The sequence below is a fragment of the Brassica napus genome, chromosome C3, assembly GCF_020379485.1.
Source record: "Brassica napus cultivar Da-Ae chromosome C3, Da-Ae, whole genome shotgun sequence".
NCBI lineage: Eukaryota > Viridiplantae > Streptophyta > Magnoliopsida > Brassicales > Brassicaceae > Brassica > Brassica napus.
The window spans coordinates 24,722,610-24,782,075 of record NC_063446.1 but is presented as its reverse complement, the minus strand read 5'-3'; the positions used below and the strand labels follow the sequence as shown (position 1 = coordinate 24,782,075).

The 59,466-nt window shown below is 35.8% G+C and overlaps 12 protein-coding genes and 1 non-coding gene across 16 annotated transcripts; 6 read left to right on the top strand and 7 right to left on the bottom strand.

Moving 5' to 3' along the window:
* Positions 1 to 1,578: 1,578 nt before the first annotated feature.
* Positions 1,579 to 5,390, bottom strand: LOC106385912 (probable ADP-ribosylation factor GTPase-activating protein AGD11). 2 transcript variants are annotated; one of them, XM_013825815.3, is made up of 10 exons: positions 4,009 to 5,389; positions 3,801 to 3,926; positions 3,634 to 3,720; positions 3,373 to 3,457; positions 3,215 to 3,290; positions 2,971 to 3,134; positions 2,685 to 2,889; positions 2,494 to 2,610; positions 2,319 to 2,414; positions 1,579 to 2,004 (listed from the first exon to the last, which is right to left on the bottom strand). In XM_013825815.3, exons 2-10 carry the CDS (start codon positions 3,883 to 3,885, stop codon positions 1,723 to 1,725), a joined length of 1,197 nt encoding a protein of 398 aa, XP_013681269.2. In that variant the 5' UTR covers positions 3,886 to 3,926; positions 4,009 to 5,389; the 3' UTR covers positions 1,579 to 1,722. The 2 variants fall into 2 exon arrangements, with proteins under 2 accessions (XP_013681269.2, XP_048606119.1); XM_048750162.1 differs by having other exon boundaries at positions 3,801 to 5,390.
* An 846-nt stretch (positions 5,391 to 6,236) lies between these two features.
* LOC106443974 (reactive oxygen species modulator 1-like) lies at positions 6,237 to 7,242 on the top strand. The gene is made up of 3 exons (XM_048750161.1): positions 6,237 to 6,445; positions 6,530 to 6,567; positions 6,908 to 7,242. Exons 1-3 carry the CDS (start codon positions 6,376 to 6,378, stop codon positions 7,013 to 7,015), a joined length of 216 nt encoding a protein of 71 aa, XP_048606118.1. The 5' UTR covers positions 6,237 to 6,375; the 3' UTR covers positions 7,016 to 7,242.
* A 3,114-nt stretch (positions 7,243 to 10,356) lies between these two features.
* On the top strand, positions 10,357 to 12,820 carry LOC111204511 (growth hormone-regulated TBC protein 1-like). Its single transcript, XM_022699457.2, has 7 exons — positions 10,357 to 10,848; positions 11,471 to 11,587; positions 11,665 to 11,843; positions 11,931 to 12,024; positions 12,111 to 12,188; positions 12,272 to 12,373; positions 12,444 to 12,820. The coding sequence occupies exons 1-7, from the start codon at positions 10,357 to 10,359 to the stop codon at positions 12,582 to 12,584; spliced, it is 1,203 nt and encodes a 400-aa protein (XP_022555178.1). The 3' UTR covers positions 12,585 to 12,820.
* A 522-nt stretch (positions 12,821 to 13,342) lies between these two features.
* LOC106439161 (rho GDP-dissociation inhibitor 1-like) lies at positions 13,343 to 15,072 on the bottom strand. Its single transcript, XM_013880545.3, has 5 exons — positions 14,459 to 15,072; positions 14,297 to 14,363; positions 13,906 to 14,124; positions 13,693 to 13,817; positions 13,343 to 13,611 (listed from the first exon to the last, which is right to left on the bottom strand). The coding sequence occupies exons 1-5, from the start codon at positions 14,675 to 14,677 to the stop codon at positions 13,534 to 13,536; spliced, it is 708 nt and encodes a 235-aa protein (XP_013735999.2). The 5' UTR covers positions 14,678 to 15,072; the 3' UTR covers positions 13,343 to 13,533.
* Positions 15,073 to 16,870: 1,798 nt separating this feature from the next.
* Positions 16,871 to 18,539, bottom strand: LOC111204510 (F-box protein At3g07870). Its single transcript, XM_022699456.2, has one exon. It carries the CDS (start codon positions 18,325 to 18,327, stop codon positions 17,098 to 17,100), a length of 1,230 nt encoding a protein of 409 aa, XP_022555177.1. The 5' UTR covers positions 18,328 to 18,539; the 3' UTR covers positions 16,871 to 17,097.
* Positions 18,540 to 21,690: 3,151 nt separating this feature from the next.
* LOC111204509 (U11/U12 small nuclear ribonucleoprotein 25 kDa protein) lies at positions 21,691 to 22,917 on the bottom strand. Its single transcript, XM_022699455.2, has 4 exons — positions 22,664 to 22,917; positions 22,468 to 22,573; positions 22,283 to 22,382; positions 21,691 to 22,177 (listed from the first exon to the last, which is right to left on the bottom strand). The coding sequence occupies exons 1-4, from the start codon at positions 22,872 to 22,874 to the stop codon at positions 22,082 to 22,084; spliced, it is 513 nt and encodes a 170-aa protein (XP_022555176.1). The 5' UTR covers positions 22,875 to 22,917; the 3' UTR covers positions 21,691 to 22,081.
* Positions 21,853 to 21,974, bottom strand: LOC125584965. The gene has a single exon (XR_007321858.1). It is a non-coding gene; the product is annotated as a small nucleolar RNA snoR130 (small nucleolar RNA).
* Positions 22,918 to 31,311: 8,394 nt separating the features above from the next.
* On the top strand, positions 31,312 to 34,107 carry LOC111203984 (exopolygalacturonase clone GBGA483-like). Its single transcript, XM_048750160.1, has 4 exons — positions 31,312 to 31,516; positions 32,100 to 32,414; positions 32,784 to 33,299; positions 33,575 to 34,107. Exons 1-4 carry the CDS (start codon positions 31,331 to 31,333, stop codon positions 33,821 to 33,823), a joined length of 1,266 nt encoding a protein of 421 aa, XP_048606117.1. The 5' UTR covers positions 31,312 to 31,330; the 3' UTR covers positions 33,824 to 34,107.
* An 816-nt stretch (positions 34,108 to 34,923) lies between these two features.
* On the top strand, positions 34,924 to 36,813 carry LOC106388994 (polygalacturonase-like). Its single transcript, XM_013829177.2, has 4 exons — positions 34,924 to 35,085; positions 35,181 to 35,486; positions 35,643 to 36,161; positions 36,346 to 36,813. The coding sequence occupies exons 1-4, from the start codon at positions 34,975 to 34,977 to the stop codon at positions 36,601 to 36,603; spliced, it is 1,194 nt and encodes a 397-aa protein (XP_013684631.2). The 5' UTR covers positions 34,924 to 34,974; the 3' UTR covers positions 36,604 to 36,813.
* A 12,618-nt stretch (positions 36,814 to 49,431) lies between these two features.
* On the top strand, positions 49,432 to 51,777 carry LOC106384230 (polygalacturonase-like). Its single transcript, XM_022699454.2, has 3 exons — positions 49,432 to 49,617; positions 49,717 to 50,022; positions 50,116 to 51,777. The coding sequence occupies exons 1-3, from the start codon at positions 49,507 to 49,509 to the stop codon at positions 50,884 to 50,886; spliced, it is 1,188 nt and encodes a 395-aa protein (XP_022555175.1). The 5' UTR covers positions 49,432 to 49,506; the 3' UTR covers positions 50,887 to 51,777.
* LOC111204508 (heterogeneous nuclear ribonucleoprotein 1) lies at positions 51,352 to 54,919 on the bottom strand. 2 transcript variants are annotated; one of them, XM_022699452.2, is made up of 4 exons: positions 54,657 to 54,919; positions 54,069 to 54,296; positions 52,607 to 53,786; positions 51,352 to 51,970 (listed from the first exon to the last, which is right to left on the bottom strand). In XM_022699452.2, the coding sequence occupies exons 2-4, from the start codon at positions 54,288 to 54,290 to the stop codon at positions 51,957 to 51,959; spliced, it is 1,416 nt and encodes a 471-aa protein (XP_022555173.1). In that variant the 5' UTR covers positions 54,291 to 54,296; positions 54,657 to 54,919; the 3' UTR covers positions 51,352 to 51,956. The 2 variants fall into 2 exon arrangements, with proteins under 2 accessions (XP_022555173.1, XP_022555174.1); XM_022699453.2 differs by having other exon boundaries at positions 54,552 to 54,876.
* A 693-nt stretch (positions 54,920 to 55,612) lies between these two features.
* On the top strand, positions 55,613 to 56,995 carry LOC111204507 (thymidine kinase a). The gene is made up of 4 exons (XM_022699451.2): positions 55,613 to 56,004; positions 56,077 to 56,221; positions 56,312 to 56,433; positions 56,521 to 56,995. Exons 1-4 carry the CDS (start codon positions 55,823 to 55,825, stop codon positions 56,810 to 56,812), a joined length of 741 nt encoding a protein of 246 aa, XP_022555172.1. The 5' UTR covers positions 55,613 to 55,822; the 3' UTR covers positions 56,813 to 56,995.
* A 625-nt stretch (positions 56,996 to 57,620) lies between these two features.
* On the bottom strand, positions 57,621 to 58,990 carry LOC111204506 (transmembrane emp24 domain-containing protein p24beta2). 2 transcript variants are annotated; one of them, XM_022699450.2, is made up of 5 exons: positions 58,820 to 58,990; positions 58,472 to 58,672; positions 58,213 to 58,399; positions 58,022 to 58,129; positions 57,621 to 57,945 (listed from the first exon to the last, which is right to left on the bottom strand). In XM_022699450.2, exons 2-5 carry the CDS (start codon positions 58,670 to 58,672, stop codon positions 57,812 to 57,814), a joined length of 630 nt encoding a protein of 209 aa, XP_022555171.1. In that variant the 5' UTR covers positions 58,820 to 58,990; the 3' UTR covers positions 57,621 to 57,811. The 2 variants fall into 2 exon arrangements, with proteins under 2 accessions (XP_022555171.1, XP_022555170.1); XM_022699449.2 differs by having other exon boundaries at positions 58,810 to 58,967.
* Between the last annotated feature and the right edge of the window lie 476 nt (positions 58,991 to 59,466).

The window sequence follows — 59,466 nt, the reverse complement described above, 5'->3', positions numbered from 1 at the left end:
AGTCTGGCTACTGGTTAAGTACGCATCTACCGAATAGAGAACAAGTCCAACCGATATGGGGGGATCCGGTTTTAAAGCAGAAGGTTTGGAAATGCAATACACCCCCAAAGCTGAATCATTTCCTATGGAGATTATTATCAAGATCACTCGCTGTGGGAAGTAATTTAAAAAGACGTCATATTACTTCAGATGATCAGTGCAAACGATGTTGTAACGCAACAGAAACAGAGGCTCATCTCTTCTTCGACTGCCCTTACGCACAAAGAATCTGGAGGGCTTCGGGAGTTTCAAATCATACGATACTAAGTACACAAACAACACTGGAAGACAAAATTGATGTATGCCTTTCCTGCAACATTTCCACACGATTGCCACATTTAAAGGATCTTCCGATAAGTATTGTTTGGAGGATTTGGAAAAGCAGAAACATCTTCCTCTATCAACGGAAGACTATAAATTGGTGGAATGTGCTTGACCAAGCAAAAAGAGATGCAAAAGAATGGTCTTCAAACATGACAGATATGCAACTTTCACGACTTTCAAATAACAGGGGGGTCAATGCCACTATTGGGAATATATGGAAAAGACCAGCACAAGGTTGGATAAAATGTAACTTTGATGGCTCCTTTGTTTCACCTTTGATTCCGTCTAAGGCAGGATGGATAATAAGAGATGAGCGAAGCATTTATCAAGGGGCTGGACAAGGAAGAGGATTTACTACAACACCGTTAGAAGCAGAATTCCAGGCTCTCATTATGGCAATGCAGCAATGTTGGTGTCGCGGCTTTACAAAAGCTATATTTGAAGGAGACAACAAGAAAATGTTGGATATTCTCAATGGAAACGTTTTACATTTTGGAGTGTATAACTGGACTCGAGAAGTAAGATGGTGGAGCACAAAGTTTGAGGATGTTACATTTACATGGACCAAGCGTACGGGAAATGAAGTGGCTGATAAATTGGCAAAAGCTAATATACCCAATGATGTTCCGTATGAATACTATTTTTATATTTCTCATTTCATAACAGATGCTTTACATAAAGACTTTGTAAACTCGATTCATTAATATAAATTGATGTTATAAAAAACATAGTCAAATAATAATAAAAATTATATATATAATAGTTAAATATTATGTTATCATTTATTTATAATTACATAAATTATGTTTAGGTTGTTAGAAGATACATTATTTAAAATTATATATACTAGCTACTAGGTAAATATTATGCTATCATTTATTTATAAGTCCACAAATTATGTTTAGGTTGTTAGAAATTAAAATACATTATTTACTAATTTCTTCATTATTTGGTTTTGTTTAATAACACGTTTGAAACAAAAAAAAATAACACGTTTGAAAAAAAAAAAAAATAACACGTTTGAAAAAAAGTATTAGTGAATCGTCAGTGATGCAAACATATAAAACGAGATTAATTCTGTTTGGATTAAAAATCAATTGAGTCAGGTAATCCTGGTAGCTTGAAGCCTTGAAACATCAAAAACACATTATATTTGTTAAAGGAAAACACGTTGAAGCTATTGCTTGTTTTCATAGTATTTGGTAAAAACTATGATTGGTTCTGAAAGAATTGTCAATCATCAATCAATTTTATGAGTTTTTGTACATAGGTTTTGAGGTGTCTCAAGAAGAAAGTAGCATCTCTTCACTATCAATATAAACAACAAGAAGAAAACGAGGGAGAAAAGAAAAGTGTTTATCATTGAGTTAGTGGAAGACATTCAATCTGGATCTCAAGAACACCTCTCTCCACTTTTTGAAGCCTTAGGGAAATGTCTTGTTTCACTTTCACTTCTTCATGTGAGACTTTTCCATCACTCACCGATGTATCCTCTTTGCACGCCAGCCAACTCCCCAGCCGCCTCGTTTCTCTTATGGTTGATGTCTCGTACTCTATTGCTGCACTCACCAATGGTTCTATGTCTATCTCTGCCTCTCCCATGAAATCATCCGTCGTGAACTTGTCCTTGTCGTACACTAGCTGCAAAAAAAATGACATGTTTAAGAGTTTGGTATAGCTCGGTATAAGGGCTGACCTTGGACTTTAAAAGCCATAAACATTTTAAGATCAATTTTATTTTTTAAAAAAATATAACAAAACCTATGTATATTAATCTTAAAAAAATTAATGAGTTCAGTACACACAGTCAAAAACATTATTCTTCAACCTAGTAGCATATCTTTTTCCACTTCTTCCTTCTTTGTTCGATCATTCTCTCATTTCTTGTAGGAATACTCAACTATGTAACTGTTATTATTCTTGAACCTATAAGTCAAAAACATATATGCACTTACCACTTTGAGAGGAGGCACCTGCTCAGGTATCGAAAGCATCAACGTCTCATTCCACACAGGATTCAAGTTGTTCTTTATCACCCTTGTTTTTACCGACTTCACCAACATCAAGAAACAGACCCTGTTTAGTTTCCATAAATAGTTTAGTTCTAAATATCATTTCCAGAGAGCTTACTTGTTGGCCAAGAGAAAGGATGACATAAGGATCACTGGTCATCACATCTCGAACCGCAAGGTTTGTTCCTTTAACCACATTAACCTTAATCAGTCCAACAAACTCAACCATACCTGCCTATAAAACACATCCACAATAACTAACATTAGGAACATTCATTACATAAACATGTATGTATACTGGTTGTTTACCAGAGAATTGCTCTTCTTTGTGCCTTTGTGATCAGATTCTCTTCTTCCCCAGCTATTCCTAAGAGCATGACCAATACGGTTTTTCGCAGAACGGTGGCTAGAAGAACATAAAGACGCTGGCGGATTATTTACTCTGCTAGGCTGCTGGTGAGAGCACAAATCACTATCTTTTGGATCCATAAACTGGTGCAGCTCATATTTCTTCCTGCGTATTCAAGATAATAAACAATGAGATGACTATATACCTACATGACACTATAACAAAGTGTTGAGTAAAATATGTCACCTGATGAAATCATTGCGTTCCTCATTATTGGAATCAGGTTTGGGTTTCTTTAACTGGTCGGTGTTGCAAGCTTCGAATCTTTGGTTCACTGCAGTGTTTCCACCGCACCCTACGAGCATATCAACTTGATCATCTGTCCACTCATCTAGCTTAACTGATAAAACCTGTAATTAAAAGCCAATAAAAAATCGATGAAAAGGCTTTAAAGATACAAAAAAAAAAGCAGAGAGAAGAAAAGTAAGACCTTTGATATATGAACTCCAAGGCTTCTGTGTACACCAGAGCACTTAATGCAGATGAATACACCGAGGTTTAAAGATCTACACAACATCACTAAAAATGAATCAATCCATCAATAGAAGAACTGTACAAGTGCACACACACATAAACCAATCAACTTACACCCATTTCGGTTTGGGAGATCCACAGTCAGCACAATATTTATTACCAGGTTGCTTCATCAACTTCTCCAACCGATCTCGAGGATCTGAAAATGTCAAACAGGACATGAGCTGGTCTCCAACAAAGACTAGCAGGGCCCAAGTAGACAATATCATATACTAATTGATAGGAGTAGAGGTGGAAATAGAGTAGAAAAATCCCAACAACTAGCATAATATGTAGAGAAAGCTGCATTGCAGGAAGTCGTGTTTTAGGTATTACCAGAAGAAGAAGATGTCTGCAAATCCATTTGAAGAGTCCATCTTGGTGTGTCAGAACATAAAAGGTCATATAAGCAAGCACGCGACCCTAAAACACAAAGTCAACATTTAAAAAACCGGTATTCATAGAAAAGCCTTGTAAAATGGATATTGAAATTAATAGGTTACCAGGAACTTCGACAGGATAGACATTTTCTTGACCGACAGACATTTTCGAACTAGAGCCGAGACAATGAGAACACGAGAGAGACATTCAAACAGGTTTTTTGTCTGAAAGATTTTTCACGACATCCCCTGAAGAGCCATTGCATTTGTCAAACAACAAAACAACATTGCACCAAAGAAAAGTTTTCTTAAAAGGATTCATCGAGAATACCGTAAACAAGGGTCGAATATGAAAATGCAAATCCATCAAAGCCTCCTTCGAAAGATTCTAATTTTCTTGAAAAAAAGAAAACTAAAAACTCCAAGAATCAGTTGTTTTTTTTTTGCAGAACAGGGAGAACAAATTGTCTTTGTATGACTACTGGAGAGGAAAAAAAAAAAGTTACGAAAGAATTTGGATGAGAATTTTGGATGAAAATTGTCTGAGAAATTGCATCATCATGCTGACAAAGCTGTTTTTGTTTATTTGTGGGTCAGAGATGAAAGGAGAGGAGACACAAAATTGTAATTGACACGTCATAAAACAATTATTAAGACATTAATTACTTCTTGATTCTTAATTAGTTTTGGTAAACAAAACAAAAACAAACTTACAAATCTCTATTTAGAATGCACAATTTCATTGATAAAATTATTAGGTATAATATCCTACATCAGATGTTCCAAATGGATCTTAAATTTATTTTTATTTTTTTGTCACAAATGGATCTTAAATAATATGTAAAAAAAGTTGGCTGATTTATTTATCACCGATTAATTTTTAGTTTTTTTAGATTGAAACTAATATGGTATCAAAACATAATCCATAATTAATTCAATCCAAAGTTGGTCTCATCAATCTTTGCCAAAAGCTTTTTGAGATTAATAGCTAACAAGCCATCGTCTAGAAATAGTGAATTATAGATCATGTTCCACATCAAAAGTTAGAATATATTTTTAAAAAGGCGAGGCAATCTGTTTTCATCATTTGGTTTTAGATTGTAAATTCATCTAACTTAATAAAAACCACATTACAAACACAATTTAAAGGCTGTGATTATTGCATCTGCTTATAGAGAATTACTACCAGAGTCACCGCATTTTATATAATTTGTGTTGGATCCGTACCAAACTTACCGTAAAAGCATTATTTGCTAGTTTTCTGGTCAAGTATACGACAGAAAAAAGAAGTTGGTGTTTTCCATGTTGTGGAACAAATATTAAAATTTCCGACGTTCTCAAGTTCTACAATGAGACATGTCCTTTTGATTTGCTCGTAGCAGTAGTTGCCTCACCTTTCTGATTATTATTAATATACCGTGACTTGGTGCCCAATCAAACTCCCTACAACTTGTTCTTTTTTAGTTTTTTCGAAGCTGGATAGCTTTTTGACCTCATCATTCATGCCACAGCTTAGGTGTTTGACAATATTAAACACATAAAAACAATAGATGATATCAGTAGTTGCTTCAATTTCTGATTAAAAATCTTTCTAATGTGAGATTCAATATAGAGTTGAATGAGTGACTTGTATTAATGAAAGCAATTCCCTTCAAAGACACTTGAGAGTCCAAACTGATTGCATAACCCATAGCAAACAATCATATTCTGTCCCATCCACACATTCGAAAGATTGGGTGATCATGCCTAGTGCCATTCCATATAATTAAGAGGCTTAAGACATGTAAAATATCAAATATGTAGCTCTTATAAAATAATGAAATATTAACAAAATGAAAAGTTTTATTTGGAAAAATTAAAATGAAGTGTTTAATAATCCACCATGACAAACTCTCACATTCTTTCATTGTAATAATCCACTTGAACCTGGGTTCTCTATATTAACATCTCCTCATTTCCTTAGTTGTGGCTGGCCGCAATGATGATAAGTTTTCATTGCCATATGTAAACTAATATTTTCTCCCTATTTTGTTTTTAATACTGATAGAGTAGAACCGGAGCAAATGCATGTTGGATACATGATAAATACAAGATTAAGCCTGCCGGAAAACAAGATATTTCTAAAAAAAAACAAAACCTTTTCTTGAAGTTATGTTTCATACATTTTGCAACTAAATGTAAGTAGTGTCTAAATAACACTACTACTCTATATGTTTCACAATGTAGATTGTTTAGCAATAATTTAAAATTTTGTTAGTTCAAAAAATATCATTTAACATATAAACAAGATATAATTCAATCAATAACGAAAGACTTCATAATTTAATTATTCACACAATATCTAATAAATATAATTATATTATGACACAAAATTTTCTAAAAAACAAATTATATTATGACACAAAATGAATATATTTTTTAATAAATTGCTAGACTGGGAAAATATTTTTTTTTATCAGTGAGAAAACAATTAACGCGCCGGGTTGTGTCAGACTCAGACCTACTCGAGCCGGGCGGGTTACTATTGATCTGGGTAAACCGGTCAGATTCACTCAAGTATCCCCGGTTTAAATTTGGCTATTGTAAGAAGTCGGTGTTACATGCTTTGTCTCCCTGTAGTAGCGGAAGGCAAAAATCGATTGTCCAAAAAAAAAAAACATAAAAGCGGCGAAGACAACCACCGCAACGATATTGAAAGATGGCGAAAGATTGTTTAACGAAAGTCGTTGCCGGAGCTGCAATCGGCGGCGCAGTTGGCGGCGCTGTAGGTACAATTTTCTGGAAAAAAAAAACCCTAAATCCCAATTGCGATGATACAAATTACAATCTTGTGGTGAATTAAAATCTCTCAGGTGCTGTCTATGGAACTTACGAGGCGATTAGATTCAAGGTAACGACATCTTCTCAAAAGCTTGTAAAAGTCGGTTCCTTTTTAGTGAAATGAAGTCTTTTCTGACATTATAGTGTTCAGTCTTATGCGTGTGTCTTCACGTTGAGACATTAACTAGTTGTTACCATGTTAGAGAACTTTTAAGATTCTGTTTTCTGTCAAACGATTCAGTTATAATTGAATGCTCTTGTTGTTGTGTTTGTTAGTTAGTTAGCTAGCTAGAGAGGATGATAGATCTGAAGTCTTTGTGCTTTTAGGTTAGACTAGTAATCAGCTCTTGAAAACAATTGTGAAAGCAATCTCAATCTCAACTGCTTGATGATTCATTTGTTACTCGCAGGTCCCTGGGCTAATGAAGATAAGGTACATAGGGCAGACAACCATGGGCAGTGCAGCGATTTTCGGGCTTTTCCTAGGTGCAGGCAGTTTGATACACTGTGGAAAATAAGCAGCATTAAGTGTGTGCCCTGGTGAAAGATCTGTTTCTTTTCTGAAAGACATTGAGCTTTTATATTCAATAAGTTTTTTTTTTTTTTTGGGGGTGAATCATCATCATGTCTTGGGTTTTGATGTTTTGTTTCTTTTGCATGATATAATCTTGTTAATGAAAAGATCATGTTACATCCAAGGTTCTTAGTTTCAAAATAAAGCTTAGAAAGTGGAGTTAAAAGCGTATATTGATGATAATATTTTGTCTTACAAACCGTATGTGCAAAGAAAAAAGAGGAGCTTTAAATTGTGGAAATGGATTTTGATTATTGCAAATGCACTCAGGGGTCAGGGACAGGATACTCTGTCAACATTTCTTACAGCTTTGCTTATCCTTAGGTCTGTCTGTCTGTCTGTCTGTCTTGGAGATTGCCTGTGTAATTGTCTTTATCATCTTCTCAAACTGTTTCAGTCATTGATGTGTTCAAAGAGTGTGAGCATATGCCTTATGTTTTGTGTTATAAGCTTCTGATTTTGTTCATAAGCTTTGTGACCCTGTAAAATTAATTTTCAATACCTTTTCCTTGTTCTAAGAATGTGCAAGTAAAACACCCACTGAAATTGACCTTTGAAACCAATAGAAACCTAAGAGTGTACATGAACACCTCACTCGCCTTACACACTATATAGACGATAACTACCATTATCAAAGCTCGTTTTGTGTTGAGTTCAAGGAGAACGCAATATCGCGTTTGTTGTATAGATGCGGGAGTTCACTTGTTAACAAACCGGATCAGTGTGGTGTTTGATGAGTTGGGTGGAGAAAACAGTTGTTATAGGTCCAAGAGTCTTGCGTCTGATCCAGTGGAAAAATGCTCATTACAACGACATAACATATGCCTTCAAATTACAACGATACAATAACAAACATATCGAGTTGCTCTATCTTTCTTGAGTTGCTCTATCTTTCTGCAATATGGTCAAGAGACATGAGATGAACGGGACTTTGCATTTCATTCTGAGGCTTGATATACCAAAGAAAAAATATATTATATTGTTGGAAAGAATTGGTAGGGGATTAAAAATGGTTAGAGTTTGAAACGCAAAGTTATGAATGGTTAGTGGAGTCGTGGACTCACGTATCTTGTAAGCAAATCTGTTGATAATTAAAAAAAAAAACTAGTACTTATGAGATACCATATTTTATCCACCGATGGGAGAATATATAATCCTCCAGTCATCTATATTAAACTTCAAAAATGTACATGTCATTATCATATGAACGAACGCCTTGATTGTATTCAATGTATATACATAGTAGCTACATAACACTTCAGCACGTTTTTAGCCGTCTTAAGTTTGAAAAATTGTTAATAATCAAAGCAAATTTTAAAGTTGTTTAAACGCATGCATTGCTCTAACTTCAAATTTTGAATCTGTGGAATACAAAACCATTAACACCATAAAGTAATATATACGACTGTTTATAATAGTGTTTGTGGACCTTCATCGACTCGAGGATAAGATAACCTCTCCCTCTCATACATCTCTTCTCGACAACACCGATAGACACGGGACTCAACTAAAAGCTCCTCTGGATTTTTCATGTTGTATTATCTTTTTTTTTTTGTGCACAACAATTTCATTAAATTTAAAGGTGGTTACACTCCATAAAGGATATATTGTTCCAGAAACGGACATCATAAAAACTAAGAGACAACCACATTGATGCTACAACATAGAAGAGAATACATCTGGATAGGATCAGAGGAAATACACAGCAGTATACCAATTCCTGTGAGGTGAATAGGGAGGCAAGGCCACAAGCATCTGAGAACATGTTCAGAGATCTAGAACCACTGTCTGAAGCTGTAGACAAAACACAAGCAGCCACCACATCTTCAACTAAAAAAATCCAGTCCTCGAGACTTCGATATATTGAGATTTGGAGGATAGCAGATTTGGAATCAACTTTCTTTAAACCCAAAACCATTGAATGGTCAATAAACGCTCGCAAGGCTAAAGCCAATGAGCTTTTCAAGACTCGCTCCATAAAGGAGGAGAGTAGTACCGGTTTGGACACCGGAAACGGTTCACCTCTCATATAGAGGGAAAGTGGAGGCGTGAAGATCTCTTCCAAAAGAGATGATGGTAGTAGTGATCTCTCCCGAAGGGAGGAAAGTAAAATTTGGCTCTCCCAAAAGGAGGTCAATGAAGGAACAATATTCTTTTTACCGAAGGAAGAACCAGAACACCAAACGCAAGCTAATGATTCCCGATCATAGAGCGAATCAAATAATAAGCCAAGGCCCACTAAGAAAATTTCAATGCAAAAGCCCATAACACAAAGATAATAGTAAGTGAAGCCCACTAGGCCCATTAGGGTTACCATGGAGTTGTCTGGGAATAAGCCGTCGCCGGGAAGAACATGGAGGGAGACGGTGGAGCAGCTCTGAGACAAGTCTGAGGAGATCCGTAAAACTGAAGCGCTCGATTCCAGAAGATGACTGTCCCAGCCTTGTATGAATCTTCTTATCACTGGTATATGGGTCAGAGAAATCGTAACAGAGGAGTCTGATTCGAGAGCTGCTACTGCATAGGAACATCGACAATGGGTGGTAGATATGGTGGAAGATCTTCGGGAGTTTCCCGAGAAAATATCAGATCCGGTGGTATAAAGCCGACATACTGAAGAGGCACGAGCCTCCATGGCAGACGACCATCTCAAGGCCGGAAAAGAGAGATAGCAGCGACCAGTCCGCTTCAGACGTAGAAACACATGTAGATCTGACTGGCGCTCTAAAACCAGAGTAAACACAAAAAGAAAAGAAACAGTTGTGCGAGAAAACAAAGTGGGAAGCAAAAAGAAAGAGAGGAAATGAGAAGAACAAAGGGAAAGGAGACAGGAGGCGACGCCAGCGAGCATATGTTCCACCGGCGTCGGAAGATGATAGAACGTTAGGTCTTCGATAACCGTGTCAGGGAGAAAAAGATTTTTATATGGTCATACTAGACGGTAGATTGTTGTATTATCTTTTATTTTCCATTTTTAGTGTCATCGTTAATCACAAGAGGGTGGTGGGGGAAAATCATTTGTTCTTGGTTTCTTTTTTGCTTCTGAATTTTTTAATTCACAAAAATTTATTTGACTGCGTAAAAAGATTAGAGAGAGAGATAACGTTTGCAGAACGTGACAACATTAAAATATTGAAAAATTACAACATTTAATTAAAATTTAATCCAATAAAGGAGAGCTTCCTTTACATTCCCTCTGTACCATCCTCTGTTTCTTTTTCTCTTTCTTGACATGTTCGTGATTGGTCCGAAACTGACTCCAAAAAAATCAGACAAGACCCCACGATGTTCGGGATCCAAAGCAAAAGAGACTTAACAACCGAGCTCCAATCCCAAATCCCGATCCTCCGCCCCAGCATCCACGCCCGACGAGCCAACATCGTCGTCAAGTTCCAAGACCTATACGGCTTCACCGTAGAAGGAAACGTCGACGACGTCAACGTCCTAAACGAAGTCAGAGAGAAAGTGAGGAACCAAGGGCGTGTCTGGTGGGCTCTCGAAGCTAGCAAGGGAGCTAACTGGTATCTCCAGCCGGATATTCTGTTGACCGGAGACGGTATCGTCTCGAAGACGTCTCTAAAGATCTCGGCTTTGAGTAATGCCATTACGTTGAAGAGGCTGATCAGGAAAGGGATACCTCCCGTGCTGAGGCCTAAGGTTTGGTTCTCTCTCTCCGGTGCTGCTAAGAAGAAGTCTACTGTTCCGGAGAGTTATTACGGTGATTTGACTAAGGCTGTTGATGGGATGGTCACGCCTGCCACGCGGCAGATTGATCATGTGAGTTTTGGTCTTTTATCTGAAGCCACAAACATTTTTTTGATCTTTCTAGGCAAATTAAGAGGATACTACTACTGTGTGATATGGTCATAGAAGACTACTTCATGTGTTATGTGCTATGAATAGTTGATTTTCACCCTCTCTGATCTTGCCATTATGCCTCTCAGACATTGTTTTGAGGGTTTTAGGATTTGATGATGGCTTCAGGAAACCAACAAGTGCGGTTTCATTTCCATATATTCTTGGTTGTTCTAGATCCGACACTGTTCTGAAAATTGGTCTAGATGGCTCCTAGGCGTCTGCATAGTTGGCAAAGTGAAATCAAAACAAAATGATTTTTTTTTTCAAAAACCGGTCTGGGTGCTAAAAAAAAATCGGTATCCCACATAATCATTTAATTTCATATAAAGTGCAACGCCGCCTAGCAATTTCTTGAACATTGAGATTTATTCTTGTTCATGTAACTTATAGGTAGAGTCTTTTATGCTGCTATGCTACTGTTTGATTAATGGTGTCATTCGAGATTATGTGATATGATAAATTGATTACTTTATCTTTGAGTGCAACCTCCTCGGATTTTTTCATGATTTGCCTTTGACATTTGTGTATTTACTTTTTGTAGGATCTGCCACGGACTTTCCCAGGCCATCCATGGTTGGACACTCCAGAGGGTCATGCTGCTCTAAGGCGTGTGCTTGTTGGATATTCATTTCGAGACTCTGATGTTGGTTATTGCCAGGTACACACATAATTATTTTTCCCATCTTCATTGTCTTTATTCAAATGAGTTTTGTAATCTTAATCATTTTGTTGCAGGGACTAAACTATGTTGCAGCGTTACTGTTACTTGTCATGAAGACAGAAGAAGACGCCTTCTGGATGCTAGCAGTTCTTTTGGAAAACGTATTAGTCCGTGACTGCTACACAACCAACTTGTCTGGTTGCCATGTTGAGCAACGTGTTTTCAAAGATTTGCTCTCCCAAAAGTGTCCTCGGTATGTCCTTCTTGGTTCTTGATCAAATTGTGTTTGGTTATCTTGCTGTTTTGATCAAGAAAACACATTACATTTTTTTTTTTGCAGAATAGCTACTCATCTTGACGATATGGGCTTTGATGTTTCCCTTGTAGCCACAGAGTGGTTTCTATGCCTCTTTTCTAAAAGCTTGCCTTCTGAGGTTCTTTTAAAAAAAAACACTACATTGGACACTTTGGCTTTATAAGCTTTGCTTTTGTTAGTTACATAGAGAATTTTTGTTTACAGACAACTCTACGAGTTTGGGATGTACTTTTCTATGAAGGAGCAAAGGTTCTTTTCCATGCAGCTTTGGCAATATTCAAGGTTCTTTACTTCTCTTCTTTAAGTTTTTTTTTTCTCTTCAAGGTGTTATGTCTCATGGTCATGGATCTCTCCTTTGGTTTTAGATGAAAGAGAACGAGTTGCTTATGACACACCAGGTCGGTGATGTAATCAACATAATACAGACTACCTCACACCAGCTCTTTGACCCTGATGAGTTACTAACGGTATAAGCCATATCCCTAATTACATGTTCAGGAATTCATTTAATGTCATTTAAAACAATCTTTTTCTCAGGTGGCGTTTGAGAAAATTGGATCCATGACTACCAACACAATATCTAAGCAGAGGAAGAAGCAGGAACCAGCGGTGATGGCAGAACTTGACCAGAGACTACGGAGACTCAACTCTCTTAAAGAAAGTGGTAAGAGTACATAAAAGTGTTGAGCTGGGAGAAGATGTGACATAAAAGTGTACAACAAGGAAGGGAGTCCAATGGTTTATTTACTTACCCCTCTTGGTAGTCTTTCTTTTCTTATCCTTCTGTTGAAGTATATAAATAGGATTTTTTTTTTTTTTTTTTTAACTTTGAGAGCAAAACAAAAGACCAAGATCCATTTATGAGATGGTAAATGTCAAAGTTTCTTCACTTTTCTAAAGATGTGTTCATTGCCTTTGCTTTGTCAACACTCCCTCTTTTGATATAATCAATTGTGATCTTCATATTTTCTCATAGATGCATTTCAATTCTTCTTTGCGTCATAACAAAGTGTTATTCTCAGTACTGTTTTTATGAGCGATGAGGATAAGACTTCACATGGTAAAGAAAGTGACATATGAGCCATGAGGACAAGACCTGATGTGATACTAAAATTAATATATAAATATATTAGAGAAAACTTTGCAGCAGTTCAAATTTGGAGTTTCCGTGTTTGAATAATTGGAATGAGAACTGAAATTCAAATATGTGAATCTATCTAAAATAATTTCAAACAATAATAAAAAAAATTTATCTTCTCTTGAAAGCCATATATGATGATGCATTTTCTGTCAAGCAAACCCATTTTGTCATTTTTAACTTTCACCTCTTCAGCTTTTGACTGAGAGACAATTACTCATTATACATATCTAAGGATAGAAGTATGACACAATCATATCATCAGACACATGTTAAGAAGCAGAAGGAGAGTTAAGACTTGAGAACAAACACCAAACGAGATTACTGGACAAAAATCAAGATCAAAGAGGAAGTAAATGTCGCTCTTGTTCTACCATGATGATTTAGAAAGAAAAAAAAAAACAATAATATGTTCAACGGTGAGAAAAGAGTGAAACAAACACAACTTCTAGTGACAAGTGAAAACACATCATCTCAAGTTCTTGAGTTTCAAACCGCAGGCCATTCTTTACGGATGTCGAAGCTGTAGTTGATCTCCAAGTAGCACTTATTATCATCATCAAGAAACTGAAACAAGATGAGATAACTTTAAGCATCAACAACACCATAGTATATCTATCACAGAGTTAATGTTTGCCACTGTCTGACCTTAGTTCTTGCAGAATATGATCCTCGAGCAAACAAGCCAGAAGGAGTGGTCTCTTCAGGCATCACGTGGTTGTATGGCTCCAACTGAGGACTAAAAGTTCCAAGCATCTCCTTTGTTCTGTCCACTGAATCCACATTTAAAAAGAATTAAATCACATTCAAACAATTAAAAAGAATCTTAAAACAAACTTGTGCGTTGTTGTTGTTTATTACCTTTAACACCTGTCTTCCAGACTGTATTGGTGTACCTAAGACCAGAGACAATGTTGTTGTTAACATGAAATGTGAATTTCAAACAGTACTTGCTCCCTTCTTTCAAAGTAAACCACATTCCCTTTGGATTCCCATTCTCGGGTACCATAAGCACAATGTCAGGTCTTCCAGGTGATAAGATGGCCAGGCTAATGATCTTCACTTCAGGGTCAAGAGTCTCTACAGATCCAAAGAGACAAAAATTCTATAAACTCCATGAAAGAAACAAATGTAGAATCTACAACCAAACTATTCACATGAAACACAGATACAGCAAAGAAATACAATGACCCTATCAATCATTTCCAAAATTATTACAATTATTATAAAGTTTGTATTTTTTTTAACAAACCTCCAATGTTGGTGACATCAACACTTCCAAGAAGCTGTTCCTTCCACTTCCTCAGACTCTCATCATCCTATACAGTCAGATTCATCAGAAGAAGAATTCTTCAAAAGAAATTTAATAAATATAATTTTGAATTAAAAAAATAAAAGGAAAAAAGGAAGCAACTTTATCCTTCTCGAGATGCTCCTTGATAGTGTACTGAGGACCCAAATGCAACTTGGAATCATCGTCTTCTTCTTCTTCCTCTGTAGCGCAGATAGAAGACTCGCTCATCTGCCTCCCCAAGGACTCAACGCCCTCGTCGTCTGTGCCGTCGTGACGATGAGTTCTCGACGTGCTTTCGTCGTCTCCTCCCATGTCTCTGGAACTCGATACCAAAGACATTAATCAATCAATCAATCCCTCAAAGCCTTTGCCTTTTTGGGGGGATCTAGCGGAAGAGAGAGGAGACAATGACGAGTTGGGGGAGATTCTTTAGGGAGATTGGTTCTGTGTTAACGGGAAGGAAGGAGGAGGAGAAGATGGAGTCATGTGGTGATCCGAGTTACAGGAGAGAGAAAGAGAGATCGTGGAGAGTCACTACCGAGAATTCCGACAAAAGTATGATTGTACTTGTTCCACGCGCAAAGGAGACGAGCCTCGAGCCACGACACGACCAATCTCTCTCTCTTTTATGTTTTTTTAATACTTCTTGTTGTTTGGATATTTGGATTATATTATTCGTCCGAGTTAGTGTGCCTAACCAATGTACTGGTTTATATTAGCCGGTTTCTTCCGGTTTGATATTGAAAACTAATGGCACGAGACAAAAATACTAGTGTAGATGCAGCACAGACCTATTTGATTCATTCAATTTTTTTTTTTGGACCATGTGAGTTGATAGATGATGTATCCAAATATAGATTTTCACTTTCAATTTTGATGTTCTTACTATTTATGATACGCACATTCGTCTTATATTAACCTAACAAATTTTCAAACATTTCTAACTATCTTACTATCTCTAGCTACTACGAAGCTGAAACCATGCATGCAATAGTTATAGACTATGCCTTTTTTCAGAATCATATGCTAGTTGCTTGGATAAGTTGTCACTTAGTCAAGCAATATGTATGCTAGATAAAAGCATTAACATTTAACAAGGTACCCGGACTCGATAGTCCAGTGGTATCTACCTCTTGGGGAGGTCAGCTGTTCGATTCGCAGGATGGGGAGGCGTGCCCAGGGCCCTAACCAGTACAGGCAAAGGTTGGCGCTGGGCCTAGGTGGTGGGCTGGCCGAAGGTTGATCAACACCTGGTTAAAAAAAAAAAAAAAAAAAAAAAAAAAAAAAAAACATTTAACAAGGTGCATGTTCATTTATTCGAGCATGGAATTTTCTGCCAAAAGGGTATAATCAACGGCTGTTTTAAATTCTGAGTATGAAATTTTTAGAAATGGGAAAAATCATAACATACATACTCTAGAGTCTAGCTAGTGGTACCAGTGACGGTGAGCAAGAAAAATGGCCACCGTGGCCTTTTGGAGATCACCGGCCTTCCACATGCACTGGCTAAGTCGACGTATCTTTAGTATACGTGAACGTGATTGTTGGCAAGCCTTTTTTTGTTGTCGTTTTTCATATGTTGGTAGATTAACTTAGGCATAGTAAAATGATGGTAGCCTATAACATATACTCCAATATTTTAAAAATCGAAAATGATTTATGTTTATCCAACGGTAATCATTTCCTGATGACCTTTAAAAAAAATCACGATGTGCAAATTATTTTCGGTCGTTGACATTGTAACTTGATATGATTCATTTTAATTAAGTTAGCCATCATCCGAAATAAAAATACTATGTAAATAATTCCGAAATAATGAAGACTTCAATTTCTTCAAAGAAAGTTCTAGATCTTTTTTATCTTATAAAATATGATGTTTAGATCTTAATTAAGATGTATGGAGTTTTTATTTTATTTTCAGACGGCAAGGAATCTTTCCACATGGGTTTAATATTTAGATCGAGAATCACTATGGTTAACTATATTTATATGCACAGAATTTTCTTTTCATTGAATTATATGATTTGCGTGATTTGCGAAAGCTTCTTTTGTAGGAGAGTTCTTTAAATTTTGCTTTATCGTCGTGCCTTTATTTTCTTGTTGTGAACTCCATGGATCCAAGTATATGCTACGAGATTCTTTTCATGGATGGCTTACTGATCCAGCATGCAAATTTTATGATTGTACTGTATTAGATAATATATAGCAAGATTTTATTAAACAAACACAAAATTAAAACATAATAGAATGGACGACAGTTACAAGTCGTGAAAAATGAGGCTCTCGTGGCTGTGGTGGAACGTTAGTTAACCTCAATTAACCATTTCTGCAACTAATGTTACATAGTTAGTTCTTTCTGTACACATTCTCATATATTTGTTTCTCACATGCATGTTTATGAATTGCATATTTTGGTTTAACAATTGTATACTCTTTGTTTCATTCAAATATATCGCAGTAAATTTAGTAAAATATCATATAGTAAAGGCCATGCTGTGATGAAAATTGACACAGAATAAAAAGCCATAAAACTGAATGTCACAAATATCTTCATATATATTTACCAGTAGATTTATGAAACCATATCTACATGAAACCACCAAAAAACATGAAAAAACCAACAAATACATTCACCAGAAACGAAGCAATAACTTGGAAGGATGAAAGAAGATGACTCAATAATTTACAACATTATTTAAGACTATAAATGGAATATTATATGACAATAAAAATGAAGAATTTTCTTTTTTAAAAAGGTTTCATAAATCAAGTGGTGTATCAAGCCAAGATAATGTTCCAACATGAACAACAGTGTGAAACCAATTAGGCATACCTTGAACAACAAGATCTTTAAACTTACCCAATTTTGGATCATAAGACACAAGAACCCTGCTCTTATACTCCAACAAGATCTCTCCATTCTCCAACACACACAAAACCCTAACCACTTTACCATTCTCAGCGTTCTTCCAAATCCACATTGGTCGGTCCGAACTCTGCTTTAGCCCCTTCGGCACGTAAGTCCCAATGCTATACTCTTTGCCCCAAGACTCCTTAACCCCATAGCTCTTCATAACCCATATATCTAACTTCCCATAGTTTCCATAAACAACGGCACTAAGACACCCTTTAAGGTTCACTAGCCTATGGTTAATCCGGTTTAGCCCACCGCAATCCGGTTTAGGTATCTCTCTAAACTCCTCATCTTCAAGATCAAATGATACAAACTTACGATCAGGCACGTGCCTACGAGGTCTTGTAACAAAATGTAACCTCCCGTTGACCAAAGCCTCCGTGGGACGTTTCATAAACTTGTAAGGAGCTTTCCCTAAGCTTCTCCAAGATAAAGATTGGTCTCTTCTTGTTGGCAACGTTAAGACCTGAACCTCTGATTGCTTGTACTGGATCCGACCACGACCTCGGTAGCTACTACTACTACCTCTGAAGTAAACTATCTTTACAACTTTGTACTCCTTTGTCTTTTGATGGAACCCGAAGCCGAACACGAGTTCTTGATCATGGTACTTGTTGGAACATTCAGGAAGCTCTAAGGAGTTTGTGGTGAAAGGGTTGTAGAGGTAGAGAGAGTCGTTGTAAAGAGAATCAGACAAACAGAGCAAACCGTTACAAGAACCTACCACGTCGAACTCAGGCATGGAAGATGCGAATCTTAAGGTGAATTTCTTGGTCTTGATACGTTTCTCTTCTTCAGACAAGTCCAAGAAGTGGAGGCCGTTGCGTATTGGCGAGTCGCAGTGAAGGAGAAGACATGGCTTCTTGTCGGAAGAACAAGAAGAAGAGACAAGACCGTGTTGTGTCGTCAAAATGGATCTCCAAGATCTGCAAACGAACATGAGTTTAGCTAAGGAGGAGATGGGAAGGCGAGAGAATATGTCGGTGAGGATATCTCCGGGAAGGGATTCTAAAAGTCCTCCACCGTCGTCCACGGTGGTGATCTTTCTCTTCTTGAAACTGTTCTCTTGAGCCATGGATGAAGAAGAGAAACAGAAGCAAGATGTTTGATATATTGAGATGAAGAGAGAGAGAGAGAGGAGAAGATGGTGATGAGGAAACTAAGGAGGGGTTACGTTGAATGGGCATCACATAATAATAATAATTCTATCGTGGAAAAAGTTTAAAATTTTGTAGACCGTAGGATGAGATTTGGAGTTACGGATTGTCAAAAGAGAATAAAGAAAACGAAGAAGAAAACAAAAGGGAGGAGGGGGAAAGTGTGATGATGATGACAGAGCAACACTTACGTTTTTTTTTTAAATTAGGTTTACTTTAAAGACTTTAATAATAAGAACAAAAACTGAAGTTGCCAACTCATGCAGAAGTCCTCTCTTTGCATCTCTCTTTCCTTTTACTTTTTATCATCTAACTTTTTAAAAAAAAGGTCCAACAGTAAATCGAATTGTTTACTGGTCACACTTTTTTATTTAATAGATTTGTATTTCAGTTTCTAGTTTAGTGTTTTTTCTTTAAAACGTTGAGATATGAAAATACACAAGTCTTAATTGGAGTTGGAGAGTTTGTGTGTGATGTATGTAGATATCATATTCATGTTGGACTTTTCTCTTTCGGTTAATATAATAAACATTTTGTGGATTTTATATAAGTTAAATAATGGGTGAGATAAGCATTTAGATTAAAACGATTTGTTGAGACATAGATATTAAAATATGTATATTTAAATTGCTGGGTTTTGGTCATATATAATCAGCGGGTAAAAACATATGTTAGATGAAGAGTTTGGATCAAGAGATTTTTTATACATTGAAAGATAGTTTATAATTACAGTTTTATCTCCACAGTGATTTGTAGTTGTCTACGCTTGGATTGTATAATGTCGATCTGTTGATTTGAATCAGAAATGTTCCAAGATCACCTAAAAGTTAATTAGAGCAATAACTTTGGTAATCTTTCAAATGAATTTTCCATCAGATAGTTATATACATATTTAATATTCAAATGTGAATACATGATTTTATTAATAATTTATTGATGAATCTTTAAAAAACTTGAGAAATTCACACTTGGATTTTTTATTTGAGAAACTTTTGTGTGAGAATAACTAGAATTTCCAAAAAGAAGTCATTCACTAGAAAAGAAAAAGAAAAAGAATATCAAAATGTTTCTCAAGCTTTTAGAAATTCACCACTAAAATACAATAAATTTTGTGTTCGCACTTCATACATCAAATATTAATATTTGATAAGAAAGTCACTTAATTTCCATTAACATCCAATAATTATGCCGTTAATACATCAACCAATGGTTAATAAGACAAGTTCCTAACAAGATGGTGTAGAATCACAATTAGAAAGTGAAATGTGTGTTTAAATAATCTTCCCTCGGTTTCATTATACACCAAGTTTAACACTCAATGAGTTTAACATATTTAAGATGGTTTCATGAATATATATTTTGGTAGTGTTAGTTAAATAATTATTGCTTTTCTAATCAAGGATAGAGAAATAAGAAAGTAAAAACGAAATGGTGGGTGGGCGCAGTTGTGCCGTGAGTGTTCTTCAAAGGCTATAAAGTAAGATTTAACAAGAGGTGCACAAGTTTCCCACCACTTTGGTTTTTCCAAACACTTAATACTATTATTTTGTTGTCTTTAGGCTGTAATTATATGATGTAGCATCGGAGAATTGACATCCGTAGGCCCCGAATATGTTTCTTCGTTTTAAAATTTACGCAATTCAAGACAAAATGTCTATTCTTAATGTGTTGACTTTGAGAGGAACTTTTAATCTTTTTTACTAGAATCAAATTCGCCATCATCAATTGCGTGATTGACCTAGGTTCTTATTGTTACTATTGTTTATGGTGCATCACAGCCTATGGTTCGGTGTATAGAGAATTTACTAAGAGTGGTCCGGACATACCATATATGTATGTGTTAATGTGTAGAATATAAAGTATGACACATGATTTAAATGTTTACGTTTTAGTTTTCAACCCTAGTTTTTAGAGATCTTGCTGTGTATAAACATGACCAAATCTTAACACGTTTCAGTAAAACATTAGCCTTAACTTTCAATTTTTTTTAGAAATTATATACATAAATATAAACCTTTAAATTATGGAAAAGAGATTACTAATTTTTTTATTAAATGTTTATGATCCCCAAAATAGATGTATGTATCTATACTATTATTTGCGAAGTCAATTTTAGCAACGGAGTTCTCACGTTAAAAGTTAGAGCGGTTAATATCTATATTACCCTTACTGAATTTATATATAATTAACTATCTAATCAAAAACGAATATTTATTTATAATAATATTTTTTTTTCAAAACGATAATTTTTACCTTGTGTTGTTATCTTAAAACATATTTTTTCAGTTATAAAATTTAAAATAAGATATAAAACTATTTATAATAATTAAGCGATTAAAGTCATTGTTACCCTTAATGAATTTTATATATAATTAATTATATAATTAAAAACGAATTTTTATTCATAATATTAAATATTTTTAAATAAGATAATTCTTATATATTGTGTTGTTATCTTAATATTTATTTTTTCAATTATAAAGTTAGAAAATAACAAATAAACAATTTATAATTAAATATTAATCAACTGAATTTGTATAAATATATTTACTAAAATATTTTTAATATGTGAATGTTTTCTTTTAAAATTTCAGCATAATAATAAACATATATATTTTAATTAAATTTACGTCATATTTATATATATATATATATATATATAATTTAATGTTTGATTTAATTTTTTTAAAACATAAATAATAAGTTGTCATGCTGATTTTTGTATTAATAAATTATAAACTAATATATATTTGTAAAATGATTAAGCCCTCATGTGCGGGCAAAACATCTATTCTTCATTACGATTGCTACACCTTCACTACACCTATATATCGTCATTGTTTTTGTGTACAACTATTTATCGTCCTAAACCATAAGATCCATAACCATCTCATCAATAGTTCAGTAAGAATATAGAAATTTGTAACATATGATTTAACAACATGACCAAGTGTGCCATAGTGAGATCACATGTCAGTCTATGGCGTTTTGGACCAGAATGAGTTGTTCTAGCAGCAAAAAATAATTCAGCTGCATACGATTCCCTAGCTTAAATGCACGGAGAACATAATTCGTACTGAAATTACTTTGACTGTGTCTTGATGAAAATCTTAATGAAAAGTGTGTATATCTCAGCAAGTTTGGGATCTAAAGATGCGACATCATGATCAATCATCCAGTAGCTGAGTAAAACTACCCTGTAATTCACAATGTGCCCGACAATAACCCGGATTGTTTACCAATATAACAATTTATGATCTGTTATTACTTAACAGGATTAGTAATGAAAATAACACCATTTAAAACTCTGTTATGAACACTGAGAACAATAATCTACAGCTTATATATAGAGTTTTACACTGAACATGACCATTATCAGCTAAACCGATTCCCAAGAAACAGGTAAAGAAGGAATAAATGCTAATTCTAATGGGCGGCAAAGAAACCCTCAGAAGTTGCCAAGAATCTACAGCAATGGTTCCTCTAAAACCTCCATGGTAAGTTTACCCAAGAGGGAGCCCCATTTTCTCACCGTTCAAGATTACTAAAACTTTCATCACTGGGAATCTTTACATTGAAACCAAAATTGCTTTTGAAATGGTAACTAATGAGTTTTTAGCTCAAGTGTTGAATGACATAACTATGTTTGGTCGAAAATCTACCGAGACTTATCTAACAAGTCTTGTGGAGTGAACGAAAGAGACGATGCTTTTTCCTCTTAGAGTGTCTTCCCGGACCCTTCTTCATCACATATGGAACAAAGGCAATCTGTAACCAAATCAAAACAAAGTTAAAGACAAGTACTTTGGACATAGTACAACAACAGAGCCAGATTAACACTTGTAGAAAAGACAATGGGACAACAGTGCGAACCTGAGAATTGTTCCGGACTCCGACATCCTGAAGAACTACGTCATCATCAAGCAACTTCTCGTTATTACACGAAAGACAAAAGTTTGACCATACATGCTTCCTGCACATTCCCAAACCAAAACTCTAGTAATAACAAAAAGGTTTCTCTTTTCCGACAAGATAAAAAAGGTGAGAGAAGCTTTTACCAAGAGATGTGGCGATGACCCATGTTCGCTTGCTCCATCTCATTAACTTTCTTCTTGATCAAAAGCTTCAGATCCTTCAAAGTAGCTGAATTCATGACCGCCACATCTGCCAATAAAGAACAAACGTAAATGTACATCTACAATGCACACCACTCGTTCGACGAAATGCCTATATGAAGTGTATATATATATTTACCCAAGGAAGAGCCGTCGAGCTTGACGATGGAGAGACGCATAGCGCTTCCTTTTTCAAGACTGACGAGAGTGACGACATCTGAAAGTGTTGGATTCTTCGGAACGTCGGCTAGAATCGGATCGGCGAGTAGCTGAGAGAGCAACGATTTCAGCTTCTCTCGCTTCGTCTCAACGTCGTAATCTCCGGTTCCGACAATATCGCCGCTCTCCATTGTGGTGACTTTTCTCTTTCTTTTAGGGTTTCTCTTATACAAGTCTAGAATCAAATTGTTTAGCCATGATAAGCCCATTAGTAAATTTTTCACGTTATGGGCCGAGTTAACTTCTCCATCTCCCCGATATTCATCGATTTATTTATTTATTTATATATATACACATGGAAAATTTTTACTTATACACTTTTTTGGGTACCACTAATTAAGTATACCACCAATCAAGAGACATTTTCACAAATACCACATTCATTAATGTGTAAAAGACTATACTACCCTCACTTAATTTCAACACAACTTCTCTCTCTCCGTTGAGATCCATTATCTCTCTCATCCGTCGAAATCCATCGCCTCTCTCCAACGAGATCCGTCGTCTCTCTCAAGCAGCCGGCGGCAGAAGGATTTCAGAGAACCGATATTCAAAAGCTCCAAAATTCTCGCGATGGCGGTGCTCGCGACGGCAACGAGATAAGTTCTTCTCTCTCATGTGTCACGACGTCTCTCTGTAAAGATCATCCGGTGATGACGAGTTCGAGATCATCTCTCTCAGGCGACAAGAGCAATCACACTACACAATTCAAAATGTCGGCTCCTCTTCCAAATTCTCAACAAGTATGTTTCCAATTTGGGTATTTTTTGTTTGTTCCAAGTTATTTTTTATTTTCTTCTTTTTATTATCAAAAAATGAAAGATGGTTAGTTCAGAAATTGTCATTTCCCTAATTAGATTTAAGAGAAAGAGTATCGATAGCCAATATTGAGTTTTCAAAAAATTGTAACCCTTTATAAATCTAGGGTTAAGTAATTTTAAGATGTGTGAACTCGAGAAGTTTTGCTTGTATTATCCTATATTATCTGTAAGATTGTTGTTGAAATACATGAACATTAAACTGTTGCTTATATTATCCTATATCACCAGCCCTGTTCAATAGATCATGAAGCCATGGCAAACATGAAGACTGAGTTTATGGCTTTATGGGATAGATTTTCTACTGATTGTAAGTTGAATCCTTCACCTTTCAGCCCACTCTAGTGCAGTCTATAGCATGCTCTACTTGGATACAGTAGTTTTTAAATGACTATAATGGTTGCTTTGTAGCGAATGCGAGGGTGATGGTACTTGCTGCAACAAACAGACCATCAGAGCTTGATGAAGCAATAATGAGGCGTCTTCCTCAAGCCTTTGAGATTGGAATGCCTGAACGTAAGGAGAGAGCTGAGATATTGAAAGTGACGCTGAAAGGAGAGAGGGTGGAGCCCTATATTGACTGCGAAGGCTACACCGGATCAGACATCTTTGAGCTCTGCAAGAAAGCAACGTACTTCCCAATCAGAGAAATCCTAGAGGAAGAGAGAAAATGGAGACCATGTCCTCTAAATTTCATATGAAAATGTTCAATGCTGTTGCATTCACCAAATTTGCAAGTGTTGATGTTGTGAGTTGCTATCATTTTTGTTTGTCAGATACCTAGGCCATTGTCACAGTTGGATTTGGAGAAAGTTCTTGCTACGTCGAAGAAGACGCAAGTTGCAGCAGGCGAGTAATGTGGATTGAGATGGTCAAGGGAACCAGATGAGGTGGAAGCAGCTATAAGTGGAATCTCGAAGTTACTGGTCTCTCAGTTCATTAACCTTCATCAGTCTGGTTCTCAGGATAAAACTATTCATGTATGTTTATAAAGGTTTATAAAACCAGTCATATGGATATATGAAATAGTTTTGTATATGAATCATTTATAAGAGTTTATAAAACCATTTATGAACCATTTATAAATTTTTTAAGAGCTTATAAAACCATTTATGAACCATTTATAAATTTTTTAAGAGTTTATAAAACCTTGTATCAACCATCTACAAAGTTTATAAAACACATATAAATATTTATATAACTATTTATAAAGGCTTATAAAACTATTTAAAAGAGTCGATATTTAGATCATGTTAAATGTAACTGCCAAAGCAAAGATAAACATAACAACTTGCATTTTTCTCTGAAACCACAAGATATTCACCAAATTAACCAACTTTCCACCATTTCTTTGCTAATTAAAGAACATCATTCTTTTACAGTTTCTTTTATAAGGCCTTGTAAAAAGGTATAATTGAGCATTGAGATGATTGAGCATTGAGAGATACTTGGGGTTTCTGAACTTGATCGGTGTGCGTCCAATGTCGTTGTGTCCAGAGAAATAGTAGCTTTGCATATCAGAGTCTTGAAGCTGCTTGAGGACGGGGACATAAGAAGCGTTAAGCCATTAGAAACCCTCAAACTTCTGAACCTCAACAGTGACTCCTCTGAGGTTGTCCATGTTCATAGCAAACCATGACTTCATCGCATTAGTGACAAGATGGAAGATGAATTTCTCAGGGGCCTTGGTGTTGAGAGTAGTGGAGTTAACCACAACCGAAATAGCAACAATGTTATCAGAAAACACACATATTTAAAAATATATTATTAAAGTATAATTCATTTATAAGAGTTTATAAAATCAGTCTATAAGGCTTTATAAGGATTATAAATAATTTATAAATATTTATAAATCATTTATGAAGATTTAGAAATCATTTATAAACCTTTATCAATAATAAATCAGTTTATAAACTCTTATAAATCAATTTATAAAATGTTATGTGTATATAAACTGGTATTTCCTTTGTAAAAATTTAAAAGGTATAGTGTATAATTTATAAACTCTTATAAAAATATACCCATCAATAACAGTTTATAATTATTTATAAGTCTTTATAAATTGGTTAAAATAAATGATTTCCCGTCGTGATCGTTGTTGTCGTCCCCGTCGAGATCCGTCATCATCTCCGTCGATATCCATCGTCACTCTCTCTCTCTCTCTCACACAGCCAGTGAGAAGAGATTACGAGAATCACGATTAAAACCTCAAAGATGTTGACTCCTCTCCACGGTTCATACTGGTATGTTTCTAATTTGTGTATTTTTTTGTTTGATTCAAGTAATTTTTTGGATTTGTTCTTTCTGTTATCGAAGAAAATCTATGAAGGTAGGTTTTGAACATGTCGATCTAAGGGAAAGAGTTTCGATAGTAAACATTGAATTTTCGAAAAATTATAAACCTTTATAAATCTGGGTTCAAGTAATTTTAGGATTTTCGTTCCTCTGTTATCCAAAAAAAAATAAGGCTGATTTAGACTTGTCATTTGAATAGTTCTGGTTAGGAGAAATATTTTCGGATAGTGAACATTGCATTTTAAAGAATTATAACCTCTTATAAATCTGGGTTTTAGGATATTGTCGATAGTACAACTCAATGCAATACAAGGTTTTATAAATAAAGGTTGTAAACAAGAGTTGATCATATATGTCTATAAAAAACATATAAATGTGTGAATTTGAGAATATATTCTTTGTAAGGCTGTTATCGAAATACATGAACATTATGATTGGATAAGGTATCTTTAGACCATGATTAAAAGTTAACATCATCTTTTTATTTCGTCTTGCAGTTAGATAGCAATAAATTTTGCACATCTTTGAGATTGCCTCTGAGGATTTATGAAGCTGGAACAGAACCAGTAGACAATCCAAAAGTGATTATCCAATCGGTGTCTTTGTCAATAATATGAAGTGTTTTATAAAAGATTATAAATGTAGTTTTATAGGGGTTTATAAAATTATAAATTAGAGATTGGTAGAGACTTATAAAACATTGTTTATTCTTTGTTACATCTTGTGGTTAATACAGTGTTTGGATTCCCTGAGGAATACAAACATTTCGTGAACCCAACACCTCCTGATCTTGATAACATGGATCTTGACAGTTCAACAAGGATATAAAATGAAGAAAAGCTAATGGGAACAAGGATTTGTGAATTTACATTTTGCAACATATGATATAAGGCAATAACACATGAAAGAAGATAAAAATGAAGAGCAAAGGAAAGATGAAGAGCAAATAAGAGTTTATAAAACAATTTGTAAAGTTTATAATCTATTTATAAAGGTTTATAAATTATTTGTAAAAGTATCTAATCCATTTATAAAGGTTTATAAAACAATTAATAAAGTCTATAAACCATTTATAACTGATTATAAAAATGTTATGAAAGTTTATAAACAATTTATAAGGGATATGCATACAATTTATAAGGTTTATTGGTTTACGAATCACTTAGAAAGTCTATTAAATCATTTATAAGAGGCTATAACAATTTATAAATACTTATAAAAACAATTTGTAAGAGTTTGTAAAATAATCTTTATAAGGATATATAAATAATTAATAAGTGTTTATAAATCATTTATAAAATTTTATTAAAAACAATTTATAAATTTTATAAACCTGTTATAAAGGTTTACAAATTATTTGTAAGTCTATAAACCATCTATAAAGACTTATAAAACAATTTATAAAGTATATAAAATATTTATAAATGTTTATTACAAAAATTATAAAAGTTTATAAATCATTTATAAGGAGTATGTATATAATTTATAAGGTTTATAGAGTATACATGTTTAGAAATCAATTGGAGATCTTAAATCAATTATAAGAGTCTATAACCATTTAGAAACGCTTAATAAACAAGATATAAGAGTTAATAAAACAAATTTCTAGGGTTTATAAAGGTATGTAAATAATTTATAAGAGCTTATTAAATATTTATAAAAACAATTTATATGAATATGTTCTAAACAACCGGCTTCGTCAACTCTTTAATGTTGTTCAATTTAGTCTTAGAATGTGTGTGAGTTTCTCTCGACAACATTAATCACGCAGTTATTTACTAAAAGTTAAATTTGTTCCAATTTTTTAGACCTTTATAAAATATAAATCTGGATTTCAGGATATTATCAAAAGTACAACTCGACGATTTATAAGTCTTTGGGAAATACCCTAGGATAGCAATAAAAAAGTTTATGTCACAAATATAGACCCTAAGGATCAAAATGACCAAAATGTTTTATTAAAGAGGTAAATATACAATTATACCCCTAGGATTAACTAATCCAAATCTTATGGTTTAGAGTTGAGGGGTGGGGCTTTGGGATTGAGATTTAAAATTTTATAAAATAAAAATTTTAAAATTGTTTCAAAAAGTATTTTCGAATTACGAAAAAAAAATTGAAAAAAAAATTAAAAAAAATTCGAAAAAAAATTTATAAAAAAAAATTAATAAAAAAATTCGAATTTGAAAACATAAAATCTAAAACTTTTTTTTTATATTAAGACATTTTACCTATTAAATGAAATATTATGGTCATTTTTCTCCTTGTTATTTTTGTGATCAAAACTTGAAAATGGTCTATTTAGGAGAATTGTCCTAAGTCTTTATAAAAAAAATTTTAAACAAGAGTTCAAATAATTTTAGGATTTGCTTCCTTTTGTTTTCCAAAAAGCAAATAAGGCTTAGTTGGACTTGTTATTTGAATAATTCTGGTTAAGATTAAGATTTTCGGATAGTGAACACTGCATTTTTACAGAATTATAATTCCTTATAAATCTGGATTTCAGGATATTGTTAAATGTAAAACTCGACGATTTATAAGTCTTTATAAAGAAGTTTTTAAACAAGAGTTGATCGCATATGTCTGTAAAAAACATATAAATGTGTGAACTTGTGAAGTCTTGTGAGGAATGCTAGGCAGAATAAGTATAAGGAACTCAAAAATGATTTATAAATGTTTATAAACTGATTTATAATGGCTTACAAGTTAATTTTTCTAAAGTCTCTCAAAAAGACAATCAACACAAAAAGGCATATCTGGTGAAAGAGCCACGTCCTTCAGCAAGGGATATATTGCCTCAACCCTCTCTGTAGACTGTACAGAGACCATGCTTGATCAGAATCAAACATGCTCATTTCAAGGTTTAGTTTTATAAATACTACTACTTACCTTAACTCATGTGGATGGAGAAGAGAATGTGAGAAGCACCATGATCTCGAATGAAGGAAGTGGAATCAGTGGCTCGCCCTCCCTAAGAGCTCCATCTACAAGTATGGTCCGAGCCCTTGGACGCGACAGCATCCTAATTAAGAGATGTCTGGAGAAGATGAGAGAGAAGAATGTATTAAGAAGCTAACTCTGCAACTTTTATAAAGCGTTATAAATATGTAAATTTTTGATCGCACAAACCACGTTCTTGTTCAAAGTCCTTCTTGCTTCTTCAAACAGCTCACCAACCTCGTCGATCTTCAAAATCTGAACGCAAGCCAATCACATATTATTCCTACGCATCAGCACTCATTTCCAAAAACAAGATTCAAAAATAATATGCTTTCCTAACTCAACAAACGCATGCTCCATCTCCACTGCTTCTTTAGATATTATACACAAAACAAGACATAAAAAATGATTCTTATAAAGTACCAAACAGAACGTTACATTACCAAAACACCACCTTCCACCTCATATATTGCACATACTAAACCTTGCTAGTTAAACTACAAATAGTAGCATTGTATTACTTCAACAAAGTGAGGTACTTGATATGCATATCACCACACATATTCTCCACAACATCCTTTAAATCCAAAAGCTCACATCACACCTTTGTAATTCCCTGCAATATTACCAGATCAACCAAGAGAAGAAGTAATCATGGAATAATCTTACTCTTAGGTTAGTAATTAAATATATGTTAAGCTATATGTCTTTTGATTGCTAACAAATCAACAATAAAATTCGAAAGGACCCAATTTATAAGGTCTTATGAATTTGAGATTTGAAAACTTCATGAGAAAAATTTTGTCTTCCTTTCCAGAAACAGATCGATTTTGATAAACCAAGCTACAATTACAGAAATAGACGAAAATCACCATCTATTATCCTCTTACCTTTGTTTGTTAGCGTTTCTTAGACGTAGGGAAAGAGATCGTCTTGTTTGTCTGAGCTTGTAGAGTCTGTCAGCTTTGTCGGAGAACTCGTCATCGTTAGATCTCGCCGGAAAACTCGTCGTCAGATCTCGTCGGAAACTCTTCAGCGTTCGTAAATCTTACCGGGAACTCATCTTGTTCGTTTGAACTCATCAGCGTCGTCGGATCTCGCCATACAACTAGTCAGAAATTTTGTCGGAGAACTCCTCAGCGCCGGAGAACTCGTCAACATCGTCTGATTCGTCAGATTTGATCACTGGTATCGTTCATTTTGGATCTGAGATTTGAAAAAAGTCTTGGAGAAGAAAAGAATAGTTTAGGTTTAATTAGTTAGGGGTATAATGTTATTTTGCCTATTAAAATTTTAATGGTAAAGTTAGTTAAGGTAAAAATGAAATAGGGTACAAGGAAAATGATATTTTTGGCAAATCCGCTATACACATTTAATATCTAAAACATTTTATTTTTACGTCATAAATCTAAGTTTCGAGTGAAAGGTGATTTATTAATTAACAACTATACTGATTGATGGGAAAAAAACTTATAGTTAAAAAATGTAAACCGACAAACATGAATATTGTTTGAATGCAAATAGAACCGTCAATACAAGTTGTAAAATTGTTTTATGTTATAACTAGGTGATACGGGCTTAATCGCCTTACAAATATTTATTAGTTTAATTTTTAATAATTCAAAAACCAGCATAATAATTTATTATTTATGTTTTCAAAAAATTAAATATAATATATATATATATATGACAAAAATCTAATTAAATATATATGTTTGATTAAAATTTATTAAGGATAACATTGACTTTAACTACTTAATTTATTATAATTGTTTTATATTTTATTTCTAAATTTTATAATTGAAAAATATGTTTTAAGATAACAACACAATATATATGAATTATCTTTTTTTTTAAAGTTAATATTATTAATAAAAATTTGTTTTTGATTATATAATTAATAATATATAAAATTCATTAAGGGTAGTATAGATGTTAACCGCTCTAACTTTCAATGTGGGAGTTCTGTTGCTAAAAATTACTTCGCAAATAATAGTATAGATTACATCATTTATTTTTCAAAAAAAATAATTCCCATAATTTTATAAATATTTTCTAAGAACATTTATTTATTTGAATTGGAATTCTAGTTTCTAAAACCAAATCAAACTTAAAAGGAAAAAAACTAAACCAAACGTAACAAAAACGTTTTACTAGTCTGATTTTCTTTTGTAAAACCGAACTGAAACAAATTATAAACCGGATTTTTGATCGCTAGAACAAATTATAAACCGGATTTTTGATCGCTAGATGAGACATTTTTTTTTTGCAACCTTACATGCATGTCTCCATAAATAGAAAACAGAGCAAGTCAAAAAGGTCGTGCTTAATTCTCTCATTATGTATTACACATAATCATCAGTTCTATTTTTAGTTACGCGGAATTTGTGGTTTTCAAACTCTTTCGCTACTCTATAAAACGAACTCTTGACTCATCAGAGCAAACCAGAAAAAAAAACGAAAAAAGGTATAAAGAGAAAATAAACGATAAATAAGAAAATAAAAAATATCAATAAATTTAAGAGAGTAAAAAAATGGTGGGTTTGCGTCGAGCAAAGACACTACTTTTTGTAGTACTAGTGGTTATGGCCACAACAATAGCAAATGGGGCTAAAATGCTCAAAGAAAACGATAAAGACGAACCATCCAAAGGAAGCGGTGAAACAATTGATGTTAAAGCATCAGGAGCCAAAGGAGACGGCATAACCGATGACAGTAAGGTTCGTAACATATCTTATATTGGTTTTTTTTTTTGCTTAAATATTTTATCTTATATTGTTATACGTCTGATTTACTCTATTAAAATATAGTCTTATTTTTATCTACCGTTAAAAAAGTTTTCAGACCAATCTTAACAATAGTTTGTTAAATATTATATATTTAAATAATAAATACATTTATTTGAAAGAAATATACATTTGGTTTACATAATCTTAGGTATATATATATTATATTGTATACATATCTACATAAGTTTTTGCATCTAAATATATACATAATATTTTGGGATCGCGTATTTTATTTGAAACAGAAAATATTATAAGAATATAAGAATAGTAGAACATATGAAAATTTTAAAAATAGGCTATGAAAACTATTATTGTAACAAAAAGTAAAAAATCACCTATATTTTAGTTATATTATATATAATATTATTTTTTAATAAATTCAGTTACATTACTATTAGTTTAAATTTTGTAATAAAAATGAAAACATTATCCGCGTGGATGTGCGGATTAAAATCTAGTTTCTGTTATAATTTGGTTTTAAGTAAGAATATGGTGTGGAACAAATGTTATGTAGGCATTTGCGGATGCATGGAAAAAAGCATGTGAATCAAAATCACCAAGCAAGATTAAAGTGCGAAAGGGTAAGTATTTGGTAAAGACCTTAGAGTTCAAGGGTCCATGCAAAAGTGCCGTCACTTTCGAAATGGATGGCCATATAATGGCTCCTTCTAAGGCCACTCCTGGTAAACCTCATTGCGGATGGATTAATTTCGAAAAACTCGAGAATTTCAATTTGAACGGGCATGGAGCCATTTTTGATGGTCAAGGCGCCCACGCTTGGAAGATCAATGACTGTGCTAAAACTGGGAAATGCAACACTCTCCCGATCGTAAGAACTTTCAATTCGACATAAATATAAAATCATATTTTTATGAGAAAATATATAGAAGAGAAAACATGTTTTTATTCCAAAATAACAGAAAACATGACAGAAAAAATCTAATACATAAATTAAAAGTTAAAGAAAATTGTTTTATATTTAGATTTAATTTTAGTGATTAAAGTTTAATAGTTATAGGATGAAATTAGGATGATGGTCTAGGGTTTGAAACAATTTAGTCATTTTATCATTTAATTAATAGTATTTTCGGGATGTTTTGCAGGCGATTTTGTCATAATTTTTTGTGTTATCTTAAAGATTTATCTAATTTTTCAGAAAATATAATTGACTAACTAGGTAAATATTCATCGGTAACAGAACATCCGGATCACAGGTCTCACAAACTCGAAAATTAAAGGCATAAAATCAACAAACAGCAAACTTTTCCACATGAACATTATCAACTGTAAGAACTTAACGCTTGAGGATATTGGTATCGATGCACCTCCAGAGAGTCTTAACACCGATGGTATCCATATTGGAAGGTCTAATGGCGTCAGATTAGTACGTGCAAAGATTAAAACCGGAGATGACTGCATTTCCATAGGAGATGGTACTGAAAATTTTCTTGTCGAGAACGTAGAATGTGGACCAGGACATGGTATTGCCATCGGAAGTCTTGGAAAGTACCCTAATGAGCAACCAGTGAGAGGAGTCACCATTAGGAGAAGCCTCATCAAGAACACTGATAACGGTGTCCGCATCAAGACATGGCCTGGATCTCCCCCTGGTATCGTCTCCAACATTCTTTTCCAGGATATCACAATGGACAATGTTAGCTTACCTATTCTCATAGACCAAGTGTATTGCCCTCATGGCCACTGCAAGAAAGGGGTATGTAACCAAATCAAAGTATTTACAATATTTGAAAATACATTCTCATAATCTTGTGCTTTCAATTAAAATCATTTAGGAGTGCAGGGACCATGTACTTTTTATACTACTTTAGATTGATGATATTCACTTTTCGACGTGAGGTATTATAACCAGAAATGTTATGAGAGGGAATGTTTCTATACGAAACTCAAATTTTGACACATCACACATATATATATATATTTTGGTGTGGTTGATAATACTGAACAAGCTTTTAAATCATATATGCGCAGGGACCATCGAAAGTGAAGTTGTCGGACATCACCTACAGGGACATTAAGGGCACATCAGCGTCAAAGGTGGCTGTGAAACTACTTTGCAGCCCAGGAGTGCCTTGCACTAATATTACTCTCTCTAACATAGACTTCGTATACACTGGTAAAAAGGGACCAGCTGTTTCGGCATGTTCTGACATCAAGCCTAAACTCAAAGGAAAGATGGAACCACCTGCTTGCACTGAAAAAGCTAAACCGGATTCTTAAAGTTAAAGTCGCTTGTCCACCATTGCACCCATCCAGTCTGGTTAAGACGCTTTGGTCAGGGTGCGATGAAAAAGTTTAGAAATATGTCTTGTTTTTTTTTACCTTTAAATGATATGGATATCTAATAGAGATAATAGTCCCTTCAAGTTTGGAATTCATTAGCTGAAAGAGTGACACAATATTGGGTAGATAATTTTTGTGTAATTAGCAATAATAATATAATTGAAATTTAAAGATTATTATAAGTATTCTCTATATTTATTTATATTTCCCAAACATTCATAATCTATTATGCAATAACACAAATACATACATGATTTTCAATAATAATATCCATGAAGTAGAGATAAGTTTTTGTTATTATAATTGGTAAGAGAAATTGTATGCAAACAAATAAAGAAGGCAATTCATTAACAAATACCTAATAATGATCTCAGATTCGTTTAACGTTATATTTGTCTTTAAATCAAAACACCTGCAGAGACAGTATACATAATTTAGAGAAAGTTTTTTCAAGGTTTTAATCCAATTAAACATAATGATGTTTTGATAGTCCTTAAAAAGTATTTTCACGTTTTCAAGATAAGAGAATAACTTTGAAATTTTTTAATTCTTGTGTAGGCTCACGTTGACATAGTACCTCCAAAGATTTTACACATCGACAACATAAAAAAACACACACTTGTATATATATATATATAGAGATGTTTTTAATATTGTGTCCCCGATTAAAAACTTTTCAAAATCCGCCTCTGCTTCTCTGTGAGCTATATACATTATAGCCTTCATATGTTGGTTTACGATAAATCCGTCCAACCGCATGTTTCAAACATAATGTTTCTTCTTCACTCATGTCAATTTCATAAGTTGGCTAACAATTAACCTGAAAAATGTACGTATCATAAAAATGCTATAAACGTGCACGAGTAGAACAAGTCTTTCGCCTAATAATAAACCGCTAGTTTCTCAAAATTAAATTAGCCTAGTAATTCCTTGACAATTGGCCAAACAATCTAAAAAACGAGACGTAGAGAGAAAAATGGGTTAAACATATCTCCATTAAGGCCACTATATAAAGCAGCAGAGGCATAGCTAAACTCTCATAAAACAAAAAAAAAACAATAAAACAATAAAAATAAATAAAAACAAAAATGGGTTCATATTTAGGAATTTATACAATTTTGGTTCTATGTTTGCTGGGATATTCAGCCAATGCTGAGGTGTTCACCGTTGGTGGTCCTCCAGGTTCTGATATTACTGCGGTTAGTATCTATACTATTTTCTAATTATTTCATCCAGAGAAATCTATAAACCGTTTTTTTTTTTGGCTAACGTACTCGTTGGGGTTTTGTTGCAGGCTCTTCTTAAAGCGTTCACATCAGCATGCCAAGCCCCTGCACCGAGCCAGGTTTTGATCCCAAAAGGTGACTTCAAGCTTGGTGAGATCGCTATGACTGGTCCATGCAAATCTCCAGTGGAGTTCACCCTTCAAGGCAATGTCAAAGCTGACGGTGGCTCAACGCAGGGAAAGGATAGGTGGGTCGTCTTCGAAAAAATCAATGGGTTTAAGCTGAACGGAGGTGGAACATTTGACGGTGAAGGCAATGCAGCGTGGAAGGCCAATAACTGCCACAAGACTTTTGAGTGCAAAAAACTTCCCATCGTAAGTGTTTTTGTTTTAATAAGATATAGACACGTATTTTCAAAAAAAAAAATATATATATATATATATACATGCTTTAAGTGGTTTTAAATAAGAAGATATATAATTCATTGATGATCAATTTAATATATATATGGTGCTATTCTTTTGTTGCAGAGTGTAAGGTTTGATTTTGTGGATAACGCTGAGATAAAAGACGTAACCTCGTTAGATGCCAAAAATTTCCACTTCAACGTTATCAGCGGCAAGAACATGACCTTCGATAACATCAAGATCATCGCTCCAGCTGAAAGCCCCAACACTGACGGTATCCATTTGGGAAGATGTGAGGGAGTCAAGATCCTCAACACTAAGATCTCCACAGGAGATGACTGCATCTCCGTGGGAGATGGGATGAAGAATCTCCTCATTGAAAAAGTTGTGTGCGGTCCTGGACACGGAATCAGTGTCGGAAGCCTTGGAAGATACGGATGGGAGCAAGATGTCAACGACATTAAGGTTATAAACTGCACCCTCGAAGGAACTGACAACGGGCTGAGGATCAAGACATGGCCATCTGCGGCTTGCACCACCACCGCTGCCGGTATTCATTTTGAGAATATCATCCTTAACAAAGTTAGCAACCCAATCCTCATCGACCAGGAGTACTGCCCTTGGAACCAATGCAACAAGAGCGTAAGTATTTTTTATTAGATTCTATGTCTTGCCACTATCACCGGATTCTATGAAAATGGATAAATTGGTTCAGCACACAAATTATTCTGATGTTTTCTAGATCTTTAGCATTCACCATTTTGGTAGAGGTTACATATGGAGTTCTATATATGATTCTGATTCCCAAAGTTTTTATTATTTGCAGAAACCATCAACAATTAAGCTGGTGGACATTACCTTCAGGAATATTAGAGGAACATCAGGGAACAAGGACGCAGTGAAACTATTGTGCAGCAAGGGACATCCATGTGAGAACGTTGAGATTGGAGACATTAACATTGAGTACACAGGAGCTGATGGTCCACCCACTTTTGAGTGCACAAACGTCACACCTAAGCTTGTGGGAACTCAAAACCCAAAGGCTTGTGTTGGACCTGTGGTCAAGGCACCTGGCCAAGCGTAAAATGTTGAAGCTGATCAACACATCTAGGGCTTTCACATCCAATTTTGTTTTTCCTTCTTTCTAACCCTTTTTCCTTTGAAAAGTCTCACATAAGGGAGACTTTATGAAAACTGTAAATGAAAAAATGTTTCTATTCGATGCCAACACATATTATGTCTGTGTGTGCATAGTGATGTAATAAAACTAAAAGATTTATATATCTTTTCTGCATGTGATTGGTCTTTTTAAGAAATTTAAAATGCTAAAAATTACTTAAAACCTTAAAATTAACTAGCAATTAATGGGTTGATCTATGTGACCAGGGCGGAGCCAATTGGGAAGAGATGGGGTCAGCTGACCTCGCTACTTTTCTAAAAGTATTTGTTTTTATTTTTAAAAAATGTAAAATATTTGTTTTTACTTAAGAAAAATTATATATATATTTTTTTGATGACTCTGGTATCCGGAGCTTCGAGAGGATCTGAGTAGCGCCAATGACCGTCCACCGGAGCTTAGCCGGAGAGCCCGCCGAAGTATCCATGAAAGCTGGTGATCACTCCGTGTAAATCCCGCCAGCGACTGTAAGAAAAATTATATTGACCCCACCAAAAATGAAAATTTATCTCCATTAAATTTGTTTTGATCCCAATACAAAATGTTTCTGGCTCTGCTATGTGACTATATATGTCTAACTTTAGTTTGTGGTTGTTCATCGATGAATATGTGAAAAGTTACCTAGTGATTTTAAAAAGTATGAGAAAGAATAGAGAAGAATTCTGATTTAAGATTTTTTTAAATAACTTGCTTAGAACTCTTAATAACACTTATTAAAAAATGATACAATTATTAAAAATGTAATTATACAAATAATTATGAAATTTTTTTTTCGAGAAACTTTAACAGTTTCTCAACAAAATAGCTGCTCTAGTGGTCTCATCTCACTTTTATTGTCAGATATTCTTCAGACGTCTTATCGAGATACTTGCTATTCTAGTTATTATCGTAGGTAGTATTAGATTTGAATTAAACAGCCGAATTAATTTTGAGTCCTGCTGATTTCGGATTAGACAAATTAAAACTTGAAATTGGAACGGTAACGTTTTGTGTTGAAGTTGGAGCTCTAATAGCTAATAGTATTCATGTCAAATTAAATTTAAGAACTTCTTAACATTTTACCCCAAAAAAAAAATTAAGAACATTCTTGTTTCTCCAACACTATGTAGGATAAACGACACCAAGGTATACAATACATATATATATATATATATATATATATATAAATGGTAATCCTGGAAAGAGAATATGAAAGTCTCGGTGGCCACGCACGAAATCTGGTGTAGTGCGAATTCGAATTCGGGTCCTTTGGAGATCCACGCACTACAAGAAAACAACATGGATACTGAGGGAAAAAATCGTCGGAATTTCGTCGGAATAACGTTATTCCGACGAAATTCCGACGAAACAAGTCGTCGGAAATAATTCCTCGGAATTTCTTCTTTCCTCGGAATTCCGTCGGAAATATCCGACGGAATTCCGAGGAAACACATTTCCGAGGAAATTCCGAGGAGCACCAGTTTGTCGGAATATCTCCCTCGGTATATTCCGAGGAACCTGTCCCTCGGTATAGCCCGAACGTTTTTTAAAAAACGCATCGATCGATCAAGTAAAAAATATAATTAATTTCCTCGGAATGTAAAAAATATTAATTTTTTTAAAAAGATAAAATTTCTGAAATTTAAATTCGAAAATATGAAATTAAAAGCAAAATTGAAATCATATTAATTAATATTCAAAGTTTCACAAATAAAAATAAAACATTCCGAGTTTGTGGAAAAAAAAAAAACTACGGGTCTGGCACGTCCGGGAACACCTCGTTCGGGTACATCCTCTGCATCATCTCCATCATTTGCTGGTTCAGCCTCCTCTGTGCCTCATAGCCCGCCTGTTGAGCCGCCATCTGGGTCTCTAACAAAGATATACGATCATCTTTGTCCTTCAACTGGGCCGTAAGTACTTCTGGATCAACGAAGGGCGGTGGTGCAGAAGAAGGGGGAACCGACCGGGTGCGACGACCCAAACCGACCAAACGTCCCTTCTTCTTTGGAACCGACTGAATAGAAAAAAGCCAAATTTAGAAATTTAAAGCAAGAAATAAATGAATTGAACTTTTAAAAACAAAGAACTTACGGATTCAACGATTTCGTTGATTCGAAACCGGGACAAGTTGGTCGAAGCCGTCGAAGCGTCATCCTCGGTTTGAAGCTGAGACACTTCGTCTACCACCTGAGTTTGGACCAGGTCGACCACGTCCCTCACAAGACCGTCATCAATCTGGCCGGTCTTCTTGTTGGTATACGCCCTCCTCATTAGGGCGAGATCATCAACCGGCTCGCCATCATTTTCTTCCGCCTTGAAAAAAAACATAAATTAAAGAAACATTAGAAATTAGAAGAAATGCACAATAAATTTAAATTCTAAAACTCAAATAATTGAAGAAAAAGCGGTTGAACTTACCATGCGATCTCCGAGAGTGGCAATAGATTGAGCACCCAAGTTATGCTTGTAGATGCCCTTCCCTTTACGGTCGCTCTTGCGGTTGGTGGAGTTGGTGGAAGAAGTTTCTTTCGTCTCTTCCTTATCCCAATGCGCACACAACTCCTTCCAGAACGTGTCGTTCATCGACTTTGGGACCTTTTAATAAAAAAAAAAGAAAAATTTAATAAATTAAAAAATAGTTTAATAAATTAAATCGAACCTTATTGATTTCCCACTTCTTCTTCCACTCGTGGATCTGCTTCCCATAGTTGTCCATTACTTTATGGACGAAGTGGTGATAGATAAAGAGCGTCTCATCGGAATTCCAGTTGAACTCTTGCTGAAAAAAAACACAATTAGTAGAAAATTTATATTAAAGATTAAAAATATAAGTAAAAAATTAGAATACTTACCGCAAACTGACGAAACCACAGAACCTGCTTGTCGGTTGGGAAGTGAGTGAAAGTCGGATGTCCACTGTCGAGGGCCGAGTACATCATACGGTTGATCCATGCGCTGATCCCGTTCCCGGATCGGTTGAACCTTAGTAAAAGAACAAACGGTTAATAATGAATCCAAATTTAAAGAAAAAAAAATGTTTAATTACCATGTTTGACCCCGTCCATGTGGATACGGAGTGAGATACGGAAGATGGTCACGACCGGGCTGTTGAACCAACTCCGCAACACGCATCACTCCCGGAGGACCCGGATGAACAGGAGCGGATGCAGCAGCGGGAGCGAGAGGAGCAGGAGCGGGTGCAGCAGAGGGAGATGTATGGTTGGAGCTGTGGGGCGAAGGGGAATCCTGAAAATGGCTGGAATCCCGAGACTGGCTCCCCGTACCACCACGACCACGACGCTGTCGAGGCCGGGTCTGATCATCATGAGACCTGTAAATTTAAAAAATATATTTAATAAATACAGAAATATATAAATTAATTTTTTTTAAAAAAAAATTCCCAAATAATTTAATCACAAAAAAAGATTTATATATATTTAAAATTATTAATAAATATATAAAAATAGTTCTAATAAACAAAAAATAGTTGTAATAAATAAAAATAGTTTAATAATTACAAAAAAATAGTTTTAATAATATATATATATTAAAAATATTTTTAAATCCCAAATAATAGTTTTTAATCACAAAAAAAGTTTTATAGATATTTAAAATGTTTTGTAAAATCCAAAAAATTGAATTTATATAGAAATTTTTTTTTGTAAAGTCCAAAAAATCAAATTTATATAGAAAAATCGTTTTGTAAAATACAAAAATCGATTTTATATACAAAAATCGATTTTATAAATAGAAAAAAAAAATTATACAAAAATTCTAAATCAATTCAACAAAACAAATCATTCAACCAAATCACAATTCTAAACCTATTATACAACCAAATCACAATCCTAACCAATCACCCTAAAAAAAATCTATCAAAACCACACAAAAACCTAACAAATAGAACCTAAGAGAGTGGGATAGGGTCCTTACATGATTTGTGTAAGAGAAGAGGGAGATCGCCGGAGATATCGTCGGATTTCAGGGGGAAATCGCCGGAGAGAAGAGAGGATTTGCGCAGAGGAAGAAGAAAGAAATGGGGAAGAAGAAGTGGCTCGGGGTTATAAAACCTAGGGTCCGACGGATATTATCCGTCGGAATTCCGTCGGAATTATAATTTCAATTTTCGCGAAATATTTGCCCGGTAAAATGAAAATATTCCGAGGAAATTCCGACGGATAGTAAAATATCCGTCGGAATTTCCTCGGAATATTCCGAGGAAATACCGAGGAACTAGTGTTTGGGGTTTCAAAACATCAATTTTTTTTGCCGTATTTCATTTCTTATACAATTGTAATGCATACCATTGAGGATTCTTTGTATAGATGAGCATAAACCATGAAATAAAAAATTTCAAAACTAATTGAAAGTATTCCCTTTACCGTTCATTAAAAGGTATAAGTGTTTGTCTTATGTTGCGAGATTTCGTTCATACAATCGGAAAAGTGTTAATTATACGGTAAGGAACAAATTTTTGTCTTCATAATGAACGTAAGACACTTAATAAGGGTTATATAGGTGTTATTCAAACGGCAAAACGTTGTTTTCAGTTTAAAAACCCTATTTCCTCGGAATTTCCTCGGATTATTCCGAGGGAACTCCGAGGAAACCCTCTTCTTCCTCGGAATATCCTCGGAATATTCCGAGGAAATTCCGAGGAACTAGTGTTTGGGGTTTCAAAACGTAATTTTTTTTAAATAAACGCATCGATCGATGCGTTTTTGAACAAAAACAAATCGATCGATTACAAAGATGGACCGGGCCGTAAGATTGTGATCGATCGATGAGAGTATCCCATCGATCGATCGAGAATCTCAATTGTTCCTCGGAATGTCCTCGGAAAATCTTGTATGTTTTTTTAAAACGCATCGATCGATGCGTTTCTGAACAAAAACAAATCGATCGATTACAAAGATGGACCGGGCCGTAAGATTGTGATCGATCGATGAGAGTATCCCATCGATCGATCGAGAATCTCAATTTTTCCTCGGAATGTCCTCGGAAAATCTTGTATGTTTTTTTAAAAACGCATCGATCGATGCGTTTCTGAACAAAAACAAATCGATCGATTACAAAGATGGACCGGGCCGTAAGATTGTGATCGATCGATGCGTTATAGAACAAAAACGCATCGATCGATGTGTGTTCGGAAAACAGAATTATAAGGCAAAACCCGACCTTTTCTGGATCTAAACCTTAGAACTCTCATCCCCTCCGATTTCCCCTATAATTCGCCCCCCTTTCTCTCTCTATAATCATCCGATTTGAACAATTTTGGGCTCCATTCCACTTGATTTTTCGAGCTCTACCTGATTCCTACACTCGTCTTCACCCTAAGACAGGTATACTCCGCGAATCTCCACATTCTGAAATCGTGTTCTTGAGCAATTTTTTGGGTTTTGTGAATTTCTTATTTCCGTGTTGATTCCTTGATCAAATATGCATGAAACAGATGTTTAAACATGGAATAGAACACAATTGTCTGTGATCAACGAGTTTGGAACAGGATTTGAGATGATTTAGGGATTGAGAATTTTTTTCAATTTGGTTTTTTTTTTATCACAACTCGATTTCGCTTTTCATTTTCATGTTGCTTTGAGTTCTTAATTGATTATAACCATGTTGAGAGCAATGATTCTATTTTGTAGAGAATGAAGCGCACGAAAATGTCAGCAAAGAAGAACACACAAGAAGAGGGTTCGTCTCAGCGAGAGAAGCAAAGGCCAAAGAAGTGGGATAAGTCTGATACCACCCACTACAACAACATGAAGAAGGTAGCCGTTCCGGCTACACAACTAGCATGTCCTGAGACGATGACAATATTGGGAATCCAAGCAGACATTGAAGGACTGTTCCAGAACATGGGTCTAGGCCAACTATGCAACCTCAACGAACCCACTTATCCGGAGTTGGTACGCCAGTTCATAGCATCCGCATACGTCACCCGTCCCGATGATAGCCATCAGGAAGGTTTTCTGGCATTCGTAGTGCAGAAAGTATACTATGAGGTATCTTTCACAGACCTCTGCAGACTATTTGGATTGAGTGCAGGGGAGAGGACATCTGGTCTTTATTGGACTTCAGAGCTGTTGAACTTCTGGGAAACGATTGGCACAGGGGTTTATAGATCTTCTCAGGCAAAGGAGTCACTTATCCGGAGCCCAGTACTGAGATATGCCACACGCCTCATTGGCTCATTGCTATACGGGACAACCACAGCCGCATCAGTCACGCAATGGGAGTTGTGCCTCCTGTACCAAGGTGTGAGGCATTTGCTACCGGCATTTGGAAACTCTACATTCCCACCTGCTACTGCCTTCAACATGGGAGCGGTGCTGGCCGCAAACTTAGCAGGATACAAGGGGAAAGTAACCAAAAAAAAGAGCAATGCATGTGGATTTGGTGCAGTGATTACTCGGATCCTTAGACATGTGGGTGTAGACTGCAAGAACCAGGAGGTAGCACTGGACAGATCGAACAACATTGCTTGGAACTACCTGGATGTCATTTCTCTAGTAAGTAAGGAGTTCATAGCTGGTCCCCACTCGAGGATCCATCGGGATGGTCCTTACGTCTACGTATTCCAGGACCGAGCGAAGAAAACACTCTACTGCCACCTACCTCAGATCGGTCTCACTTCTCTACTTTCAGAGGCTGCAGTTGAGTTCCTACCCCCTGCTACCGCACTAGTAGACAAGCCATCCTTCTTCACGCCAAAATATCAGACCAAAGGCAAGGGCGTGGTTGATGAAGAAGGAGAAGATGAGGCTGCACAAGCCATTCCAGATGATTCACAACCCCATCAGCTACTCCCATCAGACTCCAGCCAGTACAAGCTGCAAGAGCTTCCACCGAACGCCACTTCGCGCCAGCAACAACATTGGAGAGATCAGAGCATAAAGACAAACAACGACATGCTACACAAGATCTGGGCTGCCATTTCACGTATCAGGCCGTGTCGTTGCCAAAAGGATGATGTAGTTCATCGGGACAACTCTCCATCCACCTCTGGTTCGGGTTCGAGTGGTACACACAGGGTAAGAAAGAGGTCCAAGAGACCCAACGATGCAGGAACATCTGGAGCAGGAGACGAGGAAAAGGAGCTATCACCGGCTATTTTATTTTCTTTTCTATTCTAACGTTTTATGGTCTTATTTTCTGTTAATTTTGAACTGAGTTTTTTTTTGGGTTTCTTAATTATGAGTTCGTATTTCTTTTACATGGTTTCTTCGTTTTATTTGGTTGTGTTCTGAGTAGTTTTTAATTCGTATTCAGCTTATATCAAGTGTTCCTCGGAATTTCCTCGGTATTTCTTTAAAAATAAAAATAAATAAGTTCAATGGTAGTCTGTTTCCGAGTCATCATCACCAGATGAATCTGAATCTGGATCTTCGTGAAACTCTCCAATCACTGGTTTATCCTCTGCGTGAACGACGGCTTCCTCTCCAAAGTCGGTTAAATCGACTACAAGGCCAACTCCAGCTAAATCTTCTGCTGCACTTAAGTTGCCGGATGTGCTTGGTTGTAGTGGGTCTTCCAGCTCAGAACTTCCCTGAACTCGGCCTCTCGGGTTGAGTCTTGTAACAGTAACCCATGGATCATCTCTGTTCCTTACCCGGGGGTACTTGATATAACAAACCTGTAACATTTAGAAAAATTATAAATTAATACACATGATGATGAATCATTCTGAATAATTAACATTTAATTACCTGATCGGCCTGAGAAGCAAGAATGAAAGGATCATAATATTGCAGCTTTCGCCTCGAATTTACTGATGTAACACCAAATGCATCTGTTCTCACACCTCGATCTGGGGTGTTGTCGTGCCAATCACAATAGAAAACAGTACAGCGCAATCCAACCATGCCCAAATACTTAATTTCCAAAATCTCATGTATGTGTCCGTAGTATACATCATCTCCTGATGCAGAACAAACGCCAGCATCATAAGTCGTACTCGAACGTCTCCTCTTCTGAGTTGTGAATGCATATCCTCGAGTACAAAATCTCGGATATGACTTCACAACAAAGTTTGGTCCAACGACCATCTCACGTATCCAATCGTCAAATGTTTCACCTCTGGCCAAACCAGCAGACACCTATTAATAGCACATATATATATATTATATCAATAAATGTGAATTAGTATAAATATGTGATAAAATATATTTTAATTTGTTTAAAGCACTCACATAAGTAAACATCCATCCACTAAATTCTCTCTGCTTCATTTCTTCTAGTTCGTCCTCTGTGGCGTATCTATACTCGAACCGCTTTTCTGCCATGAAAATCCTGTATATGATGACAATAATGTAATTAATTAAGATTTAAATTTCAACTTGTTAAAATAAAAATTTGTAAGCTCATTTATTTACCTCTCATATTGAAGAACGTCTTCGCAGTTGGTGAGCAAATATGTTTGCAAATGACTGCGCTCCTGCTCAGTAAGTCGACGGTCCTTTGGTTTTCCGCTAAGTCGTCCAACATCTGTGAAAATGTCTGGAACCGTAACATGATATGCTGCCCGTTCGCCTCTATCATCATGCCGAGCAGGTCTTCTGTTTTTGGTCTGAACTTCTGCTGGAAAGTAGTACTCGGCAAAGTTTGAAGTTTCTTCATTGATCATCTGTGCGACTATAGAACCTTCCACCCTACTTAAATTTTTCACCATCTTCTTCAAATGGAACATATACCGCTCATACAGATACATCCATCTATACTGCACAGGACCACCAAGTTCCAATTCTCTTGCCAGGTGAATAACAAGATGCTCCATAACATCAAAAAATGAGGGAGGAAATATCTTCTCAAGGTTGCACTGAATCACGGCTATGTTAGTCTTCAAATTTTCAATACCTTCAAGAGTCACTGATCTCGTGCATAAATCGCGGAAGAAACCACTTATCCCTGCAATTGCTTCATGAACATTTCGTGGTAATAGTTCCTTGAAGGCGAACGGAAGGAGGCGCTGCATCATTACATGGCAATCGTGGCTTTTCAAGCCAGTAAACTTTCCTTCCTTTCTGTCGATACAGTTACGCAAATTTGATGCGTAACCGTCTGGAAATTCCACATCGTTTGAAATCCAATCAAAGAACGCATCTTTTCCCGCTGCATCAAGTCGGTATATGGGAAAAGGAGCCCTACCATTTTCATCAACATGAAGTTCTGAACGAGCACATATATCGACTAAATCCAGTCTTGACTTCAAATTATCCTTTGTTTTACCTTGAACATTAAGGATCGTGTTCATGAGATTGTCAAAAAAGTTCTTCTCAATATGCATGACATCTAAATTATGCCTTAGCAGATGATCCTCCCAGTATGGCAGATCCCAGAAAATACTTTTTTTGTGCCAGTTATGTAGTTCTCCAACAGCATCTACCGGAAAACGCTCATGTCCACCGACTTCTGGCGTCCTTTCTGCACCAAAATCTCTTAGTTGTATCTTCAAATCTTTCCCACAAATTTCCGGAGGTGGACTGTCAAACACCCTCTTGTTCTTCGTAAACAAATTCCTACTCCTACGATATGGATGATCAGGTGGTAGGAATCTCCTGTGACAGTCAAACCAACACGTTTTCCTTCCGTGTTTTAGTTGGAAAGCATCAGTGTTATCTTGACAATATGGACATGATAGCCTTCCATGCGTTGTCCATCCAGACAACATACCATATGCTGGAAAATCACTTATTGTCCACATTAGTACTGCCCGCATTTGAAAGTTTTCTTTACACGAAACATCGTATGTTTCAGCACCTTGAGCCCATAGTTGTTGCAACTCATATATTAGTGGCTGAAGAAACACATCAAGTGATCTCTTAGGATGCTCTGGTCCGGGAACGAGAATCGAGAGAAACAAAAACTCTCGTCGCAAGCACAAGTTTGGGGGGAGGTTGTATGGTGTAAGAATGACGGGCCATAGAGAATACTGTCTTCCACTCTTGCCAAACGGACTAAAACCATCAGTACATAATCCAAGGTAGACATTTCTTCTCTCATACGCAAAGTCGGGATACTTTGATTGGAAATGCTTCCACGCTTTTGCATCTGAAGGATGTCTGATCTCACCATCTGTTGAGTGCTCCGCATGCCATCTCATTGGTTGCGCTGTGCGTTCAGACAGATACAACCTCTGCAACCTTTCCGTCAAAGGTAAATACCACATCCTTTTATATGGCACTGGAACTCTTCCACTCGTATCTTTATAACGAGGCTTTCCACAAAATTTGCATGTAACCCGCTGTTCATCCGCCCTCCAATAAATCATGCAGTTGTCGCTGCATACATCTATTACCTGATACGATAAACCAAGACCAGCTACGAGTTTCTGAACCTCGTAGTATGAACCAGGAGCTACATTATCCTCGGGTAGAATACCTTTTACAAAATCAGCAATCGCATCCACACAGTCTTCAGCCAAATTATAATCTGTTTTAATGCCCATCAATCTTGTAGCAGATGATAAAGCTGAATGACCATCTCTGCAACCTTCGTACAATGGTTGCTTTCCAGCATCCAACATATCATAAAATCTCCTAGCTTCTGCATTGGGTAAATCTTCCCCTCTAAAATGATCATTTACCATCTGCTCAGTACCTACACCATAATCTACATCCGTTCTAATTGGTTCTTCTAATCTAACCGCTGGCTGAGGTTCGCTAGTACTACCATGTTCATAATCAGTTTCCCCATGATGATACCAAATTTTGTAACTTCGTGTAAACCCACTCAAATATAGATGAGTCCAAACATCCCACTCTTTAATAACCTTTCTATTTTTACAATTAGAGCAAGGACATCTTAACTTACCTGTTTTTGCTTCCGGTTGTCGGTGAACTAACCCCATGAATTCGGTTATACCTCGTTGGTATTCTTCCGTAAGCAATCTCGTGTTCGGATCCAAATGAGGTCGATCGATCCAAGAACGAAAATAATTTGAAGAAGACATATTTTTTATGAATCAAATTCGTGTGTAAATAGAGTAAGAGGGAGGATGAAGATATGGAGTGAATGAAGAGGAAGAGGAGTGCTTGTTTATATAGATTAAATCCTGCCGACATACCGAGGAAATTCCGACGGAATTCCGACGGAAAAGGCTAGTTCGTCGGAATTTCCTCGGAATTTTGTAAAATCCCCCAACGGCTCTCCAACGGCTATAATATTTCCTCGGAATTCATCGGTTTTTTCCGAGGAACACATTGTTCCTCGGAATTTCCTCGGAATATTCCGACGGACTGAGGTTTCCTCGGAATTCCGTCGGTATATTCCGAGGAAATTCCGAGGAACCCCAATTTTGTGTTTCCTCGGAATTTCCTCGGAAATTCCTCGGTATATTCCGAGGATTTCATTTTCCGTCGGAATGTCCGTCAGAATACCGCTGTTTTCTTGTAGTGACGGCTTTGACCACACGACCACAGACGCGTGGTTTACAATACATATATATATATATATATATATATATATATATATGTAATTCTATATATTTGAATGGGAAAAGAGACAATATTAAAATTATCAGATACGTTTGACATTGCTTTTTCAAGGATAACCACAATATTTTCGTTTCAAAATCTAAAATATTACAAGTTTGTCTTTTTAGAAAGGTTCGTAGTAAGAGCAAAATCCCAATTAATGGGGTTTAACACAATTGAAGTATATGTATATATAAATATTCATATTTTATCATAATTTTAAAATATTTCATAATTTACCAAGGGGTTTTCAAAATCATGAATATTTTGAGAAAGGATGTTCATGATTTTTAAATTTTCAAAACAATATTTTATTCATTAATATGTATAGTCTAATTTATTTTGAGAACTCTCCATTAATCATGATTTTAAAACTAAAAAATTAGGTAATGTTCAACGTAAATTTATTCGCATGTTTTCTAAAACACAAGCTCGTAGTATTGTACGTTTGTAAAAGATTTAAAAAAATTTCTTAACCCACGTGCAATTCAAGTTTTTTTTGGTTGAAAATGCAATTCAAGTTTTGCATGTTCTGAGATCTGTGTGTTGTTGGACCATTCCTGACACAACGAATAAAAAGATATAATGCCTCCGGAAAAATCGTTTCAAAGCTCGAGCACGTGTGCATTATGACGGTAAAAACTATAAAGGACAAAATTGCAGTAGAAAGACGTTTTGGTGACATAGGACTCAAACTCAAAGTACAAAGAGCAACCTTAAATTGGGAGCATCACTCAAAATCTAGCAACCATGTTGAAAGTTGAAACATGACATCACACACTTTTTTCAAAAAAAAAAACATGATATCACACACAAGTCTCCTGAAAATATGATTTTTTTTTTTTTTTTGCTAAGAAAGAAAAGTTAAGTGGTTTTTTGTGTAACGTTAAGAACTTAATATATCAAAAATAAACTGACTATAGCGTTCTAAAATCAGTTATTTTAAAAGTTATCAATATGCTTGAGTACAGTTGTTAAAAGTTTTTGTGACATTTTTTCAGTAAAAATATTCTTGAAAATACGACGTTAGTTAGTTTTTTTTTTTTTTTTTTTTTTGAAAAGTTTTTGTGACATTTTTTCAGTAAAAGTATTCTTGAAAATACGACGTTAGTTAGTTTTTAGTTTTTATCCTTCAAGATACACAATTAGAAATATGATCACTTCCTAAAACATGGGTCACACAACCTAAAAATAACGAGAGGTTGTGAGAAAAGTTAGACTTGAACATTTCTTCCCCTAACCCACTATATAAACGTAACCATGAGTTTAATCAAACTCAAGAAACAAAACAAATAAATTAATAAAAAAAATAAATAGTAATATTAGTAGCAAATAATTTTTTTATTAAAGAATGGGTGCATATTTTGGAGCTTTTACAGTTTTTATTTTCTGTTTGTTGGGATTTTCAGCCAATGCTGTATACATCAGCATTGGCTCCTCTTCAGGTTCTGACATTACTCAGGTTAGTTATATTGCTTTTCCTTTTTCTTGCTATACAAGCAATCTACAAAACCATATTCTGGGCTACGTTGTTAAGGTTTCACTATGCTGATATATGCAGGCACTTCTGAAAGCATTCACAACAGCATGCCAATCTCCAATACCGAGCAGAGTGGTGATCCCAAAAGGAGAGTTCAAGCTTGGTGAAATCCAGATGAGGGGTCCATGCAAAGCTCCAGTCGAGATCACCATTCAAGGTACTGTCAAAGCTGACGGTAACGCCATCCAGGGAAAGGACACATGGATTGTCTTCGGCAACATTAATGGCTTTAAGTTGAACGGAGGTGGAGCTTTCGATGGTGAAGGAAACGCAGCTTGGAGGGTTAACAACTGTCACCAGACTTTCAACTGCAAGAAACTTCCCATCGTATGTGTGCCTATGTCCTCAATATATCATAATTTAATTGGCTTTTTGTGAAAATAATAGATTAGTGATGTTATTTTGTCTTTGCTTTTATAGAGTATAAGGTTTGATTTCGTGGAGAACGCTGAGATCAGAGACATATCTTCAATAGATGCCAAGAACTTCCACATCAACGTGCTCGGTGCCAAGAACATGACCATGGATCACATCAACATCATTGCTCCTAAAGACAGTCCCAACACTGACGGTATCCATTTGGGAAGAAGTGACGGAGTCAAGATCCTTAACACATTCATCTCCACCGGAGACGACTGTATCTCCGTTGGAGATGGGATGAAGAACCTTCACGTGGAGAAAGTCACCTGCGGTCCAGGACATGGAATCAGTGTCGGAAGCCTTGGAAGGTACGGAAACGAACAGGATGTCAGCGGCATTAGAGTCATAAACTGCACTCTCCAACAGACTGACAACGGACTGAGGATCAAGACATGGCCGTCTGCAGCTTGCTCCACCACCGCCTCCGATATTCATTTCGAGAATATCATTGTCAAGAACGTTATGAACCCAATCCTCATCGACCAGGAGTACTGCCCTTGGAACCAATGTAACAAGCAGAAACCATCAACGATTAAGCTTGCCAACATCAGCTTCAAGCAGATCAGAGGAACATCAGGGAACAAGGATGCAGTGAAGCTATTGTGCAGCAGGGGATACCCATGCCAGAACGTTGAGATTGGAGACATTGACATTAGGTACAACGGAGCAGATGGTCCAGCGACTTTCCAGTGCTCAAACGTGAGCCCCAAACTCATGGGAACTCAGAGCCCTAAAGCTTGCAGTGGTCCAGTGACCAACTTACCCCAATAAGTAGAAGCTCAAAAAATATTAAACTAAAACACCCATTCATTATTTGTTTTGTTTCCTACACCCAATTTAATTTATATGGTCTATGATGTATGCTCTCATTCTTTCTCATTCAATATAAATGCATTCATTATGCCTTTTTGACAAAACCATGTTTCAAGTAAACATTCTAGTCTCTGTTTTTATTTACATTGAGGTTAACATACTACATTTCAAAGCATTATTCATGCAATCTAATGATTAAATATAATCTTGGGAATCAATATAGTGAAAGTTAGTAAGTTGTAAGGAGTATACATATAATTAGAATATCATAAATCAAATAAGCATTAGGATTCATAATAATTGTGAAAAATTGCTAAGAAATAAAGATTAGATTATTCGTATTCAAGCAATGAATGTTAGTCATTCATTGGAATATTTATAAAACAAACTAGCATAATGAACAGAAGACTAAAAAAATATCAATAGAACATAAAAATAGTTTTCTATAAAGTGGAAATACATGAACAGAAACGAGTTTGCCTGCGTTCGCACAAGACATACAAACAAGCATGAGAACAGAATAATCTCATAGTGATAGAAACACTTATTCTCAAAAGCCCTACATGGCCAAATCCTCTTCCCAATATCCCACACTAACAAAACCAAAAAAGACCTTAAAATGTCAAGAAACTTATAACCTCTAGTACAAGCTGCCTCAAAACACAAACCTTAAGACATAACCCCAAGAAAAAGAAGAACCATTACATTGACGATAAAGAAACTAAGGAAGGAGTTTGTTTTGAACTCTTCTTATGTATTACCCCGCCTGGCCGGAGACTGATACAGTTTCTTCTGTCCCTCATTGAAAGAAAAAAAAATAAATAGAAAAGAAGCCTAGCAATGAATTTAGAAAACCAAACCATGAGGGATTTTTCTGGTTAAGCTCTAGCTGATGATGTGATCAAGTTTTGTCCTCATAGGCTTTTGTATGAAAGGAGAAGATAATCTAAAAGATTCGCCAAAAGATACACAGATCGTTCACTCTGATGGCTCGCCTACAACACCGTGGTAAAACAAAAACGAGTGTTCTAAGTAGCAATTCCTGCAACACAAGACAAAGAAGTAATGAAATTATTCAGACAAGAGCTATAAGCAGGGCCGTTTAAAATTAATTATTATTATTTAAATAAATATATAAATTATGGTCTAAAACTTTAAATTTTTTAGACATATTGCAAAATTTAGAGTTTATAATTCCAAAAAAAACGTTAAACATATATAAATAAAACTATTAACTAGTTAAATATATCATTAATATTTTTCTGAACAGGGTCTAGAAATAATTTGAGAAACCATTCATGATTCATGCAATTTGGTTTCTTCATCACAAGTTTCTTAGACTTCCTAGGGACTCTGGTGTGAGCAATGTATAAGATTAAGCTAGTTTCCTAGCTCCATGAAACATGCAGAAAAAATCTTTTTTCATGTAGATGACCCTTGATAAACTAGATAACAATAAACATGCAGAAGACTGGCTACTGCTTCTACCACATTATGTATGCAAGCAAGTATCTGTTATGAGGGAAAAGCCAATTCACTATTAGTTCAAGACCCTAAACCATGGTTTGCTTAGTGTAATTTGGAACCTATCTAGGCCTTACTTATCAGCTAGCTCATGGCATTTTTTTAGGAATAGAATAAGTTATTAAAAGCAAAAATTAATATGAACTTAGATTACCTCTGTTTGGTTGTCTCTTGTTCACACTGTAACTACCAACATAACCTGGAGATGAACTTCTAGCTGAAACATCCGAAGAAGGACCTCCTCCTCCTCCTCCAATCCCATAGCTAAAAGAAGCAGGCCCTTCTGTCTCAGGAGCTGATGATCTCCACGTGGGATCACTATAAACCGCACCATTCCCATAAAACTCTGCAAGTCCTGCTCCATCATAACCCGCCGAGGCAGAAGAGAATGAAGACGATGGTGCTGCCTTGCTAGGAGGCCCTATGTTCCTTGCTCCTCCCAACCCAAAACCAGATTCACCGTTTCCTCCATAACCAAAGTTCAAATTCTCGTTACCAACACCACTGTTCCCTCCTCCAGGAGCACCCCAGTTACCAAATGGACCGTTAAGTGTGTTGTTCCCACTCGTTGATCCTCCTCCCATGTATGTATTGGAGTTAGAGTTTGCAGCGTTGTTGTTATAGCTACGACCCCCATTGTTTCCCCAAAGATTCGAACTGAAGAAAGACGAGTTCCCCCCTCCTCCACTGCCTCCTTCATAACCAAACCGGTTCGTGTTACCAATATAGTAAGGGCTCATCCCTCTCCCATAGTCTACGCTCCCATTGAAACTTGATCCTCCAGTGAACCCTGCGGGCAACCCCTGCCCATACCCAGACCCACCGAAACTCGCAAACCCGCTTCTCCCAGCACCAATGGGACTAAACCTACCATCCATCCTAAGCCCATAGCCTCCGGGGCTAAACCCTTGAGCATATCCATTAAGGAGGTTGTTGACTCTACTAACCCCATAGCTGTAGCCAGCACCGAGCGGGCTGCTGCGAGCTGGACTCGGAGACAACTCCTTAGGAACAGCTCGCTTGACCTCGACCATTTTACCGTTGAGTTCATGGAACGTCTTGAGCAGCACTTTCTCAACGGCCTCCTCGGAGTCATAAGTAATGAATCCGAAGCCTCTAGGCCTTTGCGTGTTGTGATCATACATAACAACCACGTCGGTAGTCGTCCCAAACTGCTCAAAATAGGTTTTGAAGTCGCTCTCTGTGATAGAAGAAGGTAACCCTCCAACAAAGATCTTTCTTGTCCGACCTCCTGGTGATCCTTGGAGGCTACTGCTGTTGCTTCTTGTTACTGTGTTTTGGTCGTCTCTAGGAACAGCCTTCTTGGCTTCAACCTGAAAAAAAAAAAGAAAAAAAAAAGAAGAACAAGGCTTGTAAACAAGTTACAGTGTACGCAGGGCCGGTCCTGCGCAAAGCCGTATGAATTCGCTATGGCCCCCAAATTTTGTAAAAAAAATAATTTTTATTGAAATATTTACTAAATCACATTCACCTATTACTCCCAAATTTGTAAATAAATAAATTTTTATTGAAATATTAACTAAATCGCCTGCAGTCACCTGTCCTGATTTTACTGAATCAAAGGCTAATGAGTGTAAGCAGCAAAGAAAGATTACCAATCTTCCATCAATGTTATGTTTTTCCGTTATAACAGTCTCTGCAACAGCTGGATCAGCAAAGACTACGAAGCCGAAGCCACGTGCACGACCAGTGGTGCGATCTTTCAAGATCACAGCTTCGATGACTTCACCAAAGCTGCTGAAATACTCCTTGAGACGTTCCTCATCGGTGTCCCACGATATCCCGCCGATGAAGAGCTTTCCACTGTCTGATTGCATTTTGCTCTGCAATAAAGAAAACTAAATTGTAAAAAAAGACAAAACTTTAGGCAGATCAAAGACAGGTTCTGTCAGATTCGATCAAATCTGATCAATCAAATTGACAGAAACAAGACAGGTTTTTGCGTATCAAAAGAGCAACTTGGGATTCAATCTAGGAAGAAGAGATCTTTTCATCAGGATTCAAAGAAAAAGGAAACAGCTTTACAATCAAAACAATGAATGGGAATCTCAGATCAAAGAATCAAATCGAAAACCCACCAATCAGATTCAAACAAAAAAACCCAGATGCTAAAATCTCGTCAACGAAACACTAAGATCTGAGGAAGAGCACGATTTGAATAAAGGCCATAACTTTAAACTGACCCTTGGGAAGATTGAGAGGTAGGAAGAAAGAAAAAGTTGGAATCCAAGTTATGTGATATGTGGTTTTCGTTCAATCCGATTCAACCCGATTTATCTCAATTTCAATGGCGTCAATAAAAACATACTGACGCGCTCTAGAGAGAGAAAGGAGGAGTGTTGTAGAGATAGAGATAGAGAGAGAGAAGAGTCTTTTCGGATGCAAGAAGAAGAAGAAGATATGTCTGTGTATATATATGCCATTTATGTATTACATCAAAAAGGAAGTTTTTTTATTACAGTACACGCTATGTAAGGAAATGCGGAGTTTCGTTTTTTCCTTTTTCAATTTTTATTACACGCACCTTTTTTTACTATTGTTACCAAAATAATACTAATAATCATCATTTTGCACAAAAAAAAAAAAAAATCATCATTTTGAAGTATTAAGTTTATATCTTTAAAGATTTTTAAAAATTCTTACATTGTAAAACAGTGCCACTAAAACTAATAAACAAATGAGGTATTGAACATAAGATTGCGATTAGTGATGTTTACTCAATATTCACATAATTTGTAATGTAAAAAATAGGTTGATTGTTTGCATTTAAATTTATAAGTGTGTGTATATTTGACTTTTACTCTCTCTCTTTTTATTTCTTGATATTTGTTTAAAATTTTTTATTACCACGGTCAAAGTGGAGCTAACCTAATAAGTAGGTAGTAGACGCAATAATATAATATAAATGTTTTGTCTTTCGGTTCGTTTTTAGGAATATTACAAAGATTCGACATTTATTAAGTGATCGAAAAATGCAACTCAACCATATTATATAGCGTAGTAGCTTTGGATATGAAGATGCAGCGTGAAAAATGAAGTTTTTGAAATCCGAAGAAGCAATAAGATAATGGAACACTTGAATAAGGCCTATGAACATGTTCTACTTATGGGCCACGGAAAGCCTAGCAGTTTTGGTCTTAGGCCCATTTAATGAAAAAACTCCCTCTTAAAAAAAGCTTTCCCTCCAAAAAAATGTAAAAAAATTCAAAACCCACAAGTCGTCTCTTTCCTTCTTCAACCTCTGCATCTCTGTTATATATTACCATCGACAGTGTATCCTTCATCGTTACCCAAAACCCACAAGCAAAGCTTCCTCCTTTTTCATCCCTACACTCACGATCATCTCGCCATGGCCACTCTCAACAAAGCTTCGTCTTTGCCTAGAATCCACGACAACGACATCTCTCAAGATGTTATCTCCGATCAGAAACTTCGCGGGTCCGGTGCGATTCATGTTATCACGGGTCCGATGTTTTCTGGGAAGTCGACCTCTCTCCTCCGCCGAATCAAATCAGAGATCAGCCTCGGAAGGTAACAAGATCATTGAAAATCTTCGACTTTTACGATTCAGTGATCTGAATTTATTTCGTTTTGGTTATGTAGAAGCGTTGCGATGGTGAAATCGAGCAAGGACACGAGATATGCTAAAGATTCAGTGGTGACGCATGACGGAATTGGATTCCCTTGCTGGGCTATTCCAGATCTTATGTCGTTTCACGACATGTTCGGACGAGATGCTTATGACAAGGTAAAGTCTTTTTGTCTTTTTGGGGTAATTTTTTTTCTTATTGTGAGGATCTGTATTGAAATTTTGTATTTTTAATGATTGATTTGACAGCTTGATGTGATTGGTATTGACGAGGCACAGTTCTTTGGAGATGTTTATGAGTTTTGCTGCAAAGCAGCTGATGATGATGGCAAAACTGTGATTGTTGCAGGCCTTGATGGTGATTACTTAAGGTACTTGACACTTTTTAAGTCTTTTGACTTTTTTTTTGTTGAACTGTAAGTTGAATGTGTTTCTTTCTTGGCAAAAAAAAAATGAAGGAGGAGATTTGGTGCTGTTCTTGATATTATACCAATAGCTGATTCTGTGACGAAGTTAACTGCAAGGTGTGAGGTTTGTGGACAAAAAGCTTTCTTCACTCTGAGAAAGACTTGTGACACCAAAACTGAGCTGATTGGTGGTGCTGATGTCTATATGCCGGTTTGTCGCAAGCACTACGTTAACAATCAAATTGTTATCAAAGCTTCAAAGAAAGTGTTGGATTCTGACAAGGAAAGAGCTAAGCCCTGTGTGGAAACAGTTGATGCTGACCCATCTATAACTGGCTATTGAACCAGTAACATATATGATAGTGAAACTCTGTTTTTCTGTGTGTTTTGCTTTTAACTTGTCTATGTTTTTATTATACTCAATGTGTGTCTTTGAAAACACTTGTGATGTTTCTTGTATATGTATGTATACGTTTGATGATATCTCTATCCATGATTGTTTCAAGCATTCTACTGGCTTTTGTTAGCAGCTTCTCTCGTCAAATTTATAACTTTTCTGAGAACACAAAGCAACCGAGCATACATGCATAAGTAAAAAACATCTCTTTCCCGAATCTAGATACACTCTTAGAACTCACAGCCCATTGCTTATTGTTGCTAAACTATGAATTTTTGAGGGTTCTACCAAACGATAATTTTCTTTCTCCCTTGCAATATTTTACCAAAGCCAAACAGCATTTTGGCTTTCCTTCCTAGTGCATACGTGGCTTTTATCTCCACAAACCAAAAAAAAAAATGAAGAGAAGAGAGACAAGAACGTACATAAACATGCAAAGTGTAATGTCAAGATTCAAATTTCAGAGATACAACTCGAGACTGTCGGTTGCGCTTAGCCGCCTTAACAAAAACTACTGAGAGGCAAGACGGTGCCCACCATGGCCGTCGAACTCTCTGCTCACCTTTCAAGCAAAGCCACTGTCAGAGAAAGAAACACACATTTATTTTCCTTTTCGTCAAAAAATTTCTCTACCGACTTTGAGGTGAGAGGATAGAGAAAGAGAGAACCATTAATCCTTCGGAGTTCTTTACAGAGGGGTGATGAAGTCACCCCATTTCATGTGATGCCTCCTAATGAAGCTTTATGTTAATAAAGAAAAGAAAATGACTTGATACTTTCTTGAACATTGGGGAAACAAAAATTATCCGATCAACTAAGATTGTGTCTGTAAAAAGAGTTTTAAGTAAAAACATTCTCTGGTACATTTTAACTTATGAGGCAAAATAAGTTCGTAGGTGGCTAATAACAAAAGTCTCCAAAATCATAATAGACTCAAATGCTTTTTTAGACACGAGACATGCCGAGTTTGCGTTCAAACAAACGACGCAGAAGATAAACTTGGAGTACACTTGCACCTATCAACGCAAACGACTCGAACAAAGCTTTGTGTACTGCTCTCTTGCTCATATTCTCATTCACTGCCCAACAAACAAGACCAAAACCATATTAATCTCTCTCAAAAAACAAATGGATATTTATAGAAAAGAATGTTACCAATGGCTTGACGATCCGTCTGAGCCTCTAACCAATGCTGCTCAAACTGAATATTGTAAAGAGCCTCCTCTAACTTCGATATCTGCTCCATCAACGGAGTGAAATGCTCTGCACAACAACAACAAACAAAAATAATAATATACTTAATTAATAAACTCAACAATACCAAACCAATTAGAATAACACCTCACCGTCCTTTGCGTGCTGATCGTAGTACGCGAAGTGACCAAGCTGAACATCGAAGTCAATGGTTTCATGATAAGGAGACTTGTTCGTGAAACAAAAACGGTAAACTCCTTTCTTCTGGACAACGAAGTCGTGCTTGGCGCTAATCTGCTCCCTAAAGTCGTGAACTTGTTCCCCTGTTGGGCCGTGTATCTGTGTTCCCAAACAATGGAGATTCAAAAGCATTGTCGTATCGATTAAATGAAGGGGGTTAAGGTCTCATACCACGAGATCTACACCGTCTTCGTTGAAATGCCATTGGGAATCGGACTTGATGACGACGAATGAGACGTGGAGCGTGTCGCCTTCGTATTCAGCCTTGTGGGAGAAGCATTCTTCTCTGTCTATCACGAATCTGATACCTAGCGCTGCCTGGAAGCTCCATACGAGGCCTAATAGTACTACGATCGTAGCCTTCAAGCTCATCTAAAACAGATAGAATTTTGAATTTTTATCAAAGAACAAAACGTAATTCAATCGTTAAGAAAACGATTAGAGATTTGGACAATTGAATTGATTCAATTTCGATTCTTATAATAGAGAGCAAAGAGGGATTTACTTACTATCATTTACCTTCCAAGCTCGATGAGTGACGAGAAAAATTAAAAAGTTGGGAGATTGATCGGAGAAAGAAGACGGTGGGAGAGAAAGGGAGAGTTCGTTCAGATAATCAGATTCGGACACGATGGAGCCTGTTTTGACTGAGGGGCAGTTTCGCGACCGGACAGCATCATTAGCTTTAAACGGCGTCGTTCTATTCTTCTTTTAGTTACTTGGTCAGCGGGCTTACGTGGCGTAATATCATTGGTGGCAATATACCTGAACCATTTAAGTATTGCCACATCACAAGATATTATTTTTAACTTACATTAGTTATTAGTTGAAGAGAAAAAGACAAAAATAGCACTAAATCAAGTTTTTGTTTCCAAACTAGCACTCAAGGTCAAAAGTCACAAAAATAACACTTAATGTTTTATCAAAAGTCACAAACTTAGGGTTTAGAGTTAAAAGGTGAGGTTTAGGATTTAGGGTTTAGGGTTTAGGGTTTAGAATTTAGGGTTTAGGGTTTAGGGTTTAGAGTTTAGGGTTTAGGGTTTAGAGTTTAAGGTTTAGGGTTTAGAGTTGAAAAATGAGGTTTTGGGGATAAGATTTCAAATTTTGAAAAATAAAAAAATTAAAATTTTCAAAAGATAAAATGCTATTTTGATCATTTTAGTTTT

Bases quoted from the DNA above. Each gene is read 5' to 3' on its own strand.
- LOC111204511 (XM_022699457.2), top strand. From the start codon at position 10,357: ATGTTCGGGATCCAAAGCAAAAGAGACTTAACAACCGAGCTCCAATCC. The intron at 10,849-11,470 runs GTGAGTTTTGGT...TACTTTTTGTAG, and splicing joins CCACGCGGCAGATTGATCAT to GATCTGCCACGGACTTTCCC. The intron at 12,025-12,110 runs GTTCTTTTAAAA...TTTTGTTTACAG, and splicing joins CTAAAAGCTTGCCTTCTGAG to ACAACTCTACGAGTTTGGGA.
- LOC111204508 (XM_022699452.2), bottom strand. From the start codon at position 54,290: ATGCAATCAGACAGTGGAAAGCTCTTCATCGGCGGGATATCGTGGGAC. The intron at 53,787-54,068 runs GTAATCTTTCTT...TTTTTTTTTCAG, and splicing joins ATAACATTGATGGAAGATTG to GTTGAAGCCAAGAAGGCTGT.
- LOC106443974 (XM_048750161.1), top strand. From the start codon at position 6,376: ATGGCGAAAGATTGTTTAACGAAAGTCGTTGCCGGAGCTGCAATCGGC. The intron at 6,446-6,529 runs GTACAATTTTCT...AAAATCTCTCAG, and splicing joins CGCAGTTGGCGGCGCTGTAG to GTGCTGTCTATGGAACTTAC. The intron at 6,568-6,907 runs GTAACGACATCT...TGTTACTCGCAG, and splicing joins ACGAGGCGATTAGATTCAAG to GTCCCTGGGCTAATGAAGAT.
- LOC111203984 (XM_048750160.1), top strand. From the start codon at position 31,331: ATGGTGGGTTTGCGTCGAGCAAAGACACTACTTTTTGTAGTACTAGTG. The intron at 31,517-32,099 runs GTTCGTAACATA...AATGTTATGTAG, and splicing joins GCATAACCGATGACAGTAAG to GCATTTGCGGATGCATGGAA. The intron at 32,415-32,783 runs GTAAGAACTTTC...CATCGGTAACAG, and splicing joins AATGCAACACTCTCCCGATC to AACATCCGGATCACAGGTCT.
- LOC106388994 (XM_013829177.2), top strand. From the start codon at position 34,975: ATGGGTTCATATTTAGGAATTTATACAATTTTGGTTCTATGTTTGCTG. The intron at 35,086-35,180 runs GTTAGTATCTAT...GTTTTGTTGCAG, and splicing joins CAGGTTCTGATATTACTGCG to GCTCTTCTTAAAGCGTTCAC. The intron at 36,162-36,345 runs GTAAGTATTTTT...TATTATTTGCAG, and splicing joins GGAACCAATGCAACAAGAGC to AAACCATCAACAATTAAGCT.
- LOC106384230 (XM_022699454.2), top strand. From the start codon at position 49,507: ATGGGTGCATATTTTGGAGCTTTTACAGTTTTTATTTTCTGTTTGTTG. The intron at 49,618-49,716 runs GTTAGTTATATT...TGATATATGCAG, and splicing joins CAGGTTCTGACATTACTCAG to GCACTTCTGAAAGCATTCAC. The intron at 50,023-50,115 runs GTATGTGTGCCT...TTGCTTTTATAG, and splicing joins ACTGCAAGAAACTTCCCATC to AGTATAAGGTTTGATTTCGT.
- LOC111204507 (XM_022699451.2), top strand. From the start codon at position 55,823: ATGGCCACTCTCAACAAAGCTTCGTCTTTGCCTAGAATCCACGACAAC. The intron at 56,222-56,311 runs GTAAAGTCTTTT...TTGATTTGACAG, and splicing joins GACGAGATGCTTATGACAAG to CTTGATGTGATTGGTATTGA. The intron at 56,434-56,520 runs GTACTTGACACT...AAAAAAATGAAG, and splicing joins CTTGATGGTGATTACTTAAG to GAGGAGATTTGGTGCTGTTC.
- LOC106385912 (XM_048750162.1), bottom strand. From the start codon at position 3,885: ATGTCTCTCTCGTGTTCTCATTGTCTCGGCTCTAGTTCGAAAATGTCT. The intron at 3,721-3,800 runs GTAACCTATTAA...TTTGTGTTTTAG, and splicing joins CTATCCTGTCGAAGTTCCTG to GGTCGCGTGCTTGCTTATAT. The intron at 3,135-3,214 runs GTCTTACTTTTC...TTTTAATTACAG, and splicing joins TTGGAGTTCATATATCAAAG to GTTTTATCAGTTAAGCTAGA.
- LOC111204506 (XM_022699449.2), bottom strand. The intron at 58,400-58,471 runs GTATGAGACCTT...TTGGGAACACAG, and splicing joins AAGACGGTGTAGATCTCGTG to ATACACGGCCCAACAGGGGA. The intron at 58,130-58,212 runs GTGAGGTGTTAT...GTTGTTGTGCAG, and splicing joins CGATCAGCACGCAAAGGACG to AGCATTTCACTCCGTTGATG.
- LOC111204509 (XM_022699455.2), bottom strand. From the start codon at position 22,874: ATGGAGAGCGGCGATATTGTCGGAACCGGAGATTACGACGTTGAGACG. The intron at 22,383-22,467 runs GTAAAAGCTTCT...GGGAATGTGCAG, and splicing joins GGTCATCGCCACATCTCTTG to GAAGCATGTATGGTCAAACT. The intron at 22,178-22,282 runs GTTCGCACTGTT...ATTTGGTTACAG, and splicing joins GAGTCCGGAACAATTCTCAG to ATTGCCTTTGTTCCATATGT.
- LOC111204510 (XM_022699456.2), bottom strand. From the start codon at position 18,327: ATGGCTCAAGAGAACAGTTTCAAGAAGAGAAAGATCACCACCGTGGAC.
- LOC106439161 (XM_013880545.3), bottom strand. From the start codon at position 14,677: ATGTCTTTGGTATCGAGTTCCAGAGACATGGGAGGAGACGACGAAAGC. The intron at 14,364-14,458 runs GTTGCTTCCTTT...CTGACTGTATAG, and splicing joins AGCATCTCGAGAAGGATAAA to GATGATGAGAGTCTGAGGAA. The intron at 13,818-13,905 runs GTAATAAACAAC...ATGTGGATTCAG, and splicing joins CTGGAAGACAGGTGTTAAAG to TGGACAGAACAAAGGAGATG.